Here is a 72,089-nt window from a genome sequence, read left to right on the forward strand (position 1 = left end):
GTATATTACATTCTGGAAGTTAACAAGCTAGAACACATACCAATATACATATTGTGGGATCCCAGAAGGAGAAGAAAGAAAGAAAGAGGCAGAGAGAGTATTCAAAGAAATAGTGGCTTAAAACTTACCAGATTTTATGAGAAGTGTGAATATGCACATCCAAGATGCCCAATGAACTTTGAACAATATAAATCCAAATAGTCACACACCACAACATATTATAATCAAACTGTTGAATGCCAAAAATAGAGATAATTCTGAAGGCCACAAAAGAAAAGTAACTTGTCACGTACAAGGGAGCCTTGATATGATTAAGTGCTGATTTCTCATTGAAAACCATGGAGGTAAGAAGGCAGTGAGATGACATATTTAAAGTGCTGAAAGCAAAAATTGTCAACCAATAATTCTATATCTCTCAAAACCATCTTTCAAAAATATGCAAGAGATTAAGACACTCCTAGATAAATGAAAGCTTAAGGTGTTCATCACTAGTATGCTGGCCTTACAAGAGATGCTAAAGAGAGTTTTGCACGTTGGAAGGAAAGGACAATAGGTAATAGACGATGCATGCGGAAATAAAGATCTCCAATGAGACTAATGGCAAGAGTAAATATAAATGCCACTACTATTGTATTTTTGGATTGAATCTCCACTTTTTAATCAATACAGGAAAAGAAAATGCCTAAAATGTAACGAAACTTTCTCTCAAATTGAAATGTAAGTGGTTTTGGACTCATACTGTACAAACATGTAATTTGTGACAAGAACTGCATAAAGGTGGGGGAATGGCAGGGATTAGGAAAGTTTGTGTGTGCTATTGAAGTTGGGTTGGTTTTGGAACAAATGAGATTGTTGTAGATTTAGAATGTTAGGTTTAAGGCCCCTGGTACTTACAAGAATGTATCAGAGAATATGCCAACTCAGACAGAAATTAGAGTATAGGCTGTCGGGGCAGTGGGCAAGGGACATGGAGAGTGCATTCAAAATGAGTGTAAGGTTTCTGCTTGGGGAGATGGGAAAATTTTAGTAATGGAAGTTGCTGAGGGTACCAAAATATTGTGAATGTGCTTAATCCCATTGAATGGAATGCTTAAAAGTAGTTGAGATGAGAATGTTCACATCATTTAAAAACAAAGACTGGGACATTTGAGGGGAATATGGCAGAGTTAGGAGCACCAGGACCCATTCCTACCATCAAAACAAATATTAAACAGGCAGGTACTGAGAAGTTCACTTGAAATTTCTTTGATTCCTCAACCATTCCACCATGGGCTCTAGTCCACTATAATTTAGTCAAAATATGCTCCCTGGCTGATGTGAGCTGTACCTCTGGAACTCATCTGGCCAGGGCCATGCCAAGAAACTGTTTGAAGACAAGGCTTGTATCTGCTGAACTGAAACCACATTATTTGAGAGTTGGAAGTGTACAAAGTTGGCTATGTGACCAGTCAACCTGTGCCTCCGTGACAGAGACACCAGCACCATCCACCTCCCAAGAAGTCTGGATCTCAGCCCAAAGGTCCTCCTGAGCACAGAGACCCCAGCACCTGAGATTAAAAGAGTGGCCTGAGATAGTTTCTTAGACATTCTGTGAATATAAAAAATATATTTTCTACCAGGGAAAATGGTGTTCACGTTTGCTTCTGTGGAACCCAATTAAGTTTCCCCTTGGAAATGGATTCATGCCCTGGTAAGAGATCTTCCCCAAGCATGAAAGAAGCTATTAAAGGATTCAATTCTCCCCTTCCATCCCTGTGCTCAGACTCTCCCTGTTCTCCATTCCATAAAGATGATTTTGTGGAGGAAGAACCTCTGTGGGCCCTGGGCTGCTATATGCTGTTGGCCATCATTGCTCTGAAATTTTGTCTTAAATTCAAATGTAACTATGAACACCTAAATCTGGAATCCACGGACTTTCTAAGCCAGCAGTATAGGGACATATTGTACAAGTCCCTGAAGCTGCCAGCAAAGAGGTCCATCAACTGTTCTGGGATCATCCGAGGTGCCCAAGAGGCATTGATCCAGGTTTGCCTGGACAACCTGAAAACCATGAAGAAACAAAGGCCTTTCACAGATGCTGGCTACCTCAACCTAACTAGAGATTGTGAGCACTTTAAGGCCAAAAGAAGTTTATACAGTTTCCCCTGAGCAAAGAAGAATCAGACTTCCCTATTGCATATTCTATGGGGGCCCATGAAAACTCTGAAAGGCTGCTGCAAGCTGTGCATGCCCCACAGAACATATATTGCATCCATGTGGATTCAGACGTCTTAAGAAACTTTCAAAGAGGTCATCAAGTTGATTATTTCATGCTTCTCAAATATCTTCATGTCTAATAAGCTGGTTCAGGTGGTTTATGCCTCCTGGCCCAGGGTGTAGGCTGACCTCAACTGCATGGAAGACTTGCTCAGGGCTCAGTGCCATGGAAATGTTTCATCAATACATGTAGGACAGACTTTCTTCTGAAAATCAATGGTTCAGGCCCTCAAGATGTTGAATGGAAGGAATAGTATGGAGTACCGAGTACAAAAAAAATGGCTAGAAATATCACTATGGAATGACAGACATACCTTAGAAGACTAGCAAGCAGAAGGACTCTCCCCCCTTATAATTTACATATGTTCACAGAGAATGCCTATATTGTAGCTTCTTAAGACTTCATCCAGTATGTCTTGGAGAACCACAAATCACAACAATTTATAGAATGGGTAAAAGATGCCTATAGCCTTGATGAACACCTCTGGGCCACCCTTCAGCATGCACCATGGATGCCTGGTGATGTTCCCTACCACCTCAAATATGACATCTCAGACTTGGCTCCTATTGCCAAATTGGTCAAGTGGCAGGGCCATGAAGGAAACATTGGTGAAGGTACACCTTATGCTTCTTGCACTGGAATTCACCAGCAGGCTATCTGTATTTATGGACTGGAGACCTGCATTGGATGCTTCAGAACTATCATCCGTTGCCAACAAGTTTGACCCAAGGGTGGATGATAATGTTCTTCAGTGCTTAGAAGAATGCTTATGTTATAAAACCATCTATGGGACTGAATTCTGAAACATCTTTTGAATTCAGTCCCATTGATGTCACCTGTGGCTCAGGAACTTGTGCACACATGCCTAGCATTTGCTGGGATGATGTGGGGATGGGAGACTGGGGTTCTGTAATCCATGGCCATCCCCAGGGTAAGGGGGCTGTTATTGGAATGTGGGTAAGTAGAGCTACTGCTTTGCAAATTACTGCCCTAGGTGAATGCTGACTATTCTCTTGCCATATCTCCAGTAGCTCCATTAACTTTTTCACAGAGTGAGATGGGAAGAGAGAGTAAGAGAGGAAAGTGTGGAAGGAGACCCTGGATTTTAGGCAAATGCTTCTGTGTCAGCTTTTCTACTCTGTGGAGATGACTTTCCTATTAATTCTAGGTTTGGTGGGGGAGGGAGGAGGAGTGCTTCACTAAGGTAGAATACCCAAAGGAGAGTTTGACATAAAGTGGTACTATCAACTTAAGAATAATTAGTTCCTGATTCAAAGCCCTACCTCTACTTTGGTCTAATAACCCAGGTATAAGATAAATAAATATAAGAAAAATGTATGAGACCATTTCCTCATGACTATTGGTGATATTTAAAGTCCCTGGTGGTTGAGTAGAGAATCTCCATTATTCAGAAATGGTCATGGCCAGTATGTTTGAATAGCAAAGTCAAAAGAATATAGAGGGCAGTGTGACAGTGGCTCAGTGGCAGAATTTTTACCTGCCATGCCGGAGACCCAGGTTCAGTTCTCTGTGTCTGCTCATGTAAAAAAAAAATATATATATATATATATATATATATATATATATATAGAGAGAGAGAGAGAGAGAGAGAGAGACAGAGAGAGAGTAGCTGATTCTCTTGTTATTTGAAGTTCTCTTCATTTTGTTTATTTTGCCAAATTCATCTTTTTTGTACGGGAAAAGGCAGAGTGATTTAACCAGTTTGATCATCCATTTCCTTATGGGAAAATTATGGCACTAATTTTGCCAGCTTCATAGCCAAAGCTTAAAATTCCGTAATACAGTTATAATAAATTATAATTTATTGTCCAAGCTGGACCACATTTGAGCATGTGTGAGGGTTGGACGGAAGGCTGCATTATTAATCATTATACTTGGAAACAAGAATAAACTGAGACTGTTAGCTAAATCTGGATGTCTGATTTCTCTGCACTTTGGCCCCTTGAGTCAAAACTCTTATTTCAGTATGTGGATGGGAAAGGCACTGTTTCTGCTACTGTGGCTTATAAATTTTCTCATGCAGAGACAATATGTGTGTAAATATATGCATTTACATTTTGTCCTAAATGTTACCCACTGAAGCCATTTCCTTTCTGAAACTCAGAGACAATTGCTAGACATCTGAAAGGTAACTGGCTACTAGTCATACTCTTCTGTGATGGGCAAGGAATACTATATAAGATTATATAGGCAGTGCCTTTTATATACAGTAAACCTGATCTGCATGCAATATGCTCTGGTAATTTGAAAAACAAACAAGTAAACAAAAAAATACCCAGTCAGGTCTTGTCTGAAACCCCTATTTTGAAACCCCAGATGGGAGACAAATACTGTACAGCATCCAAGGAGGAATAGGAGGAGAAGCCTGACAAATTATAGTAAAGAACTGTAAATTGCTCTCTCTGTGTAGCAGCAATCAATGCCTATCACCCATGCTCACAGCAGGCCACAGAGAGGTCCAGTCCCTGGCTATCTCACAGGTGACAGAAAGGGATGTAAAAATCATCTTTGCCAAGAATGGGAATAGGCATGGCCAATCACTGATCATGGCTTTTGATTGGTAAATTCAGATTACGGGATCCTGGCTCTAAGGGCAGCTATTGTTTCAGCCCTCCTTGGACAGGGAAAGAGGCAGAGGAGATAAAAGGCACAGAACTTCCTCAGGGCTGGAGGGGACAGTTAGCTATGTTTGCTGGGTAGCCTAGGAAAGGTCAGCTTTGGGAAGCCATCAGAGAAGATTTTGACTCCCTTTCTGATCCCCTTCCCAGGGCACTTTGGAGCCAGTCTGCATTCCATACACGGGGGGATGGACCCATGTTGGCTGGAAAAGACCAACAAGGGAAAGTCTTCTCCAAGGGGACCTTCCTCCCAGAATTTGCCCTACAGGCAAAAGCAGACTGAGACAGTAAAAGAAATGTGGAAAAATATAAAGAATAATCTGGGACAAAGCCCTGCTGGATTCAAATACCTGAGATGGGGAGATCTGTCTCCTGAGAAGTAGAGGGGTAAAAAAAACACTCCTGTAAACAGGGAAACTCCAAAACAACTAACAAGGAAAAGCCCAGGACAAGACAGAAGCCCAGAAAGAAAGGGGAAACCCAACACACTGCATTCATCTTGGGCAGGCCTTCCTGAAAGGAAGACTGAAGCACAAGAAAATCTCTGTCTTATCACCAGCTATTTGAAAAATCAGAAAACAGACACCCCACGGAGTAAATTCCAGAGTCAACATTTAAAAAATTATTTATTTATTTAAAAAAATTAACAACAAACAAAAACATTAACATATTATCATTCCATTCTACATATATAATGAGTAATTCACAATATCATCATATAGGTGCATATTCATCATTTCTTAGAACATTTTCATCAATTCAGAAAAAGAAATAAAATGAAAACAGAAAAAAAAGATTATACATACCATACCCCTTGCTCCTCGCTTTCATTGATCACTAGTATTTCGAACAAAATTTATTTTAATATTTGTTCCCCCTATTATTTATTTTTATTCCATATGTTCTACTCATCTGTTGACAAGGTAGATAAAAGGAACACCAGACACAAGGTTTTCACAATCACACAGTCACATTGTGAACGCTATATCATTATTCAATCATCATAAAGAAACATGGCTACTGGAACACAGCTCTACATTTTCAGGCAGTTTCCTCCAGCCTCTCCATTACATCTTGACTAACAAGATGATATCTACTTAATGCACAAGAATAACCTCCAGGATAATCTCTCAACTCTGTTTGGAATCTCTCAGTAATTGACACTTTGTCTCATTTCACTCTTCCTTCTTTTGGTTGAGGAGGTTTTCTCAATCTCTTGATGCTGCATCTCAGCTCATTCTAGGGTTTTTCTCAATTCCTTGATGGTGAGTCTCAGCTCATTCTCGGATTTCTGTCCCACGTTGCCAAGAAGGTCCACACCCATGGGGGTCATGTCCCACGTAGACAGGGTGAAGGTGGTGAGTTTCCTTATTGTGTTGGCTGGAGAGAGAGGCCACATCTGAGCAACAAAAGAGGCTCTCTTGGGGGTGACTCTTAGGTCTAATTTTAAGTAGGCTTGACCTATTTTTTGTGGGGTTAAGTTTCATATGAACAAACCCCAAGAGTGGGGACTCAGCCTATAGCTTTGGTTGTCCACACTGCCAGTGAGAACATCAAGAATTCAACTTGGGGAAGTTGAATTTCTCTCTGTTCTCACCATTCCCCGAAGGGGACTTTGCAAATACTTTTCCACTCACTGATCAAATCACTCTGGGATTCATCGGGGCATCACTCTAGAAAAACCAACAAAATCTCATGTCTTACCCAAGGTTCCATGCACTCATGGTGTTCAATCAAGCTATCTACACAAGTTATATTAGGAAATGCACTAGTCAAAATATAAATTTTGTACCAAATAAACATTTTTGCTTTAGTCTCACACATAAGTTGAAATTTTAAAATATTAATTACCACCTAATTTAAGCACCCTGCAGTAATGACATTCCTTTGCTCTTCCTCATGCAAAAACATTTTTTTAATTTGTACATTTAGTCACTATTATTATACACTCTAGGAATTCTTAGATTATACCATCTCAATCTTTATCATCTATCTTTCTTTCTGATTTCATTTATGCCCCAAGCCCTCCCCTCTCTATCATTCTCACATGCACTTTCATTCAGTGTTTTAACATAATTGTATTGCAGTTAGGTAGTATTGTGCTGTCCATTTTTGACTTTTTATATTCAGTCCTATTGCACAATCTGTATCCCCTCAGCTCCAATTACCCAATATCTTACCCTGTTTCTATCTCCTGATGGTGTCTGTTACCAACGAAATAGTCCAAGCTTATTCACCAATGTCAGTTCTTATCAGTGAGACCATACAGTATTTGTCCTTTTGTTTTTGGCTAATCTCACTCAGCATAATGTCCTCAAGGTCCATGCATGTTGTTACATACTTCATAACTTTATTCTGTCTTACAGCTGCATAATATTCCATCATATGTATATGCCACAGTTTGTTTAACCACCCATCTGTTGATGGACATTTTGGTTGTTTCTATCTCTTTACAATTGTAAATAATGCTTCTATAAACATTGGTGTGCCAATGTCTGTCTGTGTCTTTGCCCTTAAGTCCTTTGAGTAGATACCTAGCAATGGTATTGCCGGGTCATATGGCAATTCTATATTCAGCTTTTTGAGGAACCACCAAACTGCCTTCCACAGTGGTTGCACCACTTGACATTCCCACCAACAGTGGATAAGTGTGCCTCTTTCTCCACATCCTCTCCAGCACTTGTCATTTTCTGATTTATTGATAATGGCCATTCTGGTGGGTGTGAGATGATATCTCATTGTGGTTTTGATTTGTGTTTCTCTAATGGACAGGGAAGTTGAGCATCTCTTCATGTGCCTTTTGGCCATTTGTATTTCCCCAGAGTCATTTTAAAATACTAAAAATGTACAGTGTACAACAAAAGAATTATGAGCAAACAAATATCAGGAAATAATGGCCCATCCAAAGGAAGAGAATAAAGATACAGAAAACTTCAACAAAGAAAATGAGACTGTAGATATACCAAACAAAGCCTTTAAAAGTATGATCTTAGGAATGTTCAAGGAGGTGAAAAAAAGTACAGAGAAAAAGCTAAAGGATATCAGGAAAACAATGAATGAGCAATATAAGAAACTTAATAAAGGGATAAAAGTGTTAAAATGTAACCAAACAACTATTAGAGTTAAAACCACAATAACTGAAATGAAAAATGCCCATGAGGGTTTCAAGAGTAGGTTGGAGCTGGCAGAAGAAAAAATCAGTGAACTTAAAATGAGTGAGGCTGAGGAGCAAAAAAAAAAAAAAAAAAGTGAAAATACCCTAAATACAGCTATGGGACACAATCAAATGCACCAATATATGCATTATTGGAGTCTCAGAAGGAGAAGGACAGAAATGGGCACAAAGAATGGCCAAAGAAATAATGGCAGAGCACTTAGTAAAATATGTGAATGTGCAAGTCCAAGAAACTGAGAAAACACCGCAAAAGATAAACATGAGGAAAAGTACACCCTGTCATATATTGATTACACTTTCAAATGCAAAACAAAGAAAGAGTTCTGAACACTGCAAGAGAAAAGTACATTCAAGGGAGTACCAATTAGATTAGGGGCTACTTTCTAATCAGAAACCAGGGAGGCAAGAAGGCAGTAGGTTGAAATTCTTAAATTGCTAGAGGAAAACAAGTCAACCCAGAATTTTACATCAAGTGAGACTTTTTTCAAAAATGCGAGAGTGATTAAGACACTGTAAGATAAACAAAACGTAAGGTAGTTCATTATCACTTGGCCTGCCCAATAAGCAATGCTAATGAGAGCTCTTCTGATTGAAAGGAAAGGACACTAGACAGCGGTTTAAAGCAGCATAAAGAAATAAAGAGCCTGCAATAAAGGTAATCATTTGGGTAATTGTAACTGCCAAAATTACTGTAGTGCATTGTGTGGTGCATAACTCCACTTTTTCCTACAAATGCCAAAATGCAAATGTATAAAAAGTAATGATAAATCTAAGTATTTGGACATACAATGGACAAATAAGTGATAACAAGTTACCACAAATAAGTGGTAACAAGTACAAAAAGTGGTAGGGGGACAGAGGAGTATAAAAAAAGTATATGTTCATGCTATTGAACATACCAAGTAAGTCGGTATCAAACTAAATATGATTGTTATGTATTTATGATGTTAAATTTTATCCTGATGATGAAAGTCTCCCTGTCAGGTTGCAGATGACCCCCAGGGATGAGCCTGGCCCTGGCACCATGGGATCAACAATGCCATCCTAATGAAAAGAGGGAAAAGAAGTGTAACAAATAAGGTATCAATGACTGAGAGAATTCAAATAGAGTCAAGAGGCTACACTGGAGGTCACTGTTATGCATGCCTCAGTTAAGACATTGCTACCTATCATAACTTGCCAACCCCCAACCAAAACCATTCCTGCCAATCCTAAAGAATACCTAGGGCATTATATAAGATTCTACAAAGTTTCCATACACTAGAGTAACTCCCCCAAACCTACAACCTCTAGATGGGTCCCTGGACCAGATTAGTCCTGAAATGCAGAGGTGCCAGCCTTTTCAGAATATTGGCTAGTTTCACCCCCATCCCATATTATTTACAGCCCTTTCCAACATGAAAAAGTTAGAATAGGTGTAGCCCAAATACCCCTAAAGAGTTGGAGAAAGATTAACGATGATGGTGGAGTTATTTAGAGAAGACCAAGTTTTACAAATGAATATGAGCACTGAATCATCATACTGATATTTATTTTAGCCTCCAGTACCTTAGAGCAGCTAGAAACAAAAATCTAAAACTGTGAAATTGTAACCCATACCAAACTCTGACATCTGTTCTACAAGCAATTGGTGTGATGTACTTTGAAATTTATTGCTTTTTTGTATATATGTTATATTTCACAATAAAAAACACATTTTTTTAAAAAAAAGAAAAAATTTTAACCCCATGTAAACCAGAAGTACAATAGATGAAAAATGTATCCAGATGGGAATGAGAAGGCACTCAAAATAGTACAAAACAAAAAAGCAAATAAAGATAAACTAGGCATTAATTGAAGTGAGAGACAAAAAGGTCTAAGACTTACAAGGGCTAAATAGCAAAATGGCAGAAGAAAGTTCATATTATCACTAGTGACTTTAAATGTAAATGGATTAAACATTCCACTCAAAAGGCAGAGATTGGTAAATGGATAAAAAAGCATGACCCAAATATACGCTGTCTGCAAGAAATTCACCTTAAGTTGAAAGATACAAGTGGGTTGGGTATGAAGGAATGAGAAATATATATATATATATATATACACCACACAAGTAGTAACGAAAAGAGAGCTGAGGTGGCTATACTAATATCAGATAAAGTAGACTTTAAGTAAAAAACAGTTACAACAGACAAAAATGATCATAATATACTGATAAAGGGGACAATTCAACAAAAAGATGTAACAATTATAAATATATAGGCATCTAACAGCAGAGTACCAAAATATATGAAGCAAATACTGACAGATATGGAGGGAGAAGTTGATGGTTCTACATCAATAATAGGAATCTTTGACACACCACTCTCAATAATGAATAGAGCGTTGAGTCAGAAAATCAAAACGGATGTACAGGACTTGAATTATCCACTAAAGCAACCAGACCTAACAGATATATATAATATACTGCACTCAATAAAAACAGAATACACATTTTTCTATAGTGCACATGGATCATTCTCCAAGATAGACCATATGTTAGTCACAAAATGGTCTCAATAAATTTAAAAATATTGAAATGATTCAATATGTATTATTCTACCACAATGAGATGAATCTAGAGATTAATTACTGAGGAAAAATGGAAAATTCACAAATACCTGGTAATTAAACAGAGATCAACAATGCCATCCTGACCAAAAGGGGGAAAAGAAATATAACAGATAAGATATCAATGAATGAGAGAGTTCAAAGAGAGTCGAGAGGCTACACTGGAGGTTACTCTTATGCAAGCTTCAGTTAAACATTGCTACTATTATTATTTGCCAGCCCCCAACTGAAGCCATTCCTGCCAATCCTAAAGAATACCTAGGACATTATATAAGATTCTACAAAGGTTACATACACTAGAGTAACTCCCCAAAATCTGCAACCCCCAGATGGGTCCTGGACCATATAAGTCCTGAAATGCAGAGGGGCCAGCCTTTCCAGAACATCAACTAGTTCCATCCCCTTAACCCATGTTATCAACAACCCCTTCCAACATGAAAAAGTTAGACTGGGCATGGCCCAAACACCCCTAAAGAATGGGAGAAAGATCAAAGGTGAGGGTGGAGTTATACAGAGAAGGTCAGGTTTAACAAATGAGTATGAGTCCTGAATCAGTATTTTGATATTTATTTTAGTCTCTATTACCTTAGAGCAGCTAGAAATAAAAACCTAAAATTGTGGAATTCTAATCCATACCAGACTCTGAAATCAGTTCTACAACGAATTGTAGCAATGTACTTTGAAATTTATTGCTTTTTTGTATATATGCTATTTTTCACAAGAAAGGAAAAAAGAGAAGGAAGAGTATAATACAGAAGATAGGATTTAAGAAATGAATATGACTGCTGAATCAATATATTGATATTTCTTTTGGTCCCCAGTATCTTGGAGCAGCTAGAAGAAAAAATGAAAAATCATGGAACTGCAACCCATACCAAACATTAAAATCTGTTGTATAACTACTTGTTAAACTGCACTTGGAAATTTATTGCTTTTTTGTACTTATGTTATTTTTCACGGTAAAAGAAAACATTAAAAATCAGAATAAAAATTAGAAAATGTCTTCAGGTGAATGAAAATGAAAATGCAATATGTCAAAACTTATGGGATTCAGTGAAGACACTGCTAAGAGGGAAATGTATGGTTCTAAATACTTATATTAAAAACAAAGGAAGACTTTAAATCAGAGACCTAACTTCAACACGGGAAGAACGAGATAAAGAAGAACAAACTAAACCAAAAGTGAGCAGAAAGAGGGAAATTCCAAAAATCACAACAGAGATAAATGAAATAGAAAACACAAAGTGATAGAATCAACAGAATCAAAGGCTGGTTCTTTGAATAGATCAATAATATTGACAAACCTTTAGCTAGACTGGCAAAAAATAAAACGAGGGCATACACATAACAAAAATCAGAAATAAAAAGAGAGGCATTATTACTATCTCACTGAAATATAAAGGACTACAAAGAGATACTATGAACAATTGTATGCCAATAAAATAGATAAACCTAGATGAAATGAGCAAAGTTTTAGAAAAGCACAAATTCCCTACATTGCCTCAAGAAGAAATGTAAGATCACAACAAACCAATTACTAGTAATAAGATTGATTCAGTAATCAAAAACCTCCAAAGAAAGAAAATCCCAGGATCAGATGATTTTACAGGATAATTCTACAAACATTCCAGTTCTGCTCAAACTCTTCAAAATATCAAAGAGCAGGGAACTCTCCTTTTACAAGGCCAGTGTCACCCTCATACAAAAGCTGGATAATGATATCAAGAAAAGACTGCTACAGACCAAAACATTTTATGAATATAGATGCAAAAGTCCTCAACAAAATACTAGCAAACCAAATCCAACAGCATATTAAAAGAATTATAGACCACTATCAAGTGGGACTTATCCTGGTATGCAAGGTTGAGTCAACTTAAGAAAATCAATTAATGTAATACACCACATTAACAGAATGAAGGGAGAAAACACATGATTATCTCAATTGATATAAGAAAGTTATTTGACAAAGTACAGCATCCTTTCTTGGTAAAAACACTTAAAACACTAGGAAGAGGAGGAAACTTCCTCAACATGACAATGGCTATATGTGAAAAGTCCACAACTAAAGCCCTATTTACTGGTAAAAGACAAAAGCCTTCCCTCTGAGATCAACAACAAGACAAGAATGGCCACTGCTATCACTGTTATTCAACATTGAACTGGAAGTTCTTGCCAGAGCAGTTAGACCAGAAAAATAAATGAAGGCATCCAAATTGGAAAGGAAAAAGTAAAAATTTCCCTATTTGCAGATGATATGATCCTATATAGAAAATCCTGAAAAAATCCACAAAAAAGCCCCTAGAGCTAATAAATGTATTCATAAAAAAGGCAGGGTAGGAGATCGATACCCCAAAATCTGTAGTTTTTCTATACACAAGCAATGAACAATCAGAAGAAGATAAAAAAAAATTCCATTCACAATAGCAAGTAAAAAAAGTAAACATCTAGGAATAAATCTAACCAAGGATGCAAAGGCCTTTTACACAGAAAACTGTAAAACATTGCTAAAAGGAACTAAAGAAGACCTAAATAAATGGAAGGACATTCTGTGTTCTTAGATAGCAGTACTAAATATCATTACAAGGTCAATCTTACCCAAAGCAATTTATAAATTCAATACAATCCCAATCAAAATTGCAACAACCTTCTTTGCAGAAATAGAAAAGCCAATCATCAAATATATATGGAAGAGCAAGGGGCCCCAAATAGCTGTAAAAGAAGGAAGTTGGAAGACTCACAAATCCCAATCTTTGAACTTATTACAAAGCTATAGTAATCAAAAGAGAATAGTACTGATACAGGGAAAGACATATGACCAATGGAATAGAATTGAGAGCTGAGAAATCAACCCTTTCATTTAAGTCAACTGATTTTTGACCAGATAATAAGGAACACTTATTTGGGCAAGAATAGTCTCTTCAACAAACAGTGCTGGGAAAACTGGGTATTCATTTACTAAAAAAAAAGAGGACCCTACCTCACATCATATACAAAATCAACTCAAAATGTATCAACAATCTGAATATAAGAGTTAGAACTATCAAACTCTTAGAAGAAAATGTAGAGGAAGCATCTCCAGGACATTTAGTTATGCAATGGTTTCTTAGATTTTCAGCCAAAGCACAAGCAGCAACAAAAAAAAATACATAAATGGGACCTCATCCAAATTAAAACCTTTAAAACATATATTTTTGTTGACACAACTTCACACACATGCATTCTATATATGGTATACAATCAGTGGCTCACAATATCATCACATAATTGTGTATTCATCACCATGAGCATTTTTACATTTGAATCACTCCAGAAAAAAAGATAAAGAAAAAACTCATACATCCCATACCCTTTACCCCTTCCTCTCATGACCACTGTTATTTCCAACTATCCAATTTATTTTATCCCTTATCCTTCATGTTATTTATTTATTTTTATCCATATTTTTTTTACTCATCTATCCATACCATGGGAAAAAAGGAGCATCAGAAACAAGGTTTTCACAATCACAGTCACATTGTACAGGTTATATCTTTATATGATCATCTTCAAGAATCAAGGCTACTGGAACACTGGAACACAGTTTCAGGTACTTCCCTCCAGCAACTCCAATACACCATAAACTCAAAAAGGATATCAATATAATGCATAACTCCAGGATAACCTCTTGACTCTGTTTGAAATCTCTCAGCCACTGAAACTTTATTTTTTCTCATTTCTCTCTTCCTGCTTTTCGTCAAAAAGGCTTTCTCAATTCCTTGTTGCCAGGTCCCAGCTCATCCCGGGAGTTCTGTCCCATGTTACCAAGGAGATTTACACCCCTGTGGGTCATGTCCCATGAGGTGAAGAGGGAAGTGAGTCCACTTGCCAAGTTGGCTTGGAGAGAGAGGCCATATCTGAGCAACAAAAGAAGTTCCCTGGGGGTGACTTTTAGGCATAATTATCAGTAGGCTTAGCTTCTCCTTTGCAAGAATAAGCTTTACAGGAGCAACCCCCAAGATTGAAGGCTCAGCCTATTGATTTGGTTGTCCCCACTGCTTGCAAAAATACCAGGAATTCCCCAGATGGGGATGTTGAGTATTTCCTCCTTTCTCCCCAGTCCCACAAGGGAACTTTGCAAATACTTCTTTATTTACTGCCCAAATTACTCTGTGATGTATTGGGACATCACACTAAGCTGGAAAATCAACAAAATCTCATGCCCTATTCAAGATTCCATGCACTTATGGTGTTCAACTAAACTAATAATGCAACTTAAATTAGGTAATGCACTACCCAAAATATGAAGTTTGCACCAAATAAACATCTCTTTGGTCTCACACAGAAGTTGAAGTTTTAAAAATATACAATATCATCCTTTACCCAATATTCTGAGTTATGTTGGTCCTATCCAGATCAGCTTCATTCATATCTCTATTCAATGTCTGACACTTTTTCAACTTTTTAAACAGCTCCTATATAGGAAACTATTGACTTTCATAGCTTCAGAGCTCTAACTCTGAGTTTCAGGTGTCACATAAATAACCAAAGTTTCTGGGAATGACTATATTATATACACACAGCTAAGTATCTCAGAATTTAGAAATCACAGTTACACCTCCTGAATATATGTGACTGCTGTTAGAGCTTATAATCCTTTACAATAGTCCCCAACCTGTTAACCTATTTTCTTGACCTCAGTTCACTGAGTTTTTATATTATAGTTAGTTCATATGGTTGAAGCATGATAATATTTGTTTTTTTGTTCCTGACATTTCATTCAACATACAGTCCTTATGATTCATACACCTAGTTGCATGCCTCACAGCTTCATTCCTTCTTGTGACTGCTCAGGCACCCCCAAATTACATTGTTTCAATTATCCATCATCCATCCTTCCCTCTGGTTTCTTATTGCCCCCAACCCTTCTCCTTCAACCACACTCACATTCAGCTTCATTCAGTGAATTTATATTATGGGGCTACACCCAGGTAGTATTGTGCTATCCATTTCTGAATTTTTACAATCAGTCCTGTTGCACAGTCTGCACTCCCTCAGCACCAATTACCCAATTTGTACCCTATTTTCATCTCCTGATAACCTGTCTTCTTAACTTCAATTCTCAAAGCTCACTTATTGATGTTAGTTCATATTACTGAGACCATACAGTATTTGTTCTTTTGTTAATGGCTAATTTCATTCAGCATAATATCCTCAAGGTTCATCCACATTGTTACATGCTTCATAACTTTATTCTGTCATACAGCTGTGTAATATTCCATCGTAAGCATGTACCACAGCTTGTTTAGCCACTCATCTGTTGATGCATATTTGGGCTGTTTCCATCTTTTGGAAATTGTAAATAATGCTGCTATAATCATTGGTGTGCATATGTCCATTTGTGTCCTTGCCCTCAGGTCCTCTGAATATATACCTAGTAATGGGTTGCTGGATCATATAGCAATTCTATACAGAGAATAGCCAAATTTCCTTCCAGAGTGGTTGTACCATTTTACCCCCACCGACACTGGATAAGTGTGCCTCTTTCTCCACATCCCCTCTAGCACTTGCCATTTTCCTATTTTTTTTTTTATAATTGCCATTCTAGTAGGTGTCAGATGATATTTCATTGTGGTTTTGATTTGTATTTCCCTAATAGCCAGTGAACTTGAACATCTTTTCATGTGCCTTTTAGACATTTGTGCTTCCTCTTCTGAGAAATGTCTGTTCATGTATTTTGCCCATTTTTTCAAAATAAAAACTTTTATTCTTCAAAGGACTTTATAATGAAAGTAAAATGACACCCTAGACAATGGGAGTGTGTAATCCTATATTCAATAAAGAATTAATTTTCAGAATATATAAAGAAATCCTTCAACTTTACAGCTAAAATGTGAACAACCCAATTTAAAAATGGACAAAAGATATATGATGGCCAGAAAGCACATGAAAAGATGTTCAACATCATTATCCATCATGGAAATGTAAATTGAAACCACAATGAGATACCATTTCACACACCACCACCCCCCAGCTCATTAGAATGGCCGCTATTTAAAGAATGGAAAATAAATTTTGGAGAGGATGCAGAGAAACAAGAACACTCTTTCATTGCTGGTTGCAATATAAGATGGAGTAGCCACACAGGAAGACAGTTCACACTTCCTCAGAAAGTTAAGTGTAGAACTACCATAGGACTTGGCAATCTCACTTCTAGGTATATACCCAAGAGAATTGAAAGCAGGGACTCAAACAGATATCTTCACACTGATGTTCATAGCTGCACTGTTCAAAATTGTCAGGTGATGGAAGCAAAGTGTTCAACTGAAAAATAGATAAACAAAATGTGTTATATACATACAATTGAATATTATTCAGCTGTAAAAAGAAATGAAGTCATAATACATACAACAACATGGATGAATCATGAAGTCATGTTGAGTGAAATAAGCCAGACACAAAAGGACAAATATTGTATGTTCTCACAATTTCAAACAATTAGAATTTGATTTCCTCAGTTAGTTTATTTTGGAGGTTGTTTTCGTTCTTTTACCTAGGATTTTCTTGCTGGATGGTTTTGTTCTCTATCTGTTCCTTGACCTTCAGTTTAACTTACTCTAAACCTTAGCACAGGTACTATTTAACTGATCAGAATTTTTCAGTTCTTGTTTTTATGTCTCTTCCCCTGCCTATATGGAGACTTTTGTAAAGGAGGGTCTTCTCAGATATTATAGACCCCATTCATATTTCCCTAACCACACTAACCCATGTTTCAGGAGAAAAGAGTCCTCAGCATCAGTTTTCCCTGAGGATGAGACCCAACAGGTTGCCAGATTTTCCTAAGAAGCTTCTAGACTCAATGTTTTTCCTATCATTCCTGGTATGTGGTGCATGTCTTCCCATAGCTTCCCACATGTGTAAAGTGATGTGGTGCCTTTAATTTCAGCTGACTCTCCCTGCTGGGGGTATGGTTGATACAGAAGAGAGGTTGTAGATTGGCATTAATTGCTTCAGTTTTCCAGTCCCTGGAACCTGAATTCTTTGAGGGAGTGATTCCACTTGAGCTGGGCCCCACCTTTTTCTTGGGGAAGGTACAGCCTTTAAGAAATTAACTCCTTTCACCTCACTACCTACTTTGTCTCTCAGAGGAGCTTAATTCCACCCTTGCCTGGGGCAGAACTGATGCCTAAGCAGGCTTCTAGTTCTATCTAATAATCTGTTAAGTAGTAGAAGCAAAGCCAAAATAAAATCCTTTTCAGAACAGGACCCCCACTCCTTGGATATGTCAATCAAGAGCTTAAGTTGGGATGTGGCTGTATGTATCACCAGGCTCTATGTGCCCCCACCTTTTTTTTAAGGGTCCTGTCCATTTCCAGTATTTTGAGCTCTCTGATAAAAAAACCTTCAGTTTTTTTTTCCTTTTCATGTCAGCCCCACCTCCTCAATGCTGGGGCAAAAACTCTTAGTACCTTTAGCCCTTATTCCAGGTTTATCTGTGCTTGGGGCCTATTTTCAGAAGTCAAAATTTGTTAATTAATTCTGCAATTGTAGCTTGGTGGAGCTAAGCCCTTGGTGCTAGTAAAGTCTGTTTTCTTTCCCCTGGGGGAACCAGGCTGCCACACCCATGGTGGAAGGGAGCCAGCCTCCATGGCTTGGGGGACTTATAGTTCTGTGTGCAGTTTCAGTTGGTCCAGCTTTTCCAGACTGGTGTAGGTTTGTGTTCAGTCACTGATGTAGCCCCAGCAGTTGTTCTGTATTGCTCCTGGTTATTTACTAGCTGCTTTGGAGGAGGAACTAAATTTCACATCTCACTAAGCCACCATCTTGCTCCACACTTCTCATTGTAGTCTTGATCTGCACTTCCCTTATAGCTAATGAAAATGAACATCTCTTCATGTACTTTTTTTTCAAGTATCTATATTATTTGTTTAAAGAGTTTTTTTAAAACACAGCTTGAATACAATCCTAGCTTATCATTAAAAAATAGGTATAAATATGTGTATGTATTTCTGTCGCAGAAAGTATTTAAGATAGCTAGATTGTTGCTTACTATGTTATGTTCTGATATAATTTTTAGACTTATAAATAAGTCTTTACTAGAGCAAATTAAAATATCACTAAGGTGAAATATTATTATAGAAACAATACATAGTGGTAAAAATGAAAATTTCAGTATCCTACTGAATCATCTATAATTCAAGATTGCCCCAGATATTTACTTTTGCACTCAAAATAAGAATAATGTCAAGTTTTACTATTATACAGTTATGTTGGTGATTGAAGGAAAACAAGGACACACATAATTGATCCTTATTTTGAGTTAGCAAAAAAGCTATAGATACCTGGAAGAAATCTTCATTAGTGAGTAGACTCATCAATTTATGTTTTAAGTTTCTTATGAAAGAACAAATAATAAAAATTGCTAATTAGGGTGGGCAGTGGTGGCTCAGTGGCAGAATTCTCGCCTGCGGTGCCAGAGACCAGGTCAACTCCCAGTGCCTACCCATGTTAAAAAAAACAAAACAAAACAAAAAAACAAACAAACAAAAAAACAGCTGCTACTTAAAGGAAGGAAAATAATAGTACTCAATATCTGCATATTTATATATTACAAGGACCTTTCACATACTTTTTTTGATCCTCACAACCACCCTTTGTGGGACAGATTTGTTATTCATTCCAATGAGGTATCTCCATAGACACTGAAGGATGCCAAGAAAAATTTGCTTTTGGACTTAGTTTTCATGTATTCTAAAACTTAGTAAAAACTGTTCTTTTTCTAACTTTACTTTCAGAAATTACATTAGGTATTTATTTTCAAAATCCACCCCTCACAGAGAAGACAAGAAATTTCTGAAGTCCACTTTTGAATTGTTTGGAGATTCTTTCTAAGTAACATTTTTAGTTGAGAAAAGTGTTTCTTTGCTTTGCTCCCATTCTTTGAAGAGGAAATGGGTGTCAACTGCCCAGATGAAGGTGTTCTGCAAATCGATGCTGCACTCTTGCCTTTGGAACCAACCATATCATGATTTAGGTTTGCAGAACACTGAGTCTTTTTCCCTAGTGTCTTCAGGCTGGGTTTCTTTGTAGGAGTGGTAGGACTGTTCTTCACTGCTGACAGAAAGCTTCTACTTTTACCAGGATGTTTGACTGCTCTGTTGCATGTTTTACAAGTAATCAACAATACACTTTTGGAGTCTTTGTACTTTTTCACATTTTTTTGCTTCTTTAAAACTGAGTGTATACTTTTTTGCTTCTTGATGAAGAAGTTTCTGTAGCTGGGGTGTCAGTTTGGGCCTGGGTTCAGACACACTAGAGAGTTATCCAGCACCAGCAACCTGAAACAGTAGGGACATGTTTCTTCAAAAGTGCTTTTATCATCGTGTGATGAACCGTAGGCCCAGAGGAGATAGTGGGCCTGGCCGGGACAGCTAGCTTGCAGTTTCCATGCTGCAGCCTCAAGGTAGTGCTTCTGCCTCACCCCAGCAGCCACTTCTTCATGTACTTTTTAACCATCTGTATTTACACTTCAGAAAAATGCCTATTGATTTCCTCTGTCCATTTTGTAGTTGGGTTGTTTGTTCTTTTATTGTTGAGTTGTATGATTTATTTATGTATACAGGATATCAAACCTTTATCTGATGTGCGATTTCCTAATATTTACTCTTATTGAATTGGCTGCCTCTTCACCCCTTTGACAAAGTCTTTTTTTTTAAATTTATTGATACAACAACATAAAAGCACATACATTCTTAACATACAAATATTCCATACTTGGTGTACAATCAATGGCTCACAATATCATCACATAGTTGTATATTCATCACCATGATCACTTTTCAGAACATCTGCACCACTCCAGAAAAAGAAATCAAAAGAAAAAAGAAAAAACTCATACATACCATACCCTTTACTTCTCCCTCTCATTGACCACTAGTATTTCCATCTATCCTATATATATATATTTTTTAATTTTAACATTTGTTCCCCCTATTATTTATTTTTAATCCATTTGTTTTACTCATCTGTCCATACCATAGTTAAAAGGAGCATCAGAAACAAGGTTTTAACAATCACACAGTCACATTGCAAAAGCTTTATCATTATACAATCATCTTCAAGAAACATGGTACTGGAACACAGCTCTCCAGTTTCAGGCACTTCTCTCTAGCCTAAGACACCTTAATCTAAAAAGGAGATATCTATATAATGCATAAGAATAACCCCCAGGATAACCCCTCAACACTGTTTGAAATCTCTCAGCCACTGACACTTTATTTTGTCTCGTTTCTCTCTTTCCATTTTCAGTTGAGAAGGCTTTCTCAATCCCTTGATGCTGAGTCCCAGCTCATTCTAGGATTTCTGTCCCAGGTTGCCAGTGAGGTTTACACCCCTGGGAGTCATGTTCCACATAGAGAGGGGGAGGGTGGTGAGTTTGCCTGCTGTGTTGGTTGAGAGAGAGATAGGCTACAAAATGGGGAAGTTGAATTTTCCCCCTTTCTTGCCAGTTCCCGAAGGGAATTTTTCTTTTTTTAATATTTCTTTATTCACTGTCCAAATTACTCTGCTATATATCGGAGCATCTCATTAAACTGGCCAAACCAATGAAATGTCATGCCCTATTCAAGGTTCCATGTACTTATGGTGTTTGACTAAACTGACTATACAAGCTAAGCTAGATAATGCACTACCCAAAATATAAAATTTTGCACCTAATAAACATCTCTCCTTTTAGTCTCATACAGAAGTTGAATTTTTTCTCACACATAAGTTAAAGTTTTAAAATATTAATTACCATCTATTTTCAACACCCTGCAATATTGAATTCTTTTGTTCTTCCTCATGCAAAAACATTTTTTAATTCATCATTTAGTCACTATCATTGTACACTCTAGGCATTCTTAGATTATATCATTTCAGCCTTTATCATCTATCTTTCCTTCTGGCTTTATTTGTGCCCCCAGGCTTCCTCTCTCTATCATTCTCACATTCAGTGTACTAACATTATTGTGTTACAATTAAGAAGTATTGTGCTTCCATTTCTGAATTTTTACAATCAGTCCTATTGACAATCTGCATCCCTTCAGGTCCAATTACCCAATATCTACCATAATTCTATCTCCTGATGTCCTTTGTTCTTAACTGAAATTCTCCAAATTCATTCATTCATTAATGTGAGTTCATATCAGTCAGACCATACAGTATTTGTCTTTGAGAAAATCTTTTGAGGTACAAAAGCATTCATTTTGAGGCATTTCCAGTGATCTTTTTTTTCTTTTGTTGTTTGTTTGTCCTTTGGGTGTAAAGTTTAAGAAGCTACCTCCTATTACAAGGTCTTGAAGGTGTTTCCCTACATTTTTCTTGTAGGAGCTTTACAATACTGCTTCTTATATTTAGGTCTTTGATCCACATTGAGTTAATTTTTCCATAGGGTGTGTTCTAGTTTGCTAGCTTCTGGAATGCAATATACCAGAAATGGAATGTCTTTTAAAAAGGGAATTTAATAAGTTCTAAGGCTGCAAAATTGTCAAATTAAAACAGGTCTATAGAAATGTCCAATCCAAGGCATCCAGGGAAAGATACCTTAGTTGAAAAGGGCCAATGGCATTCATCATTTCTCTCTCAGCTGGAAGGGCATATGGCAAAGTCTGCTAGCTTTCTCTTCTGGCTTCTTTTTTCATGAAGTTCCTTGGGAGGTGTTTTCATTCTTGATCTCCAAAAGTCACTGGCTAGTGGACTCTCTGATTTGTGGTTCTGCAGCATTCTGAAGCTTTCTCCAAAATACTTCTTCTTTTATAGGATTCCAGTAAACTAATCAAGACCCACTTAGAATGAGTGGGGCACATCTCCATCTCTTCAAGTTTAATACCCACAGTTGACTGAGTCATATCTCTATGGAGATAACCTAATCAGGTTTCCAATTTATAGTACTGAATAGGGATTAAAAGAAACCATTTCTCTCACAAGATTGTTTAGGATTAAAACATTGCTCTTTTAGGGTACATAAATCCTTTCAAACCAGCACATTCCACCCTCTGGACCCCCAAAAAGACATGCTTCCCCATATACAAAATACATTAATTCTATGACAATATCAGAGAACCTCAAGTCATTTCAGTAACACTACAAATACAATACAAGGTTAACACCAGTACAAAGTCAGAAACAGTACAAAATCTTAAAGTTAGCTATAGGCATAGTGTGTCCTAAGGCAAAAATTCTCCTCTTGCTCTGGACCTGTAAAAACTCAAAACAAGTTATTTGCTGCCAATATACAAAGGAGGAACAGGATAAATTCATAGAATGCATATATCAATTTCCAAAGAGAAAAATTGGAAGGAACACAGGTGTCACTGGACCCAAGCAGTTTCAGAAACCTGCAGGGCAAAGTCCATTAGATTTCAAAGTCTGTGAGTCATTTATCTTTGGGGCTGTAGAAAGCAGCAGCCCAACCCTTTCCAAGGGACTAAAGAGAGGCCTGCCTCTTGGAATGCAACCTTGCAGGACATTGGGGAGACCACCTTTTTCTCAGCCCCATACTCTCCAAGCTGCACCTGGGCTCTCAGCCATCTCCAGGGCACATGCTCAACCCCACCAAATGGTGGCAGCCAGGGTCTCCATGAACCCCAAGAAATGTGCTCCACCCTCTCCAAGGCCTGAGGCGGCATGACTTTTCCACTGCAATGAGATAGAAGGCCCATTCTCTACCTCTGGGACAAAGTCACCATCTCTGTGACTCATCTCTTCCCTGTCACATTTCACTATAAACTGCGAGGAGAAACCAGGCTGCACTTTCCACATTTAATTTGGATATCTCAGCTGCTAAATATTCAAGTTCATGGCTTTTAAAACCTGACTTGCAGCCATAGCCTGTAGTCAATTTTGCCAGATGATCTGCTATTTTAAAACAAGGGTCACCTTCCTTCCAGTCTGCAATAGCACACATCTCATTTCTGTCTAGAGCCTGGTCAGAGGTATCTTTTGAGTCCACATTTCTACCAACAGTCTCTTCAAGGCATTCTAGGCCTTCTCTATCAAGCTCCTCACAACTCTTCCAGAATCTTCCCTGTATCCCATTTAAAAAGTCTTCCAACATGTTTGGTATTTGCAAACTACAGCAGCACCCCACTCCTCTGATACCAAAATCTGTTCTAGTTTGCTAGCTGCTGGAATGCAATGTACCAGAAACAGAATAGCTTTGAAAAAGAGGAATTTAGTAAATTGCTAGTTTATAGTTCTAAGGCTGTGAAATTGTCCAAATTAAAACAAGTTTATAGAAATGTCCAGTCCAAGGCATTCAGGGAAAGATGCCTTGGTTCAAGGAGGCTGATGACATTCAGTATTTCTCTTTCAGCCAGAAGGGCACGTGGCAAAATCTGCTAGTTTTCTCTTTCGGCTTCTTGTTTCATGAAGTTCCCTGGGAGGCATTTTCCTTCCGCGTCTCCAAAAGTCACTGGCTGGTGGACTCCCTGATTCATGGTTCTGTGGCATTCTGAAGCTTTCTCCAAAATACTTCTTCTTTTATAGGATTCCAGTAAACTAGTCAAGACCCGGGTAGAGACATGTCTCCATCTAATCAAGGTTAATACCCACAGTTGATTGAGTCACATCTCCATGGAGATAACCTAATCAAGTTTCCAACCTATAACATTGAATAAGGATTAGAAGAAATGTTGCTCTCACAAGATTGTTTAGGATTAAAACCTTGCTCTTTTAGGGTACATAAATCCTTTCAAACTAGCACACAGTGTAAGGTAAGGGTTCTCTTTTATTCTTTTGGCTATTGATATCCAGTTCTTCCATGCCCATTTATTGAAAAGACCATTTTGTCTCCGTTAAGTGGATTTGGGAGCCTTGCCAAAGATCAGTTGACCATAGATTTGGTGGTCTATTTCTGTTCTCTTGATTCAATTCCATTGGTCAATACTTCTATCTTTGTGCCAGTGCCATGCTGTTTTGATCACTATGGCTTTATAATAAGCTTTAAAATCAAGAAGTATTAATTGTACTACTTCATTCTTCTTTTTAAGGATGCTTTTAGCTATTTGGAGTCTGTTTCTTTTCCAGATCAATTTGGTTACTAGCTTTTCCAAATCTTCAAAGTAGGTTGTTGGAATTTTTATTGGTACTGCATTGAATCTGTACATCAATTTGGGTAGAATTGACATCTTAACTACATTTAACCTTCTTTAATTTCTTTTAGCAATGTTTTGTAGTTTTCTGTGTACAGGTCCTTTACATCCCTAGTTAAGTTCACTCCTAGATACCTGACTCTTTTAGTTGCTATTTTGAATGGATTTTTTTCCTTAACTGACTTCTAAGGTCATCGTGTATAGAAACATTACTGATTTTCACACATTAATTTTATAACCTACCACCTTGCTGAATGTGTTTATTGTCTCAAGAAACTTTGTCTTAGATTTCTCAGGATTTTCCAAGTATAGTACCATGTCATCTGCAAAAAATGAAAGTTTTCCATCTTCCTTTCCAATCTGGATGTCTGTTATTTCTTTTTCCTCCCTGATTGCTCTAGTTAAAACTTCTAGTGAATGATGAATAATAGTGGTGACAGAGAACATCCTTGTCTCATTCCTAGTCTCACAAAGAAAGCTTTCAGTTTCTCAGCATTGAGTGCGATACTGGCTATGGATTTTTCATATATGCCCTTTATCATATTGAAGAAGTTACTTTTGATTCCTACCATTTTTAGTGCTTTTATCAGAAAAGGATTTTGAATTTTGTCAAATGCTTTCTCAGCATCAACTGAGATAATCATGTGATCTTTCCCTTTCAATTTGTTAATGTGCTGTATTACCATAATTGATTTTTTGCTTGTTGAATCATTCTTGTATTCCTTATATAAATCTCATTTGTCATGGCATATAATTCTTTTAATGTGCTTTTCAATTTGATTTGCAAGGATTTTTAAAAAATATGGTTTTATTGAGATACACTCACACACCATACAGACCATCTGAAGTACAAAATCACTGGTTTACAGTATCATCACGTAGTTGTGCATACATCCCCATGATCAATTTTGAAACATTTTCATTACTCCAGAAAAGAAATAAAAATAAAAAATAAAACCCAAATATCCCATAACCCTTATCCCCCCTCCCATTGACCAATAATATTGATGTGGTACATCTGTTAACTGTTAATGAAAGAATATTAAAATATTACTGTTAATCATAGTCCATAGTTTGCAATAGGTACATTTCTTCCCATCTATCCATATTTTATTTTTTTAACATTTGTTCCATGTATTGTTTATTTATTTCTAATCCGTATATTTCACTCATCTGTCCATAACATAGATAAAAGGAGCATCAGACACAAAGTTTCCACAATTACACGGCCACATTGTGAGAGCTATATTATTATACAATCATCCTCAAGAAATATGGCTCCTGTAACACAGCTCTACAGTTTCAGGCACTTCCCTCTAACCTCTCTAGTACACTCTAGACTAAAAAGGTGATATCTATATAATGCATAAGAATAACCTCCAGGATAACTCTTGGCTCTGTTTCTGAATATATTTGCAAGTATTTTGCAGAGAATTTTTGCATATATGTTCATAGGGAGATTGGTTTGTAGTTTTCCTTTCTTATAGCATCTTTGCCAGGTTTGGGTGTTAAAGTGATGTTAGCTTAATAAAATGGGTTAGGTAGTGTTCCCTTTTCCTCAATTGGAAAAGTGTGAGCAGGATTGGTGTTAGTTCTTTTTGGAATGTTTGATAAAATTCCACTGTGAAGCCATCTGTTATTTGTAGAAAGATTTTTGATGAATGATTGAATCTCTTTATTTGTGATGGGTTTGTGGGATCTTCCATTTCTTCTTGAATCAGTGTAAGTTGTTCACGTGCTTCCAGGAATTTTTTAATTTCATCTAAGTTGTCTAGTTTGTTGGTGTATAGTTGTTCATAGTATCCTCGTGATTTTTTCATTTTTCAGGGTCTGTAGTAACGACCCCTTGTAATTTCTGATTTTATTTATTTGCATCCTTTCTCTTTTTTTCTTTGTCAGCCTTGGGAGTGCTCCATCAATGTTGTTGATTTTCTCAAATAACCAGCTTTTGGTTTAATTATCTTTTCTATAATTCTTTTGCTCTCTCATTCATTTAACTCTGCTTTAATCTTTGTTATTTCTCCTATTTGCTTTGGGTTTGGTTTGCTGTTCTTTCTCTAGTTCCTCCGGGTGAACAGGTAAGTCCTTAGTTTTTGCTCTTTCTTCTTTTTTAATACAGGCATTTAGGGCAATAAATTTCTCTCTCAACACAGCCTTTGCTGCATTCCATAAGTTCTGATATACCAATTTCTCTAGCAATTTCTTCTTTGGCCCACTGTTTGTTTAAGAGTATGTTATTTAATCTCCATATATTTGTGAAAGTTCTCATCTTTGGTGGTTATTGAATTCTAGCTTTATTCCATTGTGATCAGAGAAAGCTCTTTGAATATTTTAAATGTTTTAAAGTTTATAAAGACCTGTATTGTGCCCCAGCATATGATCTATCCTGGAGAATGTTCCATGAGAACTAGACAAGTATGTATATCCTGGTGCTTTGGGGTGTAACAACCTATATATGTCTGTTAGGTCTAATTCATTTATCAGATTAAGCTTTCTATTTCCTTGTTGATCCTTTGGTTGTTCTATCTATAGAAAAGAATGGTGTAATGAAGTTGCCTACTATTATTGTTGTGAAATCTATTTCTCCCTTCAGTTTTGCCAAAGTTTGTCTCATGTAATTTGGAGCTCCTTGATTGGGAGCATAAACATTTATTGTTATTTCTTCTTCATGAATTGTCCCTTTTATTAATATATAGTGTCTTCCTTTGTCTCTTTTGATGTCTTTACATTTAAAGTCTATTTTGTCTAATATTACTATAGCTTCTCCTGCTTTCTTTCGGTTACAGCTTGCATGGAACATCATTTTCCATCCTGTCTTTTTCAATCTATTTGTATCCTTGTGTCTAAGATGACTCTCTTGTAAGCAACATTTAGTAGGATTATATTTCTTAACCAATTCTTTCAATCTGTATATTTTAATTGGTAAGTTTAGTCCATTAACATTCAAAGTTATTACTATAAAAACATTTCTTGAATCCACCATCTTATCCTTTGGATTTTATTTAACAGATCTGTATATTCTTTTCCCTCTTTCTCGTTTTATCCTTTAAGTTACCCTTACTGGTTCTCTTCAATTCTGTGCCCTCCTCCAGACATACCTCTCCTGTCCTCTTCTTTTCAGCTATCAGAACTCCATTTAGTATTTCATGTGGGACTGGTCTGTTATTGACAAATCCATTCAGCATTTGTCTGTCTGTGAAAATTTTAAACACTCTTTCGCTTTTTTGGGGGACTCTGGGAATCAAACCTGGGTCTCTGGCATAGCAGGTGAGAATTCTGCCACTGAGCCACAGTTGCACTTCCTTGCCCTTCACTTTCTTTTCTTTTTCTTTCTTTCTTTCTTCTTCTTCTTTTTTTTTTTTTTTTTTTTTTTGCATAGACAGGCACCAGGAATTGAACCCGGGTCTCCAGCATGACAAGCGAGAGCTCTGCCTGCTAAGCCACCGTGGTCCGCCCCCTCTCCTTCACATTTGAAAGAAAATTTGGCTGAGTACAGGATTCTTGACTGGAAGTCTTTCTCTTTCAGGACATTAAATATATCATACCTTTGCTTTCTCACCTCCATAGTGCCAGTTGAATAGTCTGAACTCAGACTTATGTGGTTTCCCTTATATGTAGTAGATTGTTTTTCTCTTGCCACGTTCACGATTTTCTGCTTCTCTTCAACATTTGACAGATGATTAGTATGTGTTTTGGGGTAGGCCTATTTAGATTTATTCTATTTGGAGTTAGTTGAGCCTCTTTGATTTGCATGTTTATGTCTTTTATAAGAGTTGGGAAGTTTTTCTCCATTATATCCTCAACTAATCTTCCTAGTCCTTTATCTTCTCTTGTTCTTCTGGGACACCAATGAAATTTATATTTGTGTGCTTTGTTTTGTCCATCATTTTTCTAAAACATATGAAATCCAGTTCAAATTTTTCCATCTTTTTATGATTTGCTCTTTGGTGTGTTCAAAATCAGTTGTTCTGTCTTCTAGTTCACTTGTTCTTTCTTCTGCCTCATCAAATCTGCTGTTGTGTGTATCTAGTATATTTTTTATTTGGTCTACAACATCTTAAATCTCTGTGATATCTGCTATTTTTCTATTTATTCTTTCAAATTCAACTTTATGCTCTTCTAGTGTCTTCTTGATTTCCTTAATATCATTAGCCATCCCATTGATTTTCATTAGTTGAGTGATGCTCTAGTTTGCTAGCTGCTGGAATGCAATATACCAGAAACGGAATGACTTTTAAAAAGAGGAATTTATTGAGTTGCTAGTTTACAGTTCTAAGGCCGAAAAAATGTCTCAATTAAAACAAGTCTGTAGAAATGTCCAAACAAAGGCATACATCCAGGGAAAGTTACCTTGGTTCAAGAAAGCAGGTGAAGTTCACGGTTTCTCTCTCAAGTGAAAGGGCACACGGTGAACATAGAGTTTCTCTCTCATCTGGAAAGGCACATGGGGAACACAATCAAGGTTTCTCTCTCATCTGGAAGGGTACATGGCAATCACAGCATCATCGGCTAGCTTTCTCTCCTGGCTTCCTGTTTCATGAAGCTCCCTGGGAGGCATTTTCCTTCTTCATCTCCAAAGGTCGCTGACTAGTGGACTCAGCTTCACATGGCTATGTCGTTCTGCTCTGCTCTCTCTGAATCTCTCATTCTCCAAAATGTTTCCTCTTTTATACAACTTCAGAAACTAATCAAGACCCACCCAAATGGGTGGAGACACATTTCCCCCAATCCAGCTGTATTAGCTAGAGTTCTCTAGAGAAAAAGAATTAACAAGGAACACTTACAAATATAACATTTATAAAAGTGTCTCACATGACCACGGGAAGGCAGAGTCCAAAATCCACGGGGCAGGCTGTGAAGCTGATGATTCTGATGGAGGGTCTAGATGAACTCCACAGGACAGTCCTGCCGGCTGAAGCAGGAAGAGCAGCCTGTCTCTTATGACTCCTTCTTAAAAGGCTTCCAGTGATTAGATTGAGCATCACTCATTGAGAAGACACTCCCCTTGGCTGATTGAGAATGGAATCAGCTGTGGATGCAGTTGACGTGCTCATGATCTAATTCTATGAAATGTCCTCATTGTAACAGACAAGACAGCCCTTGCCTAACCAGACAAACAGGTACCACCACTTGGCCAAGTTGACACATGAACCTGACCATGACAGTCCACGCCTTGTCAACTTGGCAGCTACATATATCACCTAAAACCATACTTAATTTCTAAATAAAAAGCATTAAAACACACACTTTTTTCTTTCACTTAACAATACACAACTGTCCTGCATATAACTGGAAACACAGAAACTCTCTCCAGAATAGGGTGCAAGCCCTTGGGTAATAGTCATACTTAAACTTGATATCTTACAACTTAAACAGTATAACACGAACAAAACATTATCACAGTCCTCGTTTCTGTAACTGATCACGTGGTCATAGTTCATATTTATCACTATCTTCTTCCACTACCCATTCCATGTTCCCTTTACCCTCAACAAGCACTTCAGCTGGCCATGGTTCTTTGCCTGGTGGGGTGACCCAACCTTCATTCCTGAAGTTTCAGAGCCATTGGTAGTCCTGCCTGGATTGGGTTGTTGCAGTTTTCCATTTATTTTTTTTTTATTTTTTTTTTCTCAGTTCTTTTTTTTTTATTATTAATTAAAAAAAGAATTAACAAAACAATTAGAAATCATTCCAATCTACGTGTACAATCAGTAATTCTTAATAACATCACATAGATGCATATTCATCATTTCTTAGTACATTTGCATCGATTTAGAAAAAGAAATAAAAAGACAATAGAATAAGAATTAAAACAATAATAGAAAGAAAAAAAACAAAAAAAACAAAAACAAAAAACCTATACCTCACATGCAGCTTCATTCAGTGTTTTAACATAATTGCATTACAATTGGGTAGTATTGTGCTGTCCATTTCTGAGTTTTTATATCCAGTCCCGTTGTACAATCTGTATCCCTTCATCTCCAATTATCCCTTCTCTTTTTTTTTTTTTTTAATTAACGGAAAAAAAGAAATTAACCCAACATTTAGAGATCATACCATTCTACACGTGCAATCATTAATTCTTAACATCATCACATAGATGCATGATCATCATTTCTTAGTACATTTGCATTGGTTTAGAAGAACTAGCAACATAACCGAAAAAGATATAGAATGTTAATATAGAGAAAAAAATAAAAGTAATAATAGTAAAATCAAAACAAAACAACACAAAACAAAACAAAAACCTATAGCTCAGATGCAGCTTCATTCAGTGTTTTAACATGATTACTTTACAATTAGGTATTATTGTGCTGTCCATTTTTGAGTTTTTGTATCTAGTCCTGTTGCACAGTCTGTATCCCTTCAGCTTCAATTACCCATTGTCTTACCCTGTTTCTAACTCCTGCTGAACTCTGTTACCAATGACATATTCCAAGTTTATTCTCGAATGTCCGTTCACATCAGTGGGACCATACAGTATTTGTCCTTTAGTTTTTGGCTGGATTCACTCAGCATAATATTCTCTAGGTCCATCCATGTTATTACATGGTTCATAAGTTTATCTTGTCTTAAAGCTGCATAATATTCCATCGTATGTATATACCACAGTTTGTTTAGCCACTCTTCTGTTGATGGAGATTTTGGCTGTTTCCATCTCTTTGCAATTGTAAATAATGCTGCTATAAACATTGGTGTGCAAATGTCCGTTTGTGTCTTTGCCCTTAAGTCCTTTGAGTAGATACCTAGCAATGGTATTGCTGGGTCGTATGGCAATTCTATATTCAGCTTTTTGAGGAACCGCCAAACTGCCTTCCACAGTGGTTGCACCCTTTGACATTCCCACCAACAGTGGATAAGTGTGCCTCTTTCTCCGCATCCTCTCCAGCACTTGTCATTTTCTGTTTTGTTGATAATGGCCATTCTGGTGGGTGTGAGATGATATCTCATTGTGGTTTTGATTTGCATTTCTCTAATGGCCAGGGACATTGAGCATCTCTTCATGTGCCTCTTGGCCATCCGTATTTCCTCTTCTGAGAGGTGTCTGTTCAAGTCTTTTTCCCATTTTGTAATTGGGTTGGCTGTCTTTTTGTCATTGAGATGAACAATCTCTTTATAAATTCTGGATACTAGACCTTTATCTGATATATCATTTCCAAATATTGTCTCCCATTGTGAAGGCTGTCTTTCTACTTTCTTGATGAAGTTCTTTGATGCACAAAAGTATTTAATTTTGAGGAGTTCCCATTTATTTATTTCCTTCTTCAGTGCTCTTGCTTTAGGTTTAAGGTCCATAAAACCACCTCCAGTTGTAAGATCCATAAGATATCTCCCAACATTTTCCTCTAACTGTTTTATGGTCTTAGACCTAATGTTTAGATCTTTGATCCATTTTGAGTTAACTTTTGTATAGGGTGTGAGAGATGGGTCTTCTTTCATTCTTTTGCATATGGATATCCAGTTCTCTAGGCACCATTTATTGAAGAGACTGCTCTGTCCCAGGTGAGTTGGCTTGACTGCCTTATCAAAGATCAAATGTCCATAGATGCAAGGGTCTATATCTGAGCACTCTATTCGATTCCATTGGTCAATATATCTATCTTTATGCCAATACCATGCTGTTTTGACCACTGTGGCTTCATAATATGCCTTAAAGTCAGGCAGCGCGAGACCTCCAGCTTCGTTTTTTTTCCTCAAGATGTTTTTAGCAATTCGGGGCACCCTGCCCTTCCAGATAAATTTGCTTATTGGTTTTTCTATTTCTGAAAAATAAGTTGTTGGGATTTTGATTGGTATTGCATTGAATCTGTAAATCAATTTAGGTAGGATTGACATCTTAACTATATTTAGTCTTCCAATCCATGAACACGGTATGCCCTTCCATCTATTTAGGTCTTCTGTGATTTCTTTTAGCAGTTTTTTGTAGTTTTCTTTATATAGGTTTTTTGTCTCTTTAGTTAAATTTATTCCTAGGTATTTTATTCTTTTAGTTGCAATTGTAAATGGGATTCGTTTCTTGATTTCCCCCTCAGCTTGTTCATTACTAGTGTATAGAAATGCTACAGATTTTTAATGTTGATCTTGTAACCTGCTACTTTGCTGTACTCATTTATTAGCTCTAGTAGTTTTGTTGTGGATTTTTCTGGGTTTTCGACGTATAGTATCATATCGTCTGCAAACAGTGATAGTTTTACTTCTTCCTTTCCAATTTTGATGCCTTGTATTTCTTTTTCTTGTCTAATTGCTCTGGCTAGAACCTCCAACACAATGTTGAATAATAGTGGTGATAGTGGACATCCTTGTCTTGTTCCTGATCTTAGGGGGAAAGTTTTCAATTTTTCCCCATTGAGGATGATATTAGCTGTGGGTTTTTCATATATTCCCTCTATCATTTTAAGGAAGTTCCCTTGTATTCCTATCTTTTGAAGTGTTTTCAACAGGAAAGGATGTTGAATCTTGTCGAATGCCTTCTCTGCATCAATTGAGATGATCATGTGATTTTTCTGCTTTGATTTGTTGATATGGTGTATTACATTAATTGATTTTCTTATGTTGAACCATCCTTGCATACCTGGGATGAATCCTACTTGGTCATGATGTATAATTCTTTTAATGTGTTGTTGGATACGATTTGCTAGAATTTTATTGAGGATTTTTGCATCTGTATTCATTAGAGAGATTGGTCTGTAGTTTTCTTTTTTTGTAATATCTTTGCCTGGTTTTGGTATGAGGGTGATGTTGGCTTCATAGAATGAATTAGGTAGTTTTCCCTCCACTTCGATTTTTTTGAAGAGTTTGAAGAGAATTGGTACTAATTCTTTCTGGAACGTTTGGTAGAATTCACATGTGAAGCCATCTGGTCCTGGACTTTTCTTTTTAGGAAGCTTTTGAATGACTAATTCAATTTCTTTACTTGTGATTGGTTTGTTGAGGTCATCTATGTCTTCTTGAGTCAAAGTTGGTTGTTCATGTCTTTCCAGGAACCCGTCCATTTCCTCTAAATTGTTGTATTTATTAGCGTAAAGTTGTTCATAGTATCCTGTTATTACCTCCTTTATTTCTGTGAGGTCAGTAGTTATGTCTCCTCTTCCATTTCTGATCTTATTTATTTGCATCCTCTCTCTTCTTCTTTTTGTCAATCTTGCTAAGGGCCCATCAATCTTATTGATTTTCTCATAGAACCAACTTCTGGCCTTATTGATTTTCTCTATTGTTTTCACGTTTTCAATTTCATTTATTTGTGCTCTAATCTTTGTTATTTCTTTCCTTTTGCTTGCTTTGGGGTTAGCTTGCTGTTCTTTCTCCAGTTCTTCCAAATGGATAGTTAATTCCTGAATTTTTGCCTTTTCTTCTTTTCTGATATAGGCATTTAGAGCAATAAATTTCCCTCTTAGCACTGCCTTTGCTGCGTCCCATAAGTTTTGATATGTTGTGTTTTCATTTTCATTCGCCTCGAGGTATTTGCTAATTTCTCTTGCAATTTCTTCTTTGACCCAGTCGTTGTTTAGGAGTGTGTTGTTGAGCCTCCACGTATTTGTGAATTTTCTGGCACTCTGCCTATTATTGATTTCCAACATCATTCCTTTATGGTCCGAGAAAGTGTTGTGTAAGATTTCAATCTTTTTAAATTTGTTAAGACTTGCTTTGTGACCCAGCATATGGTCTATCTTTGAGAATGATCCATGAGCACTTGAGAAAAAGGTGTATCCTGCTGTTGTGGGATGTAATGTCCTATAAATGTCTATTAAGTCTAGTTCATTTATAGTAATATTCAGATTCTCTATTTCTTTGTTGATCCTCTGTCTAGATGTTCTGTCCCTTGATGAGAGTGGTGAGTTGAAGTCTCCAACTATTATGGTATATGAGTCTATTTCCCTTTTCAGTGTTTGCAGTGTATTCCTCACGTATTTTGGGGCATTCTGGTTCGGTGCGTAAATATTTATGATTGTTATGTCTTCTTGTTTAATTTTTCCTTTTATTAGTAGATAGTGTCCTTCTTTGTCTCTTTTAACTGCTTTACATTTGAAGTCTAATTTGTTGGATATTAGTATAGCCACTCCTGCTCTTTTCTGGTTGTTATTTGCATGAAATATCTTTTCCCAACCTTTCACTTTCAACCTATGTTTATCTTTGGGTCTAAGATGTGTTTCCTGTAGACAGCATATAGAAGGATCCTGTTTTTTAATCCATTCTGCCAATCTATGTCTTTTGATTGGGGAATTCAGTCCATTGACATTTAGTGTTATTACTGTTTGGATAATATTTTCCTCTAACATTTTGCCTTTTGTATTATATATATCATATCTGATTTTCCTTCTTTCTACACTCTTTTCCATATCTCTCTCTTCTGTCTTTTTGTATCTGACTCTAGTGCTCCCTTTAGTATTTCTTGCAGAGCTGGTCTCTTGGTCACAAATTCTTTCAGTGACTTTTTGTCTGAGAATGTTTTAATTTCTCCCTCATTTTTGAAGGATAATTTTGCTGGATATAGGAGTCTTGGTTGGCAGTTTTTCTCTTTTAGTATTTTAAATATATCATCCCACTGTCTTCTAGCTTCCATGGTTTCTGCTGAGAAATCTACACAAAGTCTTATTGGGTTTCCCTTGTATGTAATGGATTGTTTTTCTCTTGCTGCTTTCAAGATCTTCTCTTTCTCTTTGACCTCTGACATTCTAACTAGTAAGTGTCTTGGAGAGCGCCTATTTGTGTCTAATCTCTTTGGGGTGCGCTGCACTTCTTGGATCTGTAATTTTAGGTCTTTCATAAGAGTTGGGAAATTTTCAGTGATAATTTCTTCCATTAGTTTTTCTCCTCCTTTTCCCTTCTCTTCTCCTTCTGGGACACCCATAACACGTATATTTGTGCGGTTCATATTGTCCTTGAGTTCCCTGATACCCTGTTCAAATTTTTCCATTCTTTTCCCTATAGTTTCTGTTTCTTTTTGGAATTCAGATGTTCCATCCTCCAAATCACTAATTCTATCTTCTGTCTCTTTAAATCTATCATTGTAGCTATCCATTATTTTTTCTATGTTCGCTACTTTATCCTTCACTTCCATAAGTTCTGCGATTTGTTTTTTCAGTTTTTCTATTTCTTCTTTATGTTCAGCCCATGTCCTCTTCATGTCCTCCCTCAATTTATCGATTTCATTTTTGAAGAGGTTTTCCATTTCTGTTCGTATATTCAGCATTAGTTGTCTCAGCTCTTGTGTCTCATTTGAGCTATTGGTTTGTTCCTTTGACTGAGCCATATTCTCAATCTTTTGAGCGTGGACAGTTATCTTCTGCTGCTGGCGTCTGGGCATTTATTCAGATTTCTCTTGGTGTTGGACCCAGCAAGGTTGTAATATTTTTCTGTGAAATCTCTGGGTTCTGTTTTTCTTATCCTGCCCAGTAGGTGGCGCTCGTGGCACCCGTTTGACTGCGGGTCCCACCAGTAAAAGGTGCTGTGGGACCTTAAACTTTGGAAAACTCTCGCCGTCCTGGGGATTCGCTAGCCGAAACAGCTTGAGCCGGCCCGGGGTCCGAACGCAGGGAGGGTTGCTGGTCGCCGCAGCCAGGGAAAGAGCCCGTCCGAATTTCCTAGTCGGCCCTGGGCAACAAGCATGGCGGGAGGGCGCCAGCGGCAGCGGCCCGCCCGAGAGAGTGCACGTTCCCCGGGAGTCACGGGTTTGGAAGGGGCCTCCCCCACCCGTCACCGTTCTCCGCGGCCTGGGGGTTTCCGATCCAATTCTCTCAGTTGGTCCGGGGGCTGCGCGTGGTGTGGGCGCCAGTCGCCTTGGTTTCAGGGGACTGCCTCTCCGATTCTCCCAGCCGGCCCGGGAAGGGGGAAGGGAGTAACTCCGGCCGCTTGCCACCCCGCCCGGTAAGGCCCGCGCGCCTCGGCGATCTCACCCGAGCTGCTTCTCTCAGCCAGCCAGCCGTTCCAGGATGGGGTACGCTGTCTTTTTTATCTCTGTTGTGGCTTTGGGCGCTTTCTGTATCATTTCTACTCCCCTAGTAGGTGTCCTGGAGAAGAAACTAAGATCCGCGCGTCTTACTAAGCCGCCATCTTCCAGCAGTTTTCCATTTATTTTAACCACAGGGCATGGTAGTACTAAAGTAATGGCCTAGGGGATCTCCTATATTCCAAGAAAACTCTTCTTTACCTCCATTGTATAGTTGCAGTTATATTTCCCCCTGTTAGGGTTAATCATCCCAGGCAATAATGCAATCCTCTTCTTGGCTTGTTGATTCAGGGGTATGAGTAGCCCAAAGTGACCAGGTAGAAGTCTTAGATCTCAGTTCAATGGAATCATTGCTGTTTCTCCTGGTGGAAGCACTCCCCCTTTTGGAACTAAAACCTGTAGACCAGCAGAGCTTAGGGCCACAGGGACAGGAAGCAAAAAATTTCCTAGTGGATCACTGGGGTAATACTGAGTGTTCCCAATCCCAGTTCCACCCCTTGGTTCCTGGACCCATGGATGCTGGCTATGGAAGAAACAGCACCATACAGTGGACGCTGATTCAGAGCATATACAGCTCCCTGGAGACCATTACCCCAGCCTTTCAAGGTATTGCCACCTAGTTGGCATCATAATTGAGCTTTCAAAAGGCCACTCCACCATTCTATGAATCCAACTGCTTTTGGATGATGGGTGTCATGGTTAGGGACAGGTGTCAACTTAGCCAAGTTGTGGTACCTGTTTATCTGATTGGGCAAGTGCTGGCCTGTCTGTTGCAATGAGGACATTTCATAAGATTAGGTCATGATCACGTCAGCTACATCCACAGCTGATTCCATTTGTAATCAGCCAAAGGGGAGTGTCTTCTGCAATTAGTGATGCTAAATGCAATCATGGGAAGCCTTTTAAGGAGGACTCATAGGAGACAGGTTCCATTCCTGCTTTGGCTGGTGAACCTCTCCTGTGGATTTCATCCAGGCCATCCATCGGAGTCATCGGCTTCGCAGCCTGCCCTGTGGATTTTGGACTCTGCGTTCTTACGGTCACGTGAGACACTTTCATAAATTTTATATCTGAAAGTGTTCCCTGTTGATTCTGTTTCTCTAGAGAACCCTAACTAATACAATGGGGAAATTGCAAGACCAGAGAATTCCATGAGCATGTGCCTATTCCTGCACTTCACTTGCTGTGAAGTGTGTTCCTTGATCAGAAGCAATGCTATGTGGAATACCATGACAATGGATAAGGCATTCTGTAAGCCCATGGATGGTAGTTTTGGCAGAAGCATTGCCTGCAGGGAAAGCAAACCCATATCCAGAGTATGTGTCTATTCCATTTAGAACAAATCGCTGCCCCTTCCATGAAGGGAGTGGTCCAACATAATCAACCTGCCACCATGTAGCTGACTGGTCACCTAGGGGAATGGTACCATATCGGGGGCTGAGTGTAGGTCTCTGTTGCTGGCAGATTGGCACTTAGCAGTGGCTGTAGCCAAGTCAGCCTTGGTGAGTGGAAGTCCACATTGCTGAGCTCATGCATAGCTTCCATCCCTACCACCATGACCACTTTGTTCATGAGGTCATTGGGTAATGACAGGAGTTGCTGGGGAAAGGGGTTGACTGGTATCCACCGAACGGGTCATCTTACACACTTGATTATTAAAACTTCCTCTGCTGAAGCCACCCTCTGGTGCGCATTCACATGAGACATAAATATGTTCATGTTTTTAGCCCACTCAGAAAAGCCTATCCACATACTTCCTCCCCAGACCTCTTATTCACCAATTTTCCAATTATGGTCTTTCCAAGTCCCTGACCATCCAGCCAAACCATTAGGAACAGCCCATGAATCAGTATACAAACACACCTCTGACCACTTTTCCTTCCAAGCAAAATGAACAACCAGGTGCACTGCTCGAAGTTCTGCCCACTGGGAGGATTTCCCTTTGCCACTGTCCCTCAGGTACACCCCAGAAAGGCGTTGTAGTGTTGAAGCTCTCCACTTTTGGGTGATACCTGCATATCGTGCTGAGCCATCTGTAAACCAGGCCCGAGTTTTCTTTTCTTCAGTCAATTCACTGTAAGGAACTCCGAAGAGGCCATAGCTCTGGTCTGGGAAAGGGAAGGAAATGTGGCAGGAGTGGAGACCATGGGCATTTGGGCCACTTCCTCATGTAACTTACTTGTGTCTTCAGGACCTGCTCTGGCCCTGTCTTGTATATACCATTTCCATTTTACAATAGAGTTCTGCTGTGCATGCCCAACTTTATGGCTTGGTGGGTCAGACAACACCCAACTCATGATAAGCAGCTTAGGTCTCATGGTAACTTGGTGGCCCATGGTTAAGTGTTTAGTCTCTACGAAGGCCCAGTAGTAGGCCAAAAGCTGTTTCTCAAAAAGAGAATAGTTATCTGCTGCAGATGGTAAGGTTTTGCTTCATAATCCTAAGGGTTTGTGTTGTGATTCTCCTATAGGGGCCTGCCAAAGTCTCCGGACAGCATCTCTATTTACCACTGACACTTCCAGCACCATTGGATCTGCTGGATCATATGGCCCAAGTGGCTGAGTAGCTTGTACAGAAGCCTGGACCTGTCACAAAGATTCCTCTTACAGGTTCCTACTAAAAATTAACAGCTTTTCTGGTCACTCCATAAATGGGCTGGAGTAGCACACCAAATGAGGAATATGTTGTTGCCAAAATCCAGGAAGACGAACTAGGCATTGTGCCTCTTTTTTGGTTGGTAGGAGGGGCCAGATGCAGCAACTTCTTCTTCACTTTAGAAGGGATATCTCGACATGCCCCACACCACTGGACACCTAGAAATTTCACTGAGGTGAAAGTCCCCTGTATTTTTGTTGGATTTGTCTCCCATCTTCTGACACACAAATGTACTACCAGTAAGTCTAGAGTAGTTGCTACTTCTTGCTCACTAGGTCCAACCAACATGATATCTTCCATATAATGGACTAGTGTGATGTTTCATGGGAGGAAGAAAAGATCAAGGTCCTTGTGGACAAGATTTTGCCATAGGGCTGCAGAGTTGGTATACCCCTGAGGTAGGACAGTGAAAGTATATTGTTGACCTCGCCAGCTGAAAGCAAACTGTTTCTGGTGGTCTTTACTAATAGCTATTGAGAAAATAGCATTTCCTGGATCAATAGCTGCATACCAAGTATCAAGGGATGTATTGATTTGCTCAAGCAAAGATATCACATCTGGAACAGCAGCTTCAGTTGGAGTTACCACCTGGTTGAGTTTATGATAATCCACTGTCATCCTCCAAGTCCCATCTGTTTTCCGCACAGGTCAGATAGGAGAGTTGAATGGGGATGTGGTGGAAATCACCACCTCTGCATCCTTCAAGTCCTTAAGAGTGGCAGTAATCTCTGCAATCCCTCTAGGAATCTGGTATTGTTTCTGATTTACTATTTTGCTTGAAAGGGGCAGTTCAAGTGGCTTTGACTTGGCCTTTCCCACCGTAATAGCCCTCATTGCATGAGGTAGAGAGCCAAATTGGGGATTTTGCTAGTTGCTCAGTATGTCTATACCAATTATACATTCGGGAACTGGGGAAATAACTACAGAATGGTTCCAGGGGCCCACTGTGAATTGGACCTGAGCTAAAACTCCATTGATCACTTGGCCTCCATGAGTCCCCACTCTGACTGGTGGACCAGAGTGGCATTTTAGGTCCCCTGGAATTAATATCACTTTTTAACCAGTGTCTAATAATCCCAGAAACATCTGATCATTTCCTTTTCCCCAATGCACAGTTACCCTGGTAAAAGACCGTCAGTCACCTTGGGGAAGGCTTGGAGGAAAACTAACAGCATATATTTGTGGCAGTGTAACAGGGTTCTCCCCCAAAGGGACCTGGCCTCCCCTTCATTCAAGTGGCTCTGTGTCTGTAAACTGTCTCAAGTCTGGAAATTGATTAAGAAGCCATGACTCTGTGTTTTTGTAATACAGCTTAGACTTCTGTTCCCTTGAGCTAGAACTCTTTTTTTATACAGCTCGAACAAGAATTTAGTAGACTGGCCTTCTATTGTATTTCTAGGTACCCCATGATTTACTAGCCAAAGCCACAAATCTCTGCAAGTCATATAATTTCTACCCCTGCTTTGAGTTTGCTGTCCATTATAATAGCCATGTCTACCCTGTCTTTGGTGATTAAGTGCTGCCACCTGGCTTCTGTCAACTCAGGATCCTGTCATCCCCATTGTAGTTTAAGGATTCCAGCTCAGTGGCAGCAGTTCCTACAATAATATCTGACCTACAGAGAAGTGCAACCGCAGAGCTCTTCAGGGATAATAGTGCTAGTCTCACAAACTTATTTCTCACTGTTCTTGCAAAAGGTGCATCCTCTGGACATTCCTGGGGTGTAAGAGCAGGCTTTGCATGATAAATTCACTCTAACATTCCAATCTCTCTAAGCTTCTGGACCCCCTCATCTACATTATACCAGGGCAGTTCTGGCATTTAACCCTCAGGTAATGTTGGCCACCTGTTGATCCATGTTTCAACCAACCATTCAAATAAACTGTTAACACCTTTTCTAACCACTGGCACTATAACATTGAGTTCAGAATCTCTTCTTTGTGGGTCTACATCAATAAATTCAGTCTGATCCAGCTTTATATTCCCCCAACCATTATCCCACACCCTTAAAATCCATTGTCACACATATTCCCCTGATTTCTGTCTATATAAATTGGAAAACTCACACAGTTCTTTTGGAGTATAATGTACTTCCTCATGTGTGATACTTTGTACCTCAACTTTAGGGGCCTGTTGGGACTTTAGTATAGTTATAGGTCTGAAAGAAATGATGGGTGGTGGGGGTGGGTCATGAAAAGAATTAGAAATATCTTCCAAGCCTATTGCTTCAGGGCCTTCATTTGCAGCTTCATCTGGTGAAACAGGATTAATCACTCTAGACCTAATCCCTTCAGGAGGAGGCTGGGTGGCCAACTCCTCAAGGCAGGCTGGAGGTGGGGCGGCTATGTCCTCAGGGCAAACTATTACAAGGTTATCTAGAGAAGACTCAGCATGACCTAGGGTTTCATCTTCACCGCCAACATCATTATCAATCCATATGTCACCATTCCATTTTTCAGGGTCCCACTCCTTTCCAATCAATGTCCTCACTTTAACGGCAGACATCATGCAACATTGAGATTTCAGTTTACATTGTAAAGTTGCTACTCTAACAATAAGATTCTGAGTCTGATTTTCAGAGATCTCAAATCTGTGGCTGCAGGAAATAAGATTTTCCTTCAGGATACTCATAGAAATGTCTACATCTGTCAGACAGCGCTTAAGCTTCTCATTTGAAGCCTTAAGCCCATCCCTTTCACTCTTTAATGTAACCAGTGTATCTTGCAAATATAAAATTTATAGAAGTGTCTCACAACCGCGGGAATGCAGAGTCCAAAATCCACAGGGCAGGCTGTGAAACCAATGATTCTGGTCTGGATGAACTCCACAGGAGAGTCCTGCCAGCCGAAGCAGGAAGAGCAGCTTGTCTCTTCTGAATCCTCCTTAAAAGGCTTCCCGTGATTAGATGGAGCATCACTCATTGCAGAAGACCTTCCCCTTGGCTGATTACAAATGGAATCAGCTGTGGATGCAGCTGACGTGATCATGATCTAATTCTATGAATGTCTTCATTGCAACAGACAGGCCAGCACTTGCCAAACCAGACAAACAGGTACCACCACTTGGTTAAGCTGATACATGAAGTTGACCATGACACCAGATTAACAACCACTATTTATTGGGTTACATCTCCAGGAAGATGACCTAATTACAGATTCAAACATACAGTATTGAACAGGGATTATTCGGCTTTTACAAAATGAGACTTTGATTAAAACATGGCTTTTCTGGGAGACATACATCCTTTCAAACTATCATAAGTGATATGAACATCTTTGATTAGTTGTTCTAAAATCTGTCTCTCTTCTGGAATTTTAATTTGGGTCATTAGGCTGGTCTATATCTGTCTGCATCTTCATAAGTTTTGTGATCTTCTGTTGCCTTCGAGAAATGTAAATATCTTGATAAGGTTACTTTGGAAGTTGATTTCTCTCAGTAGTCTAAAACTTTGTATTTTCAGGAGAGATGTGGAGCAGGATGTGGGGGCGTGTGTCAGGGCACAACAGTGTGGTGATGGGTTGTGGTGCAGGTATAGGTATGTGTTGGGGATGATATGTTGGTGCTTGTGAGCATGTGGCGTGGTCACAGAGCTGTGGAGGTATGGTACAGGGGCCATGGGGGTGGGATGCAGCTCAGACAGATCTTAGAGCCCAGAAGCAAGGTGCAGCATGTGGAACACAGAGGTTGGGTGTGGCAAGAGGCAGATGGAGAGTGCTGTGCAGATGCACAAGGTCTGGTGTGTGGGCAGGATGTGAGTGGGTATGGGTATGTGGTCATGGGTATCAAGGTGTGGGGTATGGGATGCAGATGTTGGTGCACAAAGAAGGCAGGTACAGGTTTGCCCTTTTGTAGGGGGAAGGGTTCAGTAGGGCCAGTGCAGATGCACAAGTGTGCAGGGGTGTGGCACAGGCCACGTGGGTTGCAGAATATGGGTCAAGGGCAGATGATGTTGGGTGTAGGGGGTCCCTGTCATGGCTGCTCAGGTGCAGGGAGGGTGGGGCAGAGTGCACACCTGTGTAGGATAAGGGCTATGTTGCACAGTTGCCCATGTGAACACCTGCTAGGTGTAGCAGCATGGCTCTTGTGCTGGGGGTGGAACAAGCATGTGCATGTGTGTGGGGCAGGGAGTGTGGGGTTCAGGGGTGAAGAGGTTGGTGCACAGATGCATGGGTGACCAGTAGAAAAGATGTGGATGTTCACGTGCTTAGGTTTGGTGTTGGAGCCCTGGTGTGTGTCTGACAGAGCTCAGGAACACTAGGGCGGTGTTGTGCCTGCATGCACTGGGGGTGGGTGTGGCCTGGATGTGCAGGTCAGTGCTTGCACAAAGTTGGAGGGTCTGTGGTGGGTGTGCACACATGCACATGTGTGGATCTGGGGGTTCTAGACACTGATGCACACGTGTGCAGAACTCAGTGGCAGTGGAGAAGGATTGCACAACTGTATGGGCTTGGGGCTGGTGTGGCCCAGGTATGAAGGTGAGTGGCTGCAGCCCAGAAATGCAGGTAACTGCCTGCAGGGGACAGGGAGTGAGAGGTATGGGTGGGGGTGCAGGTGTCTCGGAAGGGGAGGGGCGAGACTGAGTTTGCACAGAAGTGGGTCAGGCTGGGGCAGGTGTGCACCCATGCATGGGGTGGGGTTTTGGGGTGGGGATGCATGGGGGAGGTCAGGGTGGGGATGTTTGGAGCGTGGTTGGAGGTTTATGTGATAGAGTTCAGATGCATGGGGGGCTGGGGAGAGTCATGAGCCATGGGGTGAGACCGGCACACGTGTGTGTGTAGTGCCTTCAAGGAATGGCTTGGTTTACTTCCTAGTCCCAGTCTTTCCATTCATGCATCCCTGAGGGCTCTGGGCCTCTGTTTGGAAAGGGGTGCATTAGACCATTTGCATTAGCTGGATGGTCTCTGGTAAGCCATAAAGCAGCTCTCAATAAATTTTGAAAGAATTAATGAATACAAAGCATGTTCTCTCACCACGACTAATTTAATTTAGAAATAAAAAATAAATTTTCCACAATATAATTATATATATGGATTATATATTATATATATGGACCAAAGAAGAAATTGCAAGGGAAATTAAAAAATATTTTGAACCAAATGAACATGAAAAATACAGCACTCAAATTTATAGGACACAACTAAAGTTGTGCTTAGAGGAAAATGTATACCTTTAAATGCCTCTATCATAAATGAAAGATATCAAATCAATAACTTAATGTTCTTCCCTAAGATACTAGCAAACTTTAGATGAGCAAACTAAATCCAAAGTAAGTAGAATGAAGGAAGTAATAAAGATTTAGATAAAAAATAAATGAAATAGAAAATAGAGAAAATCTATGAAACAAAAACCTGCTTTTTGAAAAGATCAATAAAATTGACTATATTGATCAAAAAGAGAGAGAAGAAACAAATTAACAAATCAGGAAAGAATGAGGAAGCATCACTATAGGCTTACAGAAATTGAAAGGATCATAAGGATCACCATATGCCAGTAAAGTAGACAGATTATATGAAATGAACAAGTTCTTAGAAGGACACAAATTACTAAAGCAAACTCAAGAAGAAATAGAAAATTTGAATAGACTTTAACGATTGAAGAAATTAAATTGGTAATTAAAAATCTTTCCACAAAGTCAAGCCCAGGCCAAAGCCACAAGCAGTCTAAATTCAGACTTACATGCTTAAAAAGTAGGAAAAAAAGAGAAGAAACCTTAGCAGACTAAAGGTTTTAAGATGACTTTATAAATACCTCTCCCACCTGCTGTCTGGGTCATCCAGCTTCCACTTTGGATCCCCCAACTTAGCCAACCCCACCCACCAAAGGTGCCGCCACATCCAGGCTTGGCCCTCCTAATGCAAGATAGTCAGGGACTGCTTCTTGGTGGGTGTGCCAGTTTGAATCTGTTATGTACCCCAGAAAAAACATGTTTTAATCCTGACCCAGTTTTGTAAGGGCAGCCATTTCTTTTAATTCTGATTTAATACTGTTGGTTGGAAAGTCTTGATTAGATCATCTCCACGGAAATGTGACACACCCAATTGGGGGTGTGACATTTTAGTTAGATGGAGGTGTGATTTTACCCTTTTAAGGTGAGCCTTGATTAGTTTACTGGAGTCCTTTAAAAGAAGGAATGCTTTGGAGAGACAACAGAGATGCTTGGAGAGCAGCTGCTTCAAAGAACAGAGACGTGGATGTTTGGAGATGATTGGAGCCCAGGAGACATCACAAAGAGATGTTAAGCAAGCCATAACTTGGAGAGAACCAAAGGAAACCAAGAGATGAAGTCCAGTCAAATAGAAGCAAAATGAGGAACCCCTGACAGGAACAGAGGCTGAAAGCAATGGAACCCAGGAGCAAAGGACCAGCAGATGTCAGCCATGTGACTTCCTAGCTGGCAGAGGTGTTCTAGACCCACTGACTTTTCTTGAGTGAAGGTATTTTTTCCTGGATGCCTTAGTTTAGACATTTTTATACACTTAGAAGTATAAACTTGTAACATATTAAATTCCCTTTTTAAAAGCCATTCCATATATGGTATGTTACATTCCAGCAGCTTACAAATTAACACAGTTCAACAAGGGCACAGGATACAAGAGACATATATAAAACCCAATATATTTCTACATGTTTATTTTATTTATTTATTTATTTATTTGCATGGGCAGGCACCGGGAATCAAACATGGGTCTCTGGCATGGCAGATGAGAACTCTGCCTGCTGAGCCATGGTGGCCTAGCCTATTTCTACATATTAGCAATGAAAAACCTGAAATTAAATTAAGAAAATTATTCCATTCACAATAGCATCAATGATAATGAAATATTTATAAATAATTTAATAAAACAAATGCAAGACTTTTGCACACTGAAAGCTTCAAATATTGCTGAAAGAAATTAAAGAAGATCTAAATAAGTTGAGAAACTTTCCATTTTCATGGGTTGAAAAGCTTAATATTGCTGAGGAGGCAGTTCTCTTCAAATTGATCTGTTGATTTTTTGCAATTCCTATCAAAATTCCTGCAGGTTTTTTTTTTCAGGTATTTAAAAGCTACTCCTAAAATTTATTTGGAAAAGCAAAGGACCCAGAATAGCCTAAACAATATTGTAACAGAAGAACAAAGCTGGGAGACTACACTTCCTGACTTCAAAGCTTACTAAAGCCTGTCGGTTGTTAACTGGGGCTGGAACTGGGAACAGCATATTGACTGCAAACAGGAGCCAGTGATCTTTCTGGGTGGATGGAAACGTGCTAAAAACTGTATTGTGGTGATGTTACTAACAACATACCTTAAAATGATTTGGACTTCATCTGGTTTGAACATGTCATTTGACTTTTATGTCTTCCTATGCTTTTTCATTGTTTGTTTATTTACTTGCTTTTCATTAAATTCTGAGAATTGAAATAGTATTCTTTGGTGTAACTGGAATCTTAAGTGCAAGTGAGGGTTTGGAGTAAAATCCTGGGACAGGACTAATTGGACATCAGAATGATCCAGAATAACATATTTATGTGACACTTTAACTTTTAATTTTGAAATAATTTTTAACTTAGCAGTAAAGTTGTAAAATGGTACAAAGAACTTCTATTCCCAAAATTTCATCAATCATTAATATTTCCAACCTCTATTTTTAAAAAATATGTGATGTATGATTTATTTCATTTTAAGGAATTGTCTCACACATTTGTAGGGTCTGGCAAGTCTGAATTCTGTAGGGCAGATGGCAAGATGGAAATTCTAGTAAAGGGAAAGTTGAAGTCCTGAGGCAGAAATTTTCTAACCTACAGTTTTGAATCAGGATTAAAAGAAACATCTGCTCCCACAAGATTAGATCAGGACTACAACATGGCTTTTCTGGGGGTACATAACAGATTCAAATGGCACACTCAGTACCTTGGGTAGCCAACTTCCAGCAACCATCAGTAAAATGTAGACTGGATGAGTAGAACAAAGCTAAAATTCCTTCCACTTCTAATATTCTATAAGTCTAAATGCTCATTCCCCTGCACCTCCCACAATTCCCTACCAACCCTCATCACCACCAAAATTGAACTTTTTGGAAATAATTAATGCATACTCAGTATTTCTTCTTCATTTTTCTCTTCAAGAATTATGAAGTCAGAGAACTTGAGGTTTGAATAGGGCCCCAAGAATAAAATGGTAGTAGCAATGGAGTAGACTTCTCTGTGTGTGTGTGAGGAAATTGAGTGTCCTCAGATCAAAGAGGCAAGGCAGGGTCAGCACCAGTTTTTGAATAGGGAGTCAGAGGATGGTAGAAGAAAGAAAAAGGCTCTTTGTCCCCCTAGGACCAATTATGGACATTTTCCACTGTCAGTCTCTTCCTGTTGAGCTTTGTACTTAGTGCTTCCTCCCCAATCTACCTGCTTTTGTAGTATGCCCTGATTCTTATAAAATTGCTCTCAGTTCCTCCCCTGCACACATCTTTCCTTCAGACTAAAGGCATACTCACTACAGGGGCAGATGCACATTTGAATATGGACTCATCCACAAAAATCTTACCACTCCAGCCAATGTTTCCACAGGCAGGGCAGCCAACCATGTGTACAATGTGGGAGCTCTTTTTCCATCAAGAATTTCAGTGAAAAGATAGAAAGAGTCTTTGTTTCCTTTTGCTTTTGTCTTAGTGTTTTGTTTGGAAACAAAAACTCCCTCTACTCTCTCTTCTCACTCTCTGGAAACCTCTAATTTACTTTCTATTTCTGCAAAATTTCCATCTCTAATCTCTTTTAAGTTAAATCATACAATATCTGTCCTTATGTTTCTTATTTCATTGGATATAACATTTTCAAGATTGTTCCATGTTGGAACATGTCTCATAATTTCATTCTTTCTTATGGCCAAATAATATTCCATTGTTGTGTAGGTATCATATTTTTTAATCCATTCATTTGTTGATAGACACATTTTTTCCACCTTTATACTATTGTGACCAATTGCTAATATAAATATTAGTGTACAGTATCTGTTGGAGATCTTGTTTTCACTTTCTTTGGATATATACCCAGAATTGAAATAGGATCTATGGTAATTCTATATTTAACTTTTTGAGGAACTGCCATACTGCTTTCTACAGTGACTGCTCCATTTTAGACTCCTACCAATAATGCACTAATGTTCCTATTTCTCTGGGTCCTCTCCAACACTTATCTCTGTTTTTTAATTAATAGCCACACTTTTGGGTGTGAAATGGTATCTCATTGTGGTTTTGATTTGCATTTCCTTAGTTGTTTATAATGTGGAAAATTTTTTCATGATTATGGCCATTTGTATACCTTCTTTAGAAAAATGTCTGCACAAATCCTTTGCCTGTTCATTAATTGAGTTATTCATCTTTTTGTTGGTGCACTATAGAAGTTCTTTATACATTCTGGATATAAAGTCCTTATGCAACATATGGTTTGCAGCTCTTCTTTCCTATTCTGTAGGTTGTCTTTTGGCTTTCTTGATAACTTCCTTTGATGCAAAAAAGTTCTAATTTTTATGAAATCAAGTTTATCTATTATTTTTTTTGCTCATGTTTTTTGTGTCATATCTAAGAACCCATTGCTGATCATGAAGATTTGCCCCTATATAAGTAAGAGTTTTAAAGTTTAAGCATTTTTATTTAGACCAATGTGCCAGTTTGAAAGGATTTGCATACCCTAGAAAATCCATGCCTTAATCCTGATCTAATCTTGTAGGAACAACCATCTTTCAATCCCTATTCAGTACTTTAGGTTGGAATCCTTTGATTAATTTATCTCCATGGAGTTGTGACACCCCCCCCCATTCCAAGTCGGTCTTGATTAGTTTACTTGAATTCTTTAAAAAGAGGAAACATTAGAAAAAGCTTTAGAGCAATGATAGAACTGAGAAGCATGAGAGCCCATGCAGCCAGAGACCTTTGGAGATAAAGAAGGAGAATGCCCCTGGAGGAGCTTCATGAAAGAAGCCTGGGGAGAAAGATCGCAGGTGTTGCCATGTTTGCCCTGTAACTTTCCAGTTGAGAGAGAAACCTTGAACATCATTGGCCATTCTTGAGGAAGGTAATCTCTTGTTGGTGCCTTAATTTGGACATTTTTATAAACTTGCTTTAATTGGGACATTTTCATGGCCTTAGAACTGTAAACTTGCAACTTATTAAATTCCCCTTTTTAAAAGTCATTCCATTTCTGGTATATTGCATTCTGGCAGTTTTTCTAGAACCAATCATTGAAGAATCTATTTTTTCTTCTTTGCATGTAACTAGCACCCTCGCTGAAAATTAACCATTGATGTGTGAGTCTCTTTCTGGACTTCAATTCTCTTCTATTGATCCATCTTTATGCCAATACCACACTGTTCTGATTACTGTGCTTTGTAGTACCATTTGAAATTGGGAAGGGTGAGTCCTTTAACTTTGATGTTTCCCAAAGTTGTTTTGCATATTCCAGGTCTCTAATTCTTATGAATTTCAAGAACAGTTTTTCTATTTCTGCAAAAAAAAAAGGCTGCTGAAATTTTTATAAGTATTGTATTGAATCTGTAGTTTGCTTTACATAATGGCAATATTTTACTGATATGAACTCTTAGTTCATGAACGTGGCATGTCTTGCCACTTATTTAGGGCTTTTAAAATTTCCTTCAGCAGTGTTTTCTAGTTTTCAGTACATATCCTTGGTTAAATTTATTCTTAGATATTTTATTCTCTTAGATGCTATTGTGAATAGAATTGATTCTTAATTTGCTCTTCAGATTGTTCATTGCTAGTGTGTAAGAACACAGTGGATATTTGCGTGTAGATCTTGTACTTTGCCACTTTTCTGCACTCATTTATTAACTTCAATTTGGACATCTTTTATTTCCATTTCTTACCCAACTTCTCAGGCTAGTGTTCCTAGTAAAATATTGAATAGCAGTGGTGAAAATGGTTGTAATAGTTAGGGTTCTCTAGAGAAACAGAATCATCAGGAAACACTCGCAAATATAAAATTTATAAAAGTGTCTTACATAACCGTGGGAATGTAGAGTCCAAAACCTTCAGGGCAGGCTGTGAAGCTGACGATTCTGATGGAGGGTCTGGATGAGCTCCACAGGAGAGGCTTGCCAGCTGAAGTAGGAAGACAGCCTGTCTCTTATGAATCCTCCTTAAAAGAATTCCAGGGACTAGATTGAGCATCACTCATTGCAGAAGACACTCCCCTTGGTGGATTACAAATGGAATCAACTGTGGATGCAGCTGATGTGATCATGATTTAATTCTATGAAATGTCCTCATTACAGCAAACAGGCCAACACTTGCCCAAACAAACAAACAGGTACCACCACTTGGCCACGTTGACACTTGAACCTGACTATGATAGTCCACCCCTTGTCAACTTGGCAGCTATCCACATCACCTTAACCCATACCTAATTTATAAATAAAAAACAATAAAACACACATTTTTTTCTTTCACATAACAATACTCAACTGTCCTGCATATAATTGGAAACACATTAAATCTCTCCAAATAGGGTGCAAGTCCTCGGGTAATATTCATTCTTAAACTTGATGTCCTACAACTTAAATACTATAACATGAACAAAACAGCATTACATTCCTCATTTCTGTAACTGATCACGTGGTTTTAGTTCATATTTATCACTACCTTCTTCCACTACCCATTCCATGTTCCCTTTGCCTTCAGCAACCACTTCAGCTGGCCGTGGTTCTTTGCTTGGTGGGGTGACCCAAACCTTCATTCCTGAAGTTTCAGAGTCATTGGTAGTCCTGCCTGGATTGGGTTGTTGCAGTTTTTCATTGATTTTAATCACAGGGCATGGTAGTACTAAAAGATGCCCTAGGGGATCTCCTTCATTCCAATATTCCAGGAAAACTCTTCTTTACCTCCATTGTGCAGTTGCAGTCCTATTTCCCACTGATAGTAAGGGTCAATCACCCTTGCCAGTAATGTAATCACCTTCTTGGCTTGTTGATCCAGGGGTATAAGTAGCTCAAAGTGACCAGATGGTAGTCTTAGATCCCAATTAAATGGAATCATTGTTGTTTCTCTTGTTGGAAGCACTCCCCATTTTGGAACTAAGACTTGTAGACCAGCAGAAATCAGGGTCACAGGGACAGGAAACAAAAATTTTTCTAGTAGGTTACTGGGTGTAACAGTGAGTGCTGCCACTCCCATTTCCACCCTTTGGGTCCTGACTGTGGGAGAAACAGCACCATACAGTGGAAGCTGATTCAGAGCATACACAGCTTCCTGGGGAACATAACCCCAGGTGTCAAGGTATTGCCACCTACTTGGCACCATAATTGAGTTTTCAAAAGGCCATTCCACCATTCTATCAATGCTGCTGCTTCTGGATGAAGGGGAACATGGTAAAACCAGAGAATTCCATGAGCATGTGCCCATTCCTGCACTTCATTTGCTGTGAAGTGTTTTCCTTTATCAAAGGCAATGCTGTATGGAGTACCATGATGATGCATAAAACATTCTGTAAGTCCACAGATGGGAGTTTCAGCAGAAGCATTGTGTGCAGGAAAGCAAACCCATACCCAGAGTATGTGTCTATTCCAGTTATAACAAATTGCTGCCCCTTCCTTGAAAGGGGTGGTCCAATGTAATCAGCCTGCCACTATGTAGCTGACTGGTCACCTCAGGGAATAGTGCCATATCGGGGATTGAGTGTGGGTCTCTGCTGCTGGCAGATTGGGCACTCAGCGGTGGCTGTAGTCAAGTCAGCCTTGATGAGTGGAAGTCCATATTGTTGAGCCCAGGCATAACCACCATCCGTACCACCATGACCACTTCGTTCATGAGCCACTAGGCAATGACAAGAATTGCTGGGGAAAGAGGCTGACTGATATCCACAGAATGGGTCGCCTAAATCCCTTGATTCTTAAAACCTTCCTCTGCTGAAGTCACCCTTTCATGGGCATTCACATGGGACGCAAATTTCTTCATGTTTTTAGCCTTCTCAGAAAGGTCTAGACACATACTTCTCCCCCAGAGCTCTTTGTCACCAATTTTGCAATTACGTTCTTTCCAAGTCTCTGACCATCAAGCCACACCATTAGCAACAGCCCATGAGTCAGTATACAAATGCACCTCTGGCCAGTTCTCCTTCCAAGCAAAATGAACAACCAGGTGCACTGCTCGAAGTTCTGCCCACTGGGAGGATTTCCCCTCACCACTGTCCTTCAAGGACACCCCAGAAAGGGGCTAGAGTGCTGCAGCTGTCCACTTTTGGGTGGTACTTGCATATCATGCTGAACCATCTGTAAACCAGGCCCGAGATTTCGCTTCCTCAGTCATTTCACTGTAAGGAACTCCCCAAGAGGCCACAGCTCTGGTCTGGGAAAGAGAAGGTAATGGGGCAGGAGTGGAGACCATGGGCATTTGGGCCACTTCCTCATGTAACTTACTTGTGCCTTCAGGACCTGATCTAGCCCTATCTCATATATATCATTTCCTTTTACAATAGAGTGCTGCTGTGCATGCCCAACTTTATGGCTTTGTGGGTCAGACAACACCCAGCTCATGATAAACAACTCAGGTCTCATGGTAACTTGGTGGTCCAATGTTAAGAGTTCATTCTCTACTAAGGCCCCATAGCAGGCCAAAAGCTGTTTCTCAAAAGGAGAGTAGTTATCTGCAGCAGATGGTAAGGGTTTGCTCCAAAATCCTGAGGGTCTACATTGTGATTCCCCTATATGGGTCTGTCACAGGCTCCAAACAGCATCTCTATTTGCGCTGACACTTTTAGCATCATTGGATCTGCTGGATCATACAGCCCACGTGAAAGAGAAGCTTGTACAGGAGGCTGGACCTGTCGCAGAGCCTCCTCTTGTTCAGGTCCCCACTCAAAATTAGCAGCTTTTCCGGTCATTTGATAAATGGGCCAGAGTAGCACACCCAAATGAGGAATATGTCATTGCCCAAATCCAAAGAGTCCAAATAGGTGTTGTGCTTCTTTTCTGGTTGTAGGAGAGACCAGATGCAGCAACTTATCCTTCACCTTAGAAGGGATACCTCAAACATGTCTCACACCACTGGACACATAGAGATTTCACTGATGTGGAAGGCCCCTGTATTATTGTTGTATTTATCTCCCATTCTCTGACATGCAAATTCCTTACCAGTAAGTCTAGAGTAGTTGCTACTTCTTGCTCACTAGGTCCAATCAACATAAGATCATCAATATAATGGACCAGTGTGATGTGTTGTGGGAGAGAGAAATGATCAAGCTCCCTGCGGCCAAGATTATGACGTAGGACTGGACAGTTTATATACCCCTGAGGAAGGACAGTGAAAGTATATTGGTGACCTTGTCAGCTGAAAGCAAACTGTTTCTGGTGTTCCTTACTAATAGCTATTGAGAAAAAAGCATTTGCCAAATCAATAGCTCCATACCAGGTATCAAGGAATGTATTGATTTGCTTAAGCAATGATACCACATCTGGAACAACAGTTGCAATTGGAGCTACCACCTAGTTGAGCTTACAATAATCCACTGTCATCCTCCAACACCCATCTGTTTTCTGCACAAGCCAAATAGGAGAGTTGAATGGAGATGTGGTGGGAATCACCACTCCTGTATCCTTCAAGTCCTTAAGAGTGGCAGTAATCTCTGCAATACGGTATTGCTTCTAATTTACTATTTTGCTAGGTAGGGGCAGTTCAAGTGGCTTCCACTTGGCCTTTCCCATCATAATAGCCTCCTCTGCACGAGTTAGAGAGCCAATGTGGGGATTCTGCCAGTTGCTCAGTATGTCTATGCCACTTATACATACTGGAACTGGGGCAATAACTATAGAATGAGTCCAGAGGCCCACTGGACCCACTGTGAGACAGACCTGAGCTAAAATTACATTGATCAACTAGCCTTCATAAGCCCCCGTTTTGACAAATGGACCAGAGTGACGTTTTGGGTCCCCTGGAATTAATGACATTTCTAAACCAGTGTCTAACAATCCCCGAAATATCTGATCATTTCCTTTTCCCCAATGCACAGTTACCCTGGTAAAAGGCCATCTGTCTCCTTGGGGAAGGCTTGGGGGAAGACTAACAGCATAAATTTGTGGCAATGTAACAGGGTTCTCCCCCAAAGGAACCTGGCCTCCTCTTCATTTCAAGGGGCTCTGGGTCTGTAAATTGTTTCACGTCTGGAAATTGATTAAGGGGATGTGATTCTGTGTTTTTGTAATTCAGGTGAGACTTCTGTTCACTTGACCTAGAACTCTTTTGTTTATACAGCTCAAACAATAATTTAATAGACTGCCCATCTACTGTATTTCTAGGTACCCCATGATTTACTAGCCAGTGCCACAAATCTTTGTGAGTCAGATTATTTTGACTCCTGCTTTCAGTTTGCTATCTATTATAATAACCACATCCACCCTGTCTTTGGTGATTAAGTGCTGTCACCCAGCTTCTGCCAACTCAGGATCCTTTCATCTCCATTGTGTTTAAGGATTCCAGCTCAGTGACAGCAGTTCCCACAGCGATATCTGACCTATAGAGAAGTGCAACTACCTATAGAGAAGAGCTCCTCAGGGATGATGGTGCTAGTCTCACAAATTTATTTCTCACTGTTCTGGTAAAAGGTGCATCCTCCAGACATTCCTGGGGTGTAAAAGCAGGCTTTGCATGATAAATTCACTCTAACATTCCAATCTCTCTAAGTCTCTGGATCCTCTCATCTACATTATACCAGGGCAGTTCTGGCATTTCAACCTCAAGTAATGTTGGCCACCTTTTGATCCATGTTTCAACCAACCATCCAAACAAACTGTTAATGCCTTTTCTAACCCCTTGAGCTATAACACTGCAAGCAGAATCTCTGTTTAGTGGGCCCAAGTTCTAGTTTGCTGCCTGCTGAAATGCAATATACCAGAAACAGAATGGATTTTTAAAAGGGGGATTTAATAAGTTACTAGTTCACAGTTCTAAGACTGAGAAAATGTCCCAATTAAAACAAATCTATAGAAATGTTTAATTTAAGGCATCCAGGGATAGAGACCTTGGTTCAAGAAGGCCAATGACATTCAATGTTTCCTCTCAGCTGGAAGGGCACACGGTGAGCATGGTGGCATCTTCTGGCCTTCTTGTGACTCTACAAAAAGGGACTCTCTCCAGAATGTTTCCTCTTTTATAGGACTTCAGAAACTTATCAAGATCCACCCAAATGGGTGGAGACATGTCATCACTCATGATTAAATCACATCTCCAGGAAGATGATCTGATTACAGTTTCAAACATACAGTATTGAATAGGGATTATTTTGCCTTTTTTGAAATGGGATTTTGATTAAAACATGGCTTTTCTAAGGTCCAGACATCCTTTCAAAGCAGCACAGCCCCTATCAATAAATTCAGCCTGATTCAGCCTTATATTCCTTCCACCATTATACCACACCCTTAAAATCCATTGCCACACATATTCCCCTGATTTCTGTCTATGTAAATTGGAAAACTCACACAGTTCTCTTGGAGTATAACGTACCTCCTCATGTGTGATACTTTGTACCTCACCTTTAAGGGCCTGTTGAGACTTTAGTCTAGTTATAGATCTGGAAGAAATGAGGGGTGGTGGGGGTGGGTCATGAAAGGAATTAGCAATATCTTCCAAGCCATTTGCTTCAGGGCATTCATTTGAAGTTTCATGTGGTGGAACAGGATTAATCACTTTAGGGCTAATCCCTTCTGGTGAAAGTTGGGTGGCAAACTCCCCAAGGCAGGCTGGAGGGTGGGGTGGCTATGTCCTCAGGGCAGACTATTGCAGTGCTATCTAGAGAAGACTCAGCATGACCTAGGGTTTCAATCTCGCCCCCAACATCATTATCAATCCATATGTCACCATTCCATTTTTCAGGGTCCCACTCCTTTCCAATGAACCCCCTCACTTTAATGGCAGACACAATGCAAGATTAAGATTTCAGTTTACATTGTAAAGTTTGCTACTCTAACAATAAGATTCTGAGTCTGATTTTCAGAGATCTCGAGTGTAGGCTACAGGAAATAAAAATTTTCCTTCAGAACACTCATAGAAACTTCTACATCTCTCAGACGGCACTTAAGCTTCTCATTTGATGCCTTAAGCCCATCCTTTTCACTCATTAATGTAGCCAGTGTATCTAACAACAACCAGCCAACATCTCTATACCTCCTATTTCTACAAAACTCTGTAAAGGTGTCAAAAACATTATCCCCCAGAGCCTGGCTTCGTACAAGTGAAGCATTAGAAGAATTGAATGGTGATATTTTGACTATTTCTTTTGCCAACTCATTCCATGGATTGGCAGTGTCATTCTGATTATTGGAAGCAGAGTACTTAGTACCTTTCAGTCCAGTCATAGTGGAAAATCATAAAAACCCATTTTTAAGATTTTGTTTCTTAAGAAGCACTCCTGGTACCAAGTTGTACTAGTTAGGGTTCTCCAGAGAAACAGAATGAACATGATGTATTCATAAATATTAAATTTATAAAAGTGTATCATGTAACCATGGGAATGTAGAGTCCAAAATCTATAGGGCAGGCTGTGACGCTGACAATTCTGATGGATGGTCTAGTTGAACTCCACAGGAGAGGCTTTTTGGCTGAAGCAGGAAGATAGCCTGTCTTTTCTGAATCCTCCTTAAAAGGATCCAGTGATTAGATTAAACATCACTCATTGTGCTGGTTTGAAAGGAAGTGTGCCCCCTAAGAAAAGCCATGTTTTAATATAAGTCCCATTTCATAAGGTAGAATAATCTCTATTCAACACCGTATGTTTGAAACTGTGATTGGATCATCTCCCTGGTTGATGTGATTTAGTCAAGAATGGTTGTTAAACTGGATTAGGGGATGACATGTCTCCACCCATTTGAGTGAGTCTTAATTAGTTTCTGAAGTTCTACAAAAGAGGAAATATTTTGGAGAAGGAGAGATTCAGAGAGAGCAGAGAATGCTGCAGCACCACAAAGCAGAGAGTCCATGAACCAGTGACCTTTGGAGATGAAGAAGGAAAACGCCTCCCGGGGAGCTTCATGAAATGGGAAGCCAGGAGAGAAAGCTAGCAGATGATGGTGTGTTCACCATGTGCCCTTTCAGCTGAGAAAGAAACCCTGAACTTCATCAGCCTTCTTGAACCAAGGTATCTTTCCCTGGATGCCTTTGACTGGACATTTCTATAGACTTGTTTTAATTGGGACATTTTCTTGGCCTTAGAACTGTAAACTAGCAACTCATTAAATTCCCCTTTTTCAAAGCCATTTCATTTCTGGTATATTGCATTCCAGCAGCTAGCAAACTAGAACAATCATTAAAGAAGACACTCCCCTTGACTGATTACAAATGGAATCAGCTGTGGATGTAGCCAACATGATCATGATTTAATTCTATGAAATCTCCTCACAGGAACAGACAGGCCAGCACTTGCCCAACCAAACAAACAGGTACCACCACCTGGCCAAGTTGACAGATGAATCAGACCATGACAGTGGTCATCTTTGTATTGTTCCTGATTGTAGGTAAAAAGCTTTACATATTTTATCATTGAATATGATGTTAGTTGTGGGTTTTTGAAAAATGACTTTCATCATGTTGAGAAAATTAATTGCTATTCCTAGCTTTAAGAGTGTTTTTGTCAAGAAAGAGTGCTGGATTTTGACCAATGCCTTTTCTAGGTCTATTGAAATAATCATATGGGATTTTACTTCACTTTATTAATGTGGTATATCATATGAATTTATTTTCTTGTATTGAGCCATCCTTGCATACCTGGGATAAAACCCACTTGGTCATGGTGTATATAGTTCTTTTAATGTGCTTTTGGCTTTGATTTGCAGGTATTTTGTGATGGTTTTGTACATCTGTATTCATGAGAGAAATTGGTCTGTAGTTTTCTTTTCTTTAGTATGTTTATCTTGTGTGCCAGTTTGAAAGTATTATGTACCCCAGAAAAGCCATGTTTTAATTCTGAGTCAATTTTATAGGGCAAATCTCTTGTTAGCAGACTCTATCAATTTCTGTTTATATGTGAATATGTATGTGTGTGTATACACTTTTTTTTTTTTGCATGGGCAGGCATCAGAAATCGAACCAGGTCTGTGACATTGTCTGTGAATATTATTTTTAACTCACCTTCATTTTTGAAAGATGGTTTTCCCAGATAAAGTATTCTTGGCTGAAAGTTTTTCCCTTTCAGTTCCTTAAATACATCATGCAACTCCCTTTTCATCTCCGCATTTTCTGATGGAAATTGGCATGTAGTCTTATTGAGCATCCCTTGTGTGCAATCAATAAAACCCATCACTAGACTGCCAAAGAAAAAAAGAGAGATGATGTGATTGCATAAAATCAGAAATGAGAGTGGAGCACTACTAATGACCCCACAGAAAAAGCAAGGATCGTAAGAGAATACTATGAACAACTGTAGGCCAACAAACTAGACAACTTAGACGAAATGGAAAATTTCCTTGAAACACACTAACAACCTTCACTCACCAGAAGAAAATGAAGACCTCAGAAAATCAATGACATGTAAAGAGATTGAAATGATCATCAGAAGCCACCCAATAAAGAAAAGTTTAGGACCACATGGCTTCACAAGTAAATTCTACCAATCATTCCAAGAAGAGTTAATACCAACTTTGCTCAAACCTTCCAAAAAATTGAAGAGGAGGAAACTACCTAACTCATTCTATGAAGCTAGCATAATATTGCTATAACACCAAAGCCAGATGTGTTGGTTTGCAAGCTGCCAGAATACAATATACCAAAACTGGAACAACTTTTATAAAGGGGACTTTAATAAGTTACAAGTTTACAGCTCTAAACTTACAAAATGTCCAAATGAAGGCATCCATGGAAAGATAATTTACTTCAAGAAAGGCCAAAAACTGAAAAACTGAGGTGAAAAATCTGTGAGTAGATATCTCCATACTGTGGAGGCTTGTGTCCACCCCCTATCTGTGTGACAAATTGCCTTTGGAGCCACTGCCTGGTTGGAAATAGAAGTCCTTTCTCCAAGAAATGGGGTGCGAGGAGCATGACTGGGCACCAATTGCATCTTCTGATTAATGAATTTGGACTTCTGGGTACCAACCTCAGGCACAGATAAATTTACAACTCACCCTGGACAGAAAACAGCTGTAAGCCTTTGTTAAAACCCTGCTTCTTTCAGGGGCGAAAGTGGGGTTGACTGAGAAACACAGTAGCTTCTCTAGAGAGTGAGGATCAAGTTTCTGAAGGGCAGCTCTTCCCCAAGAAAAAGGAGGCACACCTGGGCAAAATCTGTGGCTTTTGATGAATAAATTTGGGGTGCTAGATTCCAGCTCCAAGAACAGATACAGTTTTCACCCACCCAGAAAAGAAAGCAGCAAGAAGCCTCTTTGCCAGCAGGGGCAGAAGTGGGACAGATTGAGAGATACTCTAATTTCTTGCGGCAATGGGAAACAGGTTGCTGAAGGGTGGCCATTCCTCCCAAAAAGAGGGTGGGAACTTGGACCAACACAGTATGTGGCTGCTGTTTAGAGAATTCAGATAGCAAGGTCTAGGACCTGAGTAACAGTTTCAACACACCCCAGACAAAAGTAGCTGGCAGTCTGTCTCAACCATGCCCCAAGTAGGGGCAGTGTTGGTTGAGAATTAAAGACACAGAACCATGTTACAGTGGTGGAGAATAAGTGGAAGAATAGAAAAATTTTCTGGGCATGCAAGGAATGCACAGAATTGGTAAGGTGATATAGACAAGATTGGTGTACTTCTGGGTCTCTCCCCCAGGGCACTTTGGGCCTGAAATACATTCTCTTCATAGGTCCCTGAGTCTATTTTGGCTGGAAAAAAGTGACCTGAGGAGGGCTTCTCTTGAAGGACACTCCTCTCAGAATCAGTGCTCCAGATAAAAGAAGCTAGAGATAATGAAAATTGTGTTAAAAACATATAGAGGGTGGGCCACAGTGGCTCAGTGGCAGAGTTGTTGCCTGCCTTGCCAGATATCTGGGTTTTATTTCTGGTGTCTGCCAATGCAAAAAAAAAAAGTAAAAACAAAACAAAAAACAAGCATATAGAATCAGGAGGCAGGGTAAGATGGTGGTGTAAGGAGGTGCAAAACTTAATCTTCTAGAGCAGCTAGTAAGTAGGAACTGTCTGGAAGAACTGTTTTTGGGGGGGCGCCTGTGACTGGACACACATCATACAGCAGTCTGGAATGGGTGGAAGGACCAAGATCACAGTACAGAAATGTAAATAAGTCTCCCAAACTGTGGAGGCTGGTGCCTCTGCCCCACTGGCATGGCAGGCTGTTTTGTAGACACTTTCCCATGGGAAAAAGAAGCAGGCTCTACTAGGAGCAAGGGAAAGTAGTTCAACCAAGCTCCAGTTGTGGTTTTAATTAACAAGTTTGGACAGCTGCACAGATAAACCCAGAACAAGAACAGAAGGAACCCCAAGGTCTCTCCCAGCAGAAAGGAGGTGAGCTGACAGAAAAAAAAGCAGAAGCTTTTGGAGTTGGCTGAGATCAGCATACTGGAAAGGGCAAGGGGGTGTGCACCAGAAAAGGTGCACATAGAACAGGGTACAAACTCTGGCTCTTGATTGGTGAGCCCAGGAAACTGGGGACCTGATCTAAAAAGGATTATTTTAAGTATCAAAATGTTTCAGGCATTTTCAGTTGTCAGCACTGATATAGGCAGGGGCAGAGTTAAGATATGTCTGAGATAAGTAACTAATCTGGTGAGGAGATAATTCCCTAAAGGATGAATTTTCCCCTAGAGAAGGGAGAGCAGAGCACAGCACAAGTGACAGGTCTCAGAGAATTCAGACCCCAGGGGCTGGGAAAAAGAAATATCTTAAGCCCGTCTTCTACCTCAGCCCCTGTCTCAACTATACCACTGTCAAGGACAGGATCTGCTGAGAATTAAAGGCACTACACCACTTTAGGCTAGGGGGAAGATGCAGGATGACAAGTGGCACCTGCTGTGTAGAATAGGAAAAGCACAGAGTCAAGAGGTTTCACAGGAAAGACTAGCAACTTTCTGGGTCTCATACTCAAGAAAATCTGATACTGATTATACTCTCTTCCTGAGACTTGGGCTTGTCTGCTCTGGGAATGTCTGATTGGGTCCACCATCACTGGGAAGACCCTTTGAAAGAAAAGGCTCCATATAGTCAGGGCAAGAACCAGAAAAACAAGAGTTGAAAAATTATGATCAGTTAAACAGAAGCTATGCTAGAGGTCTAGAATGAGTTGAACTGAATGTCAAAGAACAGATAAAGAACAAAGCTAACTAACAAGAAAAACCCAGGTTAAAGAATGAAAACAACCTCCAGAATAAACTGATCAAGCAAATCAGATGCCTAGGCACCAGCAAAAAATCATGAGCATACTACAAAGTATTAAGATATTGCCCCAGCAAGGAACAAACTAACATTTAAAATGAGATACAGGAGTTGAAACAACTAATTGAAGACCTTCAAACAGACCTTCTAAATCAAATCAATGAGTTGAGATAAGATAAGGCAAAAGAGATGAAGGATATAAGGAAGATATAGGGTGACCATAAACAGGAACTCAAAACTTGAAAAAAACAAATGGCAGAACTTATCAGAACAAAAGGCGCAATAAAAGAGATGGAAACAAATGGAGACTTACACAGCAGATTTGAATAAACAGAAGAAAGGATAGTGAACTAGAGAATAGGTCATCTGAAATCCCACACTCAAAAGAACAGATAGGGAAAAGAATGGAAAAATATGAACAGGGTCTCAGGGAATTGATTGATAACATGAAGTGCATGAATATATGTTCTGTGTCCCAGGAGGAGAAGAGAAGGGAAGAGGGGCAGAAAAAATAATGGGGAAAATAATCACTAAAAATTTCCCAATTATCATAAAAGGCATAAAAGTATAGAAGTGTAGCATACCCCAAACACAAGAGATCCAAATAGACCTACTACAAAATACTTACTAATCAGATTGTCAAATCTCAAAGACAAAGAGAGAGTTCTGAAAGCAGCAAGAGAAAAGGGAAGTTTGATGAGTTTATGCGCAGATTTCTCAGCAGAAACAGTGGAGACAACCAAGAATTCTATATCCAGCAACACTGCCCTTCAAAAATGAGGAAGAGTTTAAAATATTTTCAGGCAGACTCTGAGAGAGTTTGTGAACAAGATACTTGTTCTACAAGAAATATTAAAGGGAGCACTACAGGCAGAGAAGAAAAGAAATGATGGTGATTAAATGTACAAATATAAAGTTTCTATATGAGGGATAGCAAATTAATGTCAACATTGCATGGTGTTTAAAATGGATTGTTATATGGGAAAAATACATTCAATGCAAACTAGGGTCTATAGTTAACAGTAACATTGTGATATACTTCCATTAATTGTAACCAAAAGCAATATACCAAAGCTAAATGTCAATAAAAGGGGATATAAGGAAGAGTATGGGATTCTTGGTGATGTTGTTTCTCCATTTATTTTTTATCCCTCATTTTCTCCTCTTCTTCATTCTTTGTGGAAGAACTGGAAATATCTTCATGTACACTGTGTTGGTGAATACATAACCATGTGATTATATCAGGAGCCTTTGATTGCTTACTTAGAATGGATTGTATGTGTGTGAATAAAACTGTTTAAAAATAAACAGAAGAGTGCATGGGTAGTTCAGTGGTAGAATGTTCACCTTTCATGCTGGAGACCCAGGTTTGATTCTCAGACCATGAACTCAAAAAAATAAAAATAAATAAATAAACAGAAAGATGCCAGTGCTGTAGAAGATGATGAGAGAGGTGTACCTTTCTTGGTTTGTAGGAAAGCAGAGAGGTGCAGCCCTTCTGGACGGCATTGTGGTGGCTCCACAAGAGGCTAAGTATATGGTTCCCATGTGATCCTGCAACCCTATTATTAGGTATATACTTGGAAGAATTGAAAGGTGGAACATGAGTGGATTTTACACATCAATTAAGAGTACATTAATTGATGAATAGATGACTGAACTGTGGTGTATATTTAACAATGGAATATTGAGGAGCTGCAAGAAGGAATGAAGCCATGAAGCATGCAACTAGGTGAATGAATCTTGAGTACACTGTGTTGCATAAAATAAGCCAGAAACAAAAAGACAAATATGGACTAACTATAATGTGCAAACTCTGAGAATTGATTTGAGGGCATAGATTATCAGGGGATAGAATACAGGCAGAGATTGGCCAATCAATTTTGGAGTACAGAATGTTCAATAAGGCTTGTTGTAAAGGTTCCTAGAGTGTAGGCTCTTGACAGCATTCACATCTATTCCCAAATTTTAGCTGTTATTTCTAAATTCTGAGATGTGGAGTTCTTTGTTTATAATCCAGTCATTCCCTGGAATGTTGTTCATCTGACACCTGAGACTCAGAGTTAGAGTTCTGAAAGTCAGTATTAGCCCATACAAGAACTGTTCAAGAAGCTGAAAAGGAGAGCTGACTTCAATTAGAGACGTGAATGAAACTGATTTTGTTAGGACTAAGGTAAATCAGAATACAGGGTAAAGGATGATATTGACTTTTTTTGTATACATTATCATGGGGGTCACATTTCATTCTTTTTCTATGTGAGTATACCATTATTGCAACATCATTTGTTGAATATTTTTTGGGGGGGAAGTTCACAGGCCAGGAATCAAACCCAGTCTCCTGCATGACAGTTACCACTGAACTACACTTGCACCCTGATATTGACTGTGTTTTGAAATTTTAACTTCTGTGTGAGACCAAAAGAATAAATGTTTATTTGGCACAAAATTCATATTTTCTGCAGTACATTATGTAATTTAACCTGTATGGTCACTTGATTCAAACAGCATAATTACATTAAACCTTAAATAGTGAATGAGAGCTTGCTGTTTTGCACAAGTTAATGTAATACTTCAATACATACCAGAGTAATTTGGGTAGAAAATAATGAAGTATTTGCAAAGTTCCCTTGAGGGGCTGGGGGAAATGTGGAAATATTAAACTTCCCCACTTGAAGAATTCCTGATATTCTCCTAAGTATTAGGAACTACAAATTTAATAAGCCAAGCCCTCAATCTTGGGGCTTGCCCTTATGAAACTTATTCCTGCAAAGAAGAAGCTAAGCCTACTTATGAATCACACCCAGAGAACCTCTTGCTGCTCAGATGTGGCCTCTCTCTCTAAGCCAACTCTGCAGAGAAACTCACTACCCTCCCCCCAACATGGGACTTGACTCCTGGTTGTGTACATCTCCCTGGCAATGGAGAACATGACTCCTAGGGATAAGCCTGGCCCCAGCAGTGTGGTATTGAAAAGGCCTTCCTGACTGAAAGTGGGTAAAAAATGAAACAAAATAAAAATTCAGTGGCTAAGAGATTTCAAATCAAGTCAAGAGTTCATTCTGGAGGTTATTCTTATGAATAATATAGATATTCCTTTTCTAGTTTCTAGCATGCTAGAATAACTAGAAGGAAACTGTCAAACTAATCCAGTGGCCTTGATTCTTAAAGATTATTGTATAACTATTTAGCTTTTATGGTGTGTCTGCATGATTGTGAAGACCTTGAGACTGACACACCCTTTATCCAGTATATGGGCAGATGAGTAGAAAACAAAGACAAAAAAAGGATTATTGGATGTTTTGTGTGTTATTTTTAGTTTTGGGGGTAATGAAATTTTTCAATAATTGTGATTATGAATACACAACTATATGATAATACTGTGTACCATTGAGTGTATACTTTGGATGATTATATGGCAGGTGAATATATCTCAATAAAATTGCATAAAAAGAGCAAAGCTGCTATGAACTTTGTTTTACATGTCTTTGATAGACAAATGTATTGACTTAATGTGAGCATTAAATTACAACTAGGAGTGCAATTGCTGTCTTACAGGGTGAGAAGATCGTTAGTTTTGGTAGAAACTACCAGAGAGATTTCCAAAGTGGTTTTTACCAATTTGTGCTTCCTCCAGCAAAGCACAAAAGTTCCAGTGGCTCTATACCCACGTTAAAACTTCAAATTGTCAACTTTAAAAAATTTTAGCCTTTTTCAGGTGTGCAGTAATATTTCATAGTGATTTTAATTTTCATTTCCCTAATGAGTGATGATATTGAGAATGGTTTGATGTGTTTATTAGCCATGTAGATATTCACTTTTATAAACATCTTTTCAAGACTTTAGTCCAATTTATGAATTTGGTGTTTGTGACAGTTCTGGATATTAAAATTTCTCATATACAAATTTTAATTCTTTTCCTCCAGTCTATGACTTGTCTATTTGCTTCTGAAGACTGCATTTTAATGTGCGGAAGTTCCTAATTATAATAAAGTCCCATTAATCACATTTTAGATCTAGTACTGTTTGTGACCTGCATGGCATATTTTGTATTTTACAATGTGATAAAGAAATACCCTATGTTTACTTCTATAGTCTTTTTTGTATGTTTTCATGTTTGTGTCTATGATCCAAATAAAATTAATTTTGTGAATTATAAAGAAATAAATATTCCCAGATAAACAAAAGCTGAGGGAGTGCATCACCACTGGTCCAGTCTTTCAAGAGATGCTTAAGAGAGTTCTATAGACTGAAAAGAAAGGACAATAGATGTTAGATCAAAGTTGTGTGATGAAATAAATGTTTCTGGTAAGGGTAATGACATGGGTAAATATAAACGCCAGTACTATTGTGTTTTTTTTCGTAACCCCACTTTTTACTTCCTGTTCAACTTAAAAGGCAACTACATAAAATGTATTAAGAAATCAGTGGTTTTAGACACACAATGTATAAATATGTCATTTGTGACAAGAACTACATAAACATGGGGCATGAAGGAGTATAGGAACAAAGTTTGGGTAGACTGTTAAAGTTACATGATTACCAAAGCACAAGAGACTTTTACAGCTTTACTATGTTAAATTTAAGTCCTTTGATAACTACAAAGAAAATACTGGAGAATGGGCAAGCTCATAGAGACAGAAATTATAATGTAGAGGTTGCCAGGAGTGTGGGACAGGGGAAAGGGGGAGTTAATGCAAAATGGGAGTATGGTTTCTAGGAATGTTTTGGTAATGGAAGGTGGTGAATGTACCACAGTTAGTAAATGTGATTAATACCACTGAATGTGAATAGTCTGCTTGGGAGTGGTGATTATGGGAAAGTTAACTTTGAATATATGTTCCCACAGTAGGAAAAAGAGCAACTAATGGAACAATGATGGTGAAAGGCAATAAGGGATCTAACAAGGGGGGAGACAATGCTCATAAGGACATTATGGAGACATATGAAAAAATAGAATATGGACTATAAGCTCTATATTCCCTAATGTTAAATTTCTTCAACTTGATAACTACACTTAAGGTAGCCCCATAAATGAATATCCTTGCTCTTAGGAAATTCATCTGGCCGTATTAAGGGTCTAAGGAGTATGATGCACCCAACCTACACTCAAGCATTCAGAGAACAGATTGATGGATAGATAGCTATGATAATATGGCAAATGTGACAAAATGTTAGCGTTGTTGGATCTGGGTGTCTGGGGGGGGGGTAGATGGATGTTAAGAGTTCCGTATACCTGGTTTGTATTATTTTTGTAACTGTCTTATAAGTTTGAAAGTATTTCAGAATAAAAAGCTTAAAACAAAAATTAAAAAAATACATATTGAGAAACAAATAAAAAATATAAACAACCAACCAACATTCCAAGAAGGGGAACTGGGTTGATATAAGCTTTCTCTTGGGGGTCAAACAATTGCACAAAAGTGTAATCTCAAAAATTGTATCACATATCCAGGGCAAGAATCAGAATAATAAGAGCAGAAAAAATTCCAATCAGCTAAACATGAGCTACTCTACAGATTTAAAACAAGTTAAACCAAGTGTCAAAGAAGTGCTTCAGCACAAAGCTGATCTATAATGAAATCATAGGCAAGTGAGAGAGACTGATTCACAGAATAAACTCACCAGGGAAATCAGATGCCTAGACACAAACAAAGAATTACAGGCCATAATAAGAAACAGGAATATACAGCCCAGTCAAAGGAACAAGCTAAACCTTCAGATAAGATACAGGATTTCAAAAAACTAATCAATATTGTTCAAACAAATCTCCTAAGTCCATCCAAGGAAATGAAGTAAAATATGGCAAAACAGATAAAGGAAATTAAGAAGACACTGGATAAGCACAAAGAAGGATTAGAAAGCTTCCAAAATATTAACAAAATGCATGTGAGAATGAAGGCAAAGCAGGAGAAATAAAGAATGCACTATGGGCACAAAACAGCAGAGGAAGAGGAAGAAGAAAGGGTCACCATATTGGAGAATAGAACATGTGAAATATTACAGACAAACAGGTGGGCCATGGTGGCTCAGCAGGCAGTTCTTGCCTGCCATGTCAGAGACCCAGGTTTGATTCCCAATGCCTGCCCATGCAAAAAAAGAAAGAAAGAAAGAAAGAAAGACAAAGAAAATAAAAAGAACACACAGAGAAAATAATGGAAAACCTGGAGCAGGCACTCAGGGAATTGAAGAATAGCATGAAGCACACAAATATATGTGACATGGGTATCCCAGAAAGAGAAGAGTGGGGAAAAGGGACAGAATGAATAATTGAGGAATATCTCTTATGAAAAGACAAAGGTTTATGTCAAAGAAGCACAATGTACTCCAAACAGAACAAATCCTAATAGACATATTCCAAGACACATCGTAATCAGAATGTCAAGTTCCAAAGACAAAGAGAGGATTCAGAAAGCAGCAAGAGAAAAGAGATTCATCATGTTTTAGTTTTTTTAAGCTGCTGGAATGCAATATACCAGAGAGAATAACTTTTAATAAGGGAATTTATTAAAGTTGTAAGTTTAAAGCTCTAAGACTGTGAAAATATTCACATAAGGCACCAACAAGAGGTTACTTTCACTCAAGAAAGGCTGATACCATCTGGAACATCTCTGTCAGTTGGGAAGGCATGTGTTTGGTGTCTGCTGAGGTCTCTGGCTTCTGGGCACCTCTCTCATCTAAGAAGGCACATGGCAACATATGTTAGCTTTCTCTCTTCATTTCATAAGGCTTCCTTAGGGGTGTTTTCGTTCTGCATCTCAAAAGATCTCGGGCTGTGTGGGCTCTGTTGGCACTAAAGCTTTTTCCAAAATGATTCCCTCTTAAAGGGCTCCAGTAAGCAACCACACCTTGAATGGACAAATCTCCATGGAAACCATCTAATCAAAAGTTAGCACCCACAATTGGGTAGGTCATATCTCCATGGAAACAATAAAAAGATCCCACACAGCAATATTGAATGAGGGTCAAAGAACATGACTTTTCTGGGGTACAATATGGTTTCAAACCAGCACACATCCTGAAATTCATTCTATACTTAAAAAATTTAATTAATTATTTTTATTGCTATATATTATATATCCACATACCAACCATGTAATCATCCAAGGCATACAATCAATGGTTCACAATATCATCATATACCTGTGCATTTATCATCTCAAATGACTTTTCTGTGAAAAATAACATATATACAAAAAGGCAATAAATTTCAAAGCACATCGCAACAATTGGTTGTAGAAGAGTTTTCAGAGTTTGACATGGTCCATAATTCCACAATTTTAGTTTTTACTTTTAGCTGATCTAAGATACTGGAGACTAAAACAAATATCAATATAATGATTCAGCAATCATACTCATTTGTTAAACACTACCTTCTCTGTATAGCTCCACCATCATTTGGATCTTTCTTCCACTCCTTAGGGGCATTTGGGCTATACTCATTATCACTTTTTCATGTTGGAAGGTGCTGTCAATAATGTGGGATAGGAGGATGGAACTAATTGATGATATGGAGAGGCTGGCCTGTCTCATTCTATACTTTTTGGGTCAAATGCTCTATTTATGTCTGTTAGGTATAGTTGGTTGAGCATATCATTCAAGTTTTGTATTTCCTTACTAATCTTCTGAGTAGGTGTTCTATTCATTATTGAGAATGATGTATTATTGTCTCTTGCTATTACTATAGAATCATCAATTTATCCCTTTACTTCTGTCATTATTTGCTTCATATATTTTGGGCCTTGCTTTTGGATGCATATACATTTACAACTGTTACATCTTCTTGTTGAATTGTCCCCTTTATCAGTATATGGTGACTATCTTTGTCCATAGTAACTATTTTTTACTTAAAGTGTATTTCATCCAATATCAATATAGCCACCCCGGCTCTCTTTTGTTTACTATTTGCATGGCATATTTTTTCTTCCTTTCACTGTCAACCTATTTGTATATTTCACTTTAAAGTGACTCTTTCAGATAGCATTTAGTTGGGTCATACATTTTTTAATCCATTCTGCCATTCTCTTCCTTTTGCCTGCAGAGTTTAATCTATTTACATTTAAAGACACTACTGATAATACTGGACTTTCTTCTGCCATTTTGTTATTACACCTTTTTTGTGTTTCATTTCCATTAATGCCTACTTTTATATTTGTTTGATTTTTTGTGTTGTACTATATTGAATGTCATCTCATTTCTATCTGGATATATTTTCCTTGTGATTACCATGAGCTTAATTTTTAACATATTATATATTTAAAAATCATATTTAATTTGATACCAACTTAACTTCAGTAGCTTGCAATATACTTTTCTTGTACCCCTCTGTCACCCCACCATTAGTTTGTCTTTATTACCATTTATATCTTTGTACATTGTACACTGTAATCCCAGGATCATAGATTTATAATTATTTTTATGTGTTTAGATTTTAGTGCCTGGCAGGAAGTAAGAGGTGGGGTTACATACCACATAATACACTACAATAGTACTGGCATTTATAATTACCCAAATGGTTCCTTTACTTTTATTTCCTTATGCTCCTTTGAACCAACTATCTAGTGTCCTTTATTTTCAGTCTGAACATTCCCTATAGCATTGCTTGTAGGATAGGTGCTGTGGTGATGAACTCCCTCAGCTTTTGTTTATCTGAAAATGTCTTAATCTTTCTATCATTTATCAAAACGTCTCACTGGATATGAAATTCCAGGCTGGCACTTGTTCTTACAGCACATTAAATATTTCAACCCACTGCTTGTTTGTCTCTACATTTTCTGATGTGAAATCTGCTCAAACTAATTGGGAGTCCCTTGTACATAAGCTGCTTTTTCCTTGCAGTTTTCAGAACTCTCTTCTTGTTCTTTGTATTCAATAAAGTAATCAGCATATGATGGGATGTATTTTTCTTCATATTTATCTTGTTTGGTCTTCTCTGAGCTTCTTGTATATACATGTGTCTTTTGCTAAGTTTAGGAAGTCCTCTGTCTTTACGTCTTTGATTATTTCTTCTTCTCCTCTCTCTCTTTCTTCTTTTTCTGAGTATCCCATAATGCAAATATTGGTGCATTTTATAGCATCCCATAGCTGCCTTAGGCTAATTTTCCCTTTTAAATATTTCTTTTTTCTTTTCTGGTTCTCAGCTTGACTCATTTCAAGGGTCTCATCTTCAAGTTCACTGATTTTTTTCTTCTTACCACTCCAATATGCTCTTGTAACCCTCCTAAGCACTTTTTTCTCTGTTCTTCAAAAAGGAAAAAAGCAGTATGGTTGATGGAGAAGGGCTGGGGTCATGTATGAAAGCAGAAGGAAAGATGGAGGATAAAGACTGAGATAGTATAACTTAGGAATGCCTAGTGTGAACAAAGATGTTGATTAAATGTACAAATAAAAAAATGTTTTTGCATATGAATGTCAACATTGCAAGGGGTTAAAAATGGATGGTATACAGAAAAAAGTAAAATCAATGCAGGTTAAGATCTACAGTCAACAGTAACAGTAACATTGTAATATGCTTCCACTGAATGTAATGAAGGCATTATGTCAAAACTAAATGTCAACAAGAAGGGGCCATGGGGGAGGGATATGGATTTAATGAGGAAGAAGAGTAAATGTCTTCATATAGATTATAGTGGCAATGGCATGTCTATTTACTTAGCTTGGATTATATGATATGTGAATAAAATTGTTTAGAAATGAACGAAAGATACAAGTGCTAGAGAAAATGCAGAGAAAGACATGTACCCGTTCACTTTTGGTAGGGAAGCTGAGAGGTGCAGCCCCTCAGGAAGGCAGTGTGGTGATTCCAAAGGAGACTAAGGCTGGGGTTGCCATATGATCTTTCAATCTTGTTGCTAGGTATATACCTGGAGGAACTGAGAGTGGAGACAAGAATTGACATTTGCACATTGGTGCTTATGGCAGCAGTGTTCTTGATTCACAATGGATGGAAGTGGCCCAAGGGTACAATGAGGAATAGAAACAGGAACTGTGGTATTTACATACAATGAACTACCGAGCAGCTGCAAGAAGGAATGAAGCTCTGAGGTATGCGCCTAGATGAATGAACTTTAAGGACAGTGTGTTGAATGAAATATCAGAAATAAAAAGACAAATATTATCCTCCCTCACTCATAGGGATTAACTATAATATACAAACTCAGAAAATTGAAATTGAGAGCATGGGTTATCAGGTTGGGGCCTATTGTAAATGTTCCTAGATTGTAAGCTCTTACTGCAGCCACATATATTTAAGATTTGTAGCTGATATTTCTAAATTCTGACATACTGAGCTATTTGTATATAACCTAGTCATTCCCTGAAACTTCAGGTTTTTATGTGACACCTGAGACTCAGTTAGAGCACTGAAGCTATGAAAGTCAGCATTGCCCCATTCAGCAAGTGTTAAAAAAAGCTGAAAAAGTGATCAG

The 72,089-nt window shown here is 38.7% G+C and overlaps 2 pseudogenes; one reads left to right on the forward strand and one right to left on the reverse strand.

Moving 5' to 3' along the window:
- The first annotated feature begins 967 nt into the window (after positions 1–967).
- LOC143672020 (beta-1,3-galactosyl-O-glycosyl-glycoprotein beta-1,6-N-acetylglucosaminyltransferase 3-like) lies at positions 968–3,060 on the forward strand (annotated as a pseudogene).
- A 16,407-nt stretch (positions 3,061–19,467) lies between these two features.
- LOC143672021 (UPF0711 protein C18orf21 homolog pseudogene) lies at positions 19,468–58,564 on the reverse strand (annotated as a pseudogene).
- Positions 58,565–72,089: the final 13,525 nt, after the last annotated feature.

Source organism: Tamandua tetradactyla, chromosome X, assembly GCF_023851605.1.
Source record: "Tamandua tetradactyla isolate mTamTet1 chromosome X, mTamTet1.pri, whole genome shotgun sequence".
NCBI classification, from domain to species: Eukaryota; Metazoa; Chordata; class Mammalia; order Pilosa; family Myrmecophagidae; genus Tamandua; species Tamandua tetradactyla.